Raw genomic sequence first — 72,089 nt, 5'->3', positions numbered from 1 at the left:
TTTTGGGCGAATTTCAAAAAGTCTGTCCCATGTCTATTAAAGATGTAACAATTCGAGGAGAGACTACTCTTCATTTTGCCCTGAATAACTGTTAAGTATGACTTGAATTAAAAGTCATGATGGGACCCAATGTTTTGTCTCCTTCTTCAAGTAGGAGAGGTTTTTTGGTTCAACCGGTTTGCTCCTTTTACATGTGGGTTTTGGAGTCCTTCTCCTATGTGTAATTGGACTCCTTGTTTGACTTATAGTAGAAGTCCTAGACCAACATGTAAAATGAGAGTTAAGCTTCTATATAAGGAACAAAGCACAAGGTGAATTTGTGTGTGCCAAAAACAATTGAGAGAAAGAAAAGGTGAGAGCACCAAGAAAGAGAGAGTTTTTTTTTTTTTTTTCTTTTTGTTGTTATTCTCCTTTGGGTAAAGTGAGAATTGGGTGTAAAAGGGGCTTTGGGTTTGAGTGGTTCTCTCACCCTGTTACTCTCTTGTACTCATCTTTTGATAGTGAATTTTCTCTGGGTCGTCTCCGCCAGTAAATGTAGGCATGTTAAGCCGAACCACTTAAATCTTTGTGTCGTGTGTGATTGCTTATCTTTGTTATTCCGCATTCTTCTTATTTTTCGCATCTCACGGGTCTTGGGAAATAGGATTAATTTCCTAACAACTAGTATCAGAGCTGTTGGTTCGAGTGGGAGCGATGGCAAGTGAAGAAGGAAAGATGGGAATCGAGAAGTTCGACGGCAAAGATTTTGGGTATTGGAAGGTACAGATTGAAGATATTCTTTATGGGAAAGATCTTCATCAATCTCTTTTGAAAGAACAACCTGACGACATGGATGATAGCAAGTGGGCTCTGCTTGATCGTAAAGCCCTAGCAGTTATCAGGTTATCACTGTCAAAATCAGTTGCACACAACTTTGTAAAGGAGAAGACCACAGAGGTCTAATGGCGGCTTTGTCAAGCATGTATGAGAAGCCGTCGGCTAACAACAAGGTGCATCTGAGGAATAAATTGTTCAACCTAAAGATGGCGGAAGGAGCTTCGGTGGCACATCATTTCAATGAGTTCAACACCATCACAAATCAATTGTCCTCGATGGAAATTAATTTTGATGATGAGGTTTGCGCGTTGATCGTCTTGGCATCTTTGCCAAATAGCTGGGAAGCAGTGAGGATGGCTGTGAGTAACTCTGTAGGAAAGAGTAAACTGAGCTATGAAGACGTCAGGGATTTGATTCTCAGTGAAAAGGTTCGCAGAAGAGATGCAGGCGAAGCCTCTTGTTCTGGTGCTGCTTTAAACCTCGAGACTCGGGGCAGAGGACAAGATAGAAACTCTGGTCAAGGCAGATCAAATTTCAGAAAAGGGAGAAGCAAATTCAGATTCGGCCGACAACCTGAGTGTTGGAACTGTGGCAAGACTGGCCACTACAAGAAGAATTGCAAGGAGCTGCGGAAGGAGACTGAGAATGATTATGCAAACGTAGTGACAGAAGAAGTATATGATGCCCTACTTCTCTCTATTGACAGTCCCCTTGATTCTTGGGTCTTAGACTCAGGAGTATCTTTTCATACGACAGCTATCCGCAAAATTCTCGAGAACTATGTTGGTGGAGATTTCGGGAAGGTGTATTTGGCTGACGGAACGGCGCTGGATGTTGTGGGCCTAGGCGATGTTCGCATTAGAGTTCACAGTGACTCGGTATGGAAGGTATAGAAAGTCAGGCATGTTCCGGAGCTGAAGAAGAATCTTATTTCAGTGGGACAGCTTGATGAGGAAGGGCATTCAATTCATTTCCACGGTGAAAAGTGGAAGGTCAACAAGGGAGCTAGGATTTTGGCTCGTGGTCATAAGACGGATACTCTCTATATGACCACGAACATCAAGGATACAGATGATGTTGTAGATACGACTGCTGACTCAAAACTATGGCACCTAAGGCTTGGGCACATGAGCGAGAAAGAGATGAAGGTACTTATGTCAAACGGGAAACTACTGGAGTTGAAGTCAATTGAGTCTGATTTGTGTGAAGGCTGCATCCTAGGGAAGCAGAAGAAGGTGAGTTTCTCGGAAGTTGGCAAAGCACCTAAGCTTAGAAAGTTGGAGCTGGTACACACGGATTTGTGGGGTCCCGCACCAGTGGCATCTCTTGGGGGCTCGTGGTATTACATCACATTTATTGATGACTCAAGCAGGAAGGTATGGGTTTATTTCTTGAAAAGTAAATCTGATGTATTTAAGACTTTTAAGAAATGGAAGGCCATGGTTGAGACTGAAACGGGCATGAAGCTCAAGTGTTTGAGATCAGACAATGGAGGAGAATACGAAGATAGGGGGTTTAAACAGTTTTGAGCAGTGAATGGGATTAGAATGAAGAAAACTATCCCGGGAACACCACAGCAGAATGGCGTGGCTGAGCGCATGAACATGACCCTCAATGAGCGTGCTATGAGTATGATGTTGCATGCTGGGATACCAAAGACTTTCTGGGCTGATGCAGTTAGCACTGCTGCATACCTGATAAATAGGGGGTCTTCCGTTCCCCTGAGCCATAGACTACCGGAAGAAGTCTGGAGTGAAAAAGAGGTAAATCTTTCACATCTGAAAGTTTTTGGTTGTGTTTCGTATGTCCATGTTGAGTCTGATGCTATGAGTAAACTAGATGGTAAATCTAGTAAGTGTTTCTTCATTGGATATGGAGATGAGGCCTTCGGTTATCGATTTTGGGATGATCAAAATCGGAAGATCATTAGAAGTCGGAATGTGACTTTTAATGAATGTGCTATGTACAAGGATGGGTCAAGTGCAGATCCTGAAGTTACAGAGCATGAACCGAAGAAGTCTAAGTTTGTTAACTTAGATGAGCTTTCTGAAAGTACAGTGCAGAAAGAGAAACAATTCGTGGAGGTGGAGCTTGATGAGTAGTGTTCACTCATGGATGAATGTGATGACAGAGAATCTTCAAGAGACTTACAGCACCGGGAAGAGTCTTACTCTTTAGCAAGAGGCAAAGAGAAACGTGATCGAAAAGCAACAAAGAGGCATGGCTTTGAGAATATGGTTTCTTTTGCTCTGACAGCTAGTAGTGGAGATTCATCATCTGTTCAGGATGGTACGCTAAATGAGGTTGAGTCACTACGAAGTGGTAAAGCTTGGGAATCCGCAGAATTACCCAAGGGAAAGAAGACTAAAGGGTGCAGATGGGTCTACAAGAAGAAAGAGTCATCGGAAAAAGCTGTATGGTCGACGGGACAGATAGGGAGGCATGGTGTAATGTCTAAATCAGGTCCTATGCTCAAGTTCAAGAGGCGCTTGGACTTGAGGGACACTTGTGGAGTGTGATTGCCCTTAAGGGCTGAGGCGGAGACAACCGGAGGAGACACGTTTTGGTAGACTTGATGGGATTCAAGTCAAGGTGGAGATTGTTAAGTATGACTTGAATTAAAAGTCATGGTGGGACCCAATGTTTTGTCTCCTTCTTCAAGTAGGAGAGGTTTTTTGGTTCAACCGGTTTGCTCCTTTTACATGTGGGTTTTGGAGTCCTTCTCCTATGTGTAATTGGACTCCTTGTTTGACTTATAGTAGAAGTCCTAGACCAACATGTAAAATGAGAGTTAAGCTTCTATATAAGGAACAAAGCACAAGGTGAATTTGTGTGTGCCAAAAACAATTGAGAGAAAGAAAAGGTGAGAGCACCAAGAAAGAGAGTTTTTTTTTTTTTTTTCTTTTTGTTGTTATTCTCCTTTGGGTAAAGTGAGAATTGGGTGTAAAAGGGGCTTTGGGTTTGAGTGGTTCTCTCACCCTGTTACTCTCTTGTACTCATCTTTTGATAGTGAATTTTCTCCGGGTCGTCTCCGTCAGTGGATGTAGGCATGTTAAGCCGAACCACTTAAATCTTTGTGTCGTGTATGATTGCTTATCTTTGTTATTCCGCATTCTTCTTATTTTTCGCATCTCACGGGTCTTGGGAAATATGATTAATTTCATAACAACAACAAGCTAGATGCTTTTGAGTTCCTTATAAGGTGGCTTCAGCAGACCACGTTGGAAGATGCCTCTTCATTGTGGGAAAATAAATTGCTGATTGGAAGAATGAGGAAGGTTACACTTTGTTGCATATTGCAGTATCCAACAATCAACCTCAGGCAAGTTCTCTTCGCTCATTGTTTCTAATAAGGGAATTTAATTGAGTGGGCATTTTTGGGGTCTATCGAAATGATACTAAGGATTCAATTTCAGGAACATGCTTTAAATGACTTCACTTCAGCTTTGATAGTGATATTTTATGTTATCTCTCTCCTTTTTTAATTTCATTAATTTTTAACATTTGTTTTGTCTATTTGTAAACTATTTAAAGTGATGGTATGATTAATTGTGCATTACTATATCATACAGGTCTTGAGATGGTTATTGAATGCTAGAGTTGATACCAACGCTACGAATTTAGCGGGTTTTACAGCTTTGGACATCTTAGAAGGGCAAACACAGATCGACAACAATGAGATCAGGATATGTTAGCTTCTTCTCTTCCAAGGGTTAGATCTCATGAAGTTTACCTCATATCTCTTGTCTTATTTTGTACAAAGTTAGGATATTTGTGCTTCATAAAAAAATAATATGACAAATGTGTTGTTGGTGGTTGTTGCATGTAAACTTGTACGGCTAGTAATAACCACCAAGCTACCAAATGACACTCAGCTCCTTCGAGGAGTTTGGCAAAATAAACTATAATATTCACATTTTTAAGGGATTAAATGATTAAATTTATAATTTTTATATTAAAATATTAATTAATTTATTCTTTTTGTCTCAGCTTTATCACTATTGACTTAGCCAATCCTATAAAAGGATGGGCTAATTTTTTTATTTGCCCAGTAATTAACGAACAACTCCATTCATAGCAGTTGCAATATTAGTCCACAGTTTCAACATTTACTGCTTAACACGTTTCCTTTGATTGCCTGATGATTACTCTTCTCTGAATTGATTAGAATATGGAGAATGCCGCTGATTTGAGGGATGCGGCTAAACAAGGAAGCATTGATGCATTGTACGAATTGATACAGATGGATGCAAAAGTTTTGGACAGAATGGATAACATTCCTTTTGTTGAGATTCCTTTACACATTGCTGCATTTGCAGGGAACATCCAGTTTGTCAAAGAAATCATGAGTTTAAAGCCATCATTTGTTAGGAAGCTTAATCAAAATGGTTTCACCCCCATGCACCTTGCTTTGCAAAATAACCAAACCCAAGTGGTGCTCCAACTACTTTTTTGTTGATAATGACCTTGTTCGTGTCAAAGGAAAGGAGGGTGTGACTCTTTTGCATTACGTTGCTCAAACAGGAAACTTTGATCTTTTAAAGCAATTTTTAAAAGCCTGTCCTGAGTCTATTGAACATGTAACAATTCGAAAAGAGACTGTCATGCATCTTGCCCTGAAATACAATATGTTCGAGGCTTTTCGATACCTACTTAGTTGGCTTTGAGAGAAATAGTATGAAATTGACTCATTGTGGGACAAGAAATTGTTCGGCTGGCAAGATGACGAAGGCAACACTGTGTTGCACATTGCAATATCCAAGAGTCAAACCGAGGCAAGTTCTCGTTTTCTAGTGAAGGAGAATAAATTTGGTACACAACAGAGGTCCGTCTTGCTGTGCAAAGAAGTTACTTTAAGGATTGACTATAACAAATTGAATAATTCTTTACTTGAGCTTTGGGTTATTTAATGTTTTTCTTCTAATATCTTGAATTAATTTACATCATTTCCTTTTTTATTTTTATTTTTTATATATATGTTTTTTGAGGGGTGATGGGATCTGCAGTGATTGCGCATCTTTATATATATCATGCAGATTGTGAGATCGTTATTGGATAGGCGGCTCTTTTACTCTGCAGTTGGTAGAAACGCCAAGAATTCAGAGGGTTTAAGTGCCTTGTGAAAACTTTGATGAAGTTTTATATTCAAAGTCATAACCTTTTCAATACATAAGTGTAGTATATATACAGCCTTAAACCTAGTGTATCAAAATTAATTACAATACAAGATTTTCCTTAGATACCAAGGAAAGCGTTTTCCTTGTTGTACAAGGAACACGTTTTCCTTGTTGCACAAGTGTAAAATCTTGATATGATTGAATCCCTTTGATTGGGAGCTGTAGGATCTTTCCATATTGGTTTTGAGAATCTACACCGCCTCTAACTTCTACGTAGCTGCGCTCGAGCGCACTCGGTGTGCGCTCGATCGCTGAACCCGAGAGTATTTCAGTTTCTCCACCGTGACTTGCTGTCGAACGCTTGCGCACGATCGCTGAACCCGAGAGTACTGAGCATGATGTCTTCTAACACCCTCCCGCAAGCTGATAGGTGGAGGAACCACCATCAGCTTGGACTTAAGAGAGAGGAACCAAGAAGATGAAAGACCTTTAGTCAACACATCTGACACTTGATCATTGGTGGAGATGAACTTGATAACAACATCACGATTGAGGATCTTTTCTCGAGCAAAATGATAATCCATCTCAATGTGTTTTGTACGAGCATGAAAGACTGGATTGGATGCCAAGGCTAAAGCACTTAGATTATCACACCTTAGAACAGGGGGTACTTTGAGAAATATGCCAATTTCTTTGAACAACATTCTAATCCAGAAGAGTTCGGCTGTGGTGAGGGAGAGAGCTCGATATTCAGCTTCTGTGCTTGATCGGGAGATCACAGCCTATTTCTTTGCACTCCAAGCAATAAGACAGTCACCAAGAAAGACAGCAAAGCCGGTGGTGGACCTGTGGTCATCAGGGCATCCTGCCCAATCTGAGTCACAAAAGGCATTGATCTGCAGGTTACTCTTGGTGTAATACAGACCATGATTGGAAGAACCATTAAGATACCTTAACACTTGTTTGGCTGCAACCCAGTGAGCAGAGGTAGGGGCATGCATGTGTTGACAAAGTTGATTAACGAAGTAAGCAATTTCTGGACGTGTAAGTGTACAATATTGTAAAGCACCTACAATTTCCCTGTAAACTGTGGGATCAGTCAAAAGATCACCTTCATAACTAGATAGTTTGGAGCCAGATGCACATGGAGATTGGGATGGTTTGGAGTCGGCCATGTGTACTTTGCTAAGTAGCTCAAGGATATACTTGGTTTGGCAAAGATGAAGACCAGAAGCAGTACAAGTAACCTGAATGCCAAGAAAGAAACTTAAGGGCCCCAAGTCCTTTAGAGGAAATTCCTGCTACAACTTGTTAATGAGGGCAGAGATAACGGCAGGGTGAGTACCAGTAATAAGAATATCATCAACATAAACAAGAATGAACACTTGAACAGAGCCATGGAAGTAAATAAACAAAGAGGTATCCACTAAAGATCCCTTGAATCCAAGTTCCAACAAGAAATTAGAGATACGAGTGAACCAGGCTCTAGGGGCTTGCTTGAGACCATAAAGGGCTTTATGAAGTTTACATACTTGATCAGGTGGCGTAGTTTGAACAAAACCTGGTGGCTGCTCCATATATACCTCTTCTCCCAATGACCCTTGCAGAAATGCATTAGACACATCAAGTTGTCTGATGGGCCAATCAAAGTGGACAGCAAGAGTAAGAATAATTCTAATGGTAGAAGCTTTGATTACGGGACTAAAGGTTTCAGTGTAGTCGATACCACTTTGTTGATCAAAACCCTTAGCTACTAGTCTTGCCTTGAACCTTTCTATACATCCATCGGCTTTCCTCTTGATTTTAAATACCCATTTGTTTCTGATCACATTGTGAAACTTGGATCTAGGGCATAAAGTCCAGGTTCAATTTTGAATGAGAGCATCATATTCCAACTGCATTGCAGCTTTCCATCTTGGATCAGTGGCAGCTTGTCTATAGGTTGCTGGTTCAAACTCAGGTAGTGTGGCTTGATAGAGTTGGAAATCTGGGAAGGACTTAGGTTGTAGTGAACCAGTTCTAGACCTAGTAGTCATAGGGTGAGTAAGTGGTTGTGGTTCAGATGGGACAGAGGCTATTGGTGAGGTCGATTCAGAAGAAGTTGAGGGAGATGGTGAGTGAATTGGGGATGCAGGGATTAATGGAGTAGGAGTAGGTTCAGGTGAAGTCTCAGCAGGAGCTGCAGTATGGTCAGAAACAGTTGGCAAAATATATGGAATGGAACAAGAAACAGAGAGAAGTAAGGGAGCATCCCTTTGTGCTGTAATCTTGGATGGCAGATGTGAGTTGACTTGATCCTTGGCAGGGAATGATTGCTCATCAACGATGACATGCCTCGATAAATATGCTTTGTTAGTGACAGGGTCTAGAAATTTGTACCCAATAGAGTTGTAGCCTAGGAAGATACTTGGTTTGGATCTATTTTCTAGTTTGTGCAAACCAAAGGGCCTAAGGAGAGGATAACAAAGACAGCCAAGCACTCTGAGTTTATGATAGTTTGGTTCCCTATGATAGAGTTTAAAGTATGGTGAATGATATTGCAAACTGGAGTAGGGAGCCTATTGATGACATACACAGTAGTGAGAGAGGCATCAACCCAATACTTATTGGATAGGTGGGAGTGAGCTAAGAGGGTTAGGGTTGTTTCAAGAATGTGTCTAAGTTTTCTTTCAACCAAACCATTTTGTTGAGAGGTATGAGGGAATGTTTTCCTATGGAGTATACCATGTTTTGTTAGAAAGGATTGAAACTGGAGAGAATTATATTCACCTCCTCCATCATATTGGAGTTGTTTGATTTTTGAGGTGAATTGATTTTCTACTAGAAGTTTGAATTTAACAAAGTGTTCAAAAACTTCTGATTTGGTATGTAAAGGATAGATCCAAGTAAATCTTGAAAAATCATCAACAAAGATAACATGGTATTTGTAGCCACTAACCGATTGAATTGGTGATGTCCAAACATCAGAATGGATTAGTTCAAGGGGTTGCTTGGATACACGATTGGATGCTTGAAAATGCTGCTTTTTACTCTTGCCAAGTTGACATGAGATGCATGTAGAATTTTTATTAAAATTAAAACTTGTAACAGGAAGAGAAATGTTCTTGACAACACGGTTAACAATATCCAGAGAAGGGTGTCCTAGTCTAAAGTGCCACACTAGAGAGGTGGTTTTTATTCCTAGCAAAGCAATAAATTTCTTGGTGTCTTTGTGAGAGGTCCTTCCAAGCTTCAAGGGGTACAAGCCATTCTCACACCTCCCTTCCAAGAGTGTTGCATGGGTCAGCAGATCCTTGACAAAATAATGAGAAGAGGTTAGGATAAAGTAGCAAAAATTGTCAAGGCAAAATTTATGAATAGAAAGAAGATTGGCAGAGGCCTGAGGACAGTGTAAAATATTGGTAAGTTGAAAGTCAGTGTTGAGTGTAGAGAGAAGAGTGGAACCAGTGTTTTCTATAGCCAAACCAGAGCCATTGCCCACTGCAACTTCCTCTTCCTGCTGGAAAGGCTGCTGAATTTGTAGATTCTCAAGCTAATTTGTGATATGAGCATTGACACCACTATCTGCTAGCCACTGTTGTTCTTCATAGTTTTGAGTGGTTTGTGCAACCATGGCAGCCAATTGGTCAGGGGGATGCTTTTCCTGAAAAGCATAGTCCATTCTATGAAAACAATCTAATGCCGTATGACTAGTTCTTCCATAAATCAGACAGGGAGCTCTAGAACCATGAGAGAAGGGTTGGTCTTGATAAGTTGATGATGAGTTAGGCATATGCTGTTTGGGGGAATAGTTATTGCTCGGATTGGATTGCCTTGGGGGATATTGATTGCTGTGATTGAGACTTCGGTTGTACTGTTGATTTGGGAAGGAGAAGTTGCCTCTTTGGTTCTGGTTGGAACCTCTGCTGTATTGTAGAGGACCACGGCTGAATGGAGGGCCACGACTGAGTGGTTGAGAGTAAGGCCTAGGTGCTATGTAATTATTGCATTGTTTTGGAAAGTAGTTCCAGGATGGAAATCTAGAAGACATATGAGGTCTGCCCTTGGAGAACTGAGAGTGTATGGGATTAGGTGCTATGAGCGCAAAAGTGGATGGATCTTGGATAGGTGTGTGATGTTGTTGTAGCAGCATCTCATGGCTAAGGAGTTCATCCTGAAAATCTTCAAAGTTGATGGTGTTTGTACGGGTGTGAAATGAGTATGTGGTGATGAAGTGGGTGAAGGATGAGTTCAAACCATTAAGGATAGAGGAGATGATTTCTTCTTCAGGTATAGGGTTACCTACCGCACCAAGTTGATCCGCAAGGTTCTTTACAGTTTGAATGTAATCTCAGCAGGATTTAGGTCCTTGTGACAGACTTTGAAGTTGTTTCTTGAGGTTTGCAATCCTTGACTTGGATTTAGAAGCAAATTTGGTTGCTAAGGTAGTCCATGGTTGATGAGAGGTATCAAGGCCATAGACTGCGGCCAGGACTTTCTCTGAGAGAGAAGCTGTGATGATGCTGAGAAGGAATTGGTCCTTTTTGTTCCAGTTGGTTTATTCTGGATTTGGAGAAGTTTTCCCTTCATCGTCAGTGATTGTTTGTGGAGGGCATGGTTCTGACCCATCCACAACTGCCATGAGATCATAGGTGCGCAGAATGGGTTGATCTGTGTCACCCAGCTGGTATAGTTGCTTGAATCAAGCTTGAGGAGAGAGTTTTGGGTGGTAGTCGGTGGGACAAAGTTTGAATTAGCTGCTGCCATGGTGTAGACAGTGCTGCAGGATCAAAGGAAAAATTATGGCGTTGGCCTAAGGATGCTCTGATACCATGAAAACTTTGATGAAGTTTTATATTCAAAGTCATAACCTTTTCAATACATAAGTGTAGTATATATACAGCCTTAAACCTAGTGTATCAAAATTAATTACAATACAAGATTTTCCTTAGATACCAAGGAAAATGTTTTCCTTGTTGTACAAGGAACACGTTTTCCTTGTTGCACAAGTATAAAATCTTGATATGATTGAATCTCTTTGATTGGGAGCTGTAGGATCTTTCCATATTGGTTTTGAGAATCTGCACTGCCTCTAACTCTGCGTAACTGCGCTCGAGCGCACTCGGTGTGCGCTCGATCGCTGAACCCGAGAGTATTTGAGTTCTTGCGCTCGAGCGCACTGGACTTGTGCTCGATCGCTGAACCCGAGAGTACTGAGCATGCTGTCTTCTAACACCTTGGACATCTTGCATGGGGAAATGGAAATTGATCACAAAATAAAGATGAGGAATATGCTACGTCGTGCTAGAGGTTTAAGAGCTTCCCTGATCGAATATTGTTTCCTGATTTTTCATATACATGTGGTGTCGTCGCTTCGTCTTAAAAAGGCTATAGGAAGCATTGAGTCGCGCAATCTGGTTTTGGTGGTTTTGGGGGTGATCGTAGCAACAACCTTCCAAACGGCACTCAACCCCCCTGGAGGACTTTGGCAAGATGACTACAACGCTAGTACTAGTAGTGGAAACAGTCCTACTCATTTCCCTACTCCTCCCCCACACAAAGCGGGGAGAGTAATTATGAGTAAACGTCAATTTTCACTAATCGTTTTTTTTAATTCGGTTTGCTTTCTAGGATCAATTATTATTTCATTCCTCCTCCTCCTCCCGCCTCGTTATAGTTTTCTTTTCACACCACTCATGGCGTACTTCATTTACTCCTATATCGTTTCACTTATCATCATAAATCCATGGTAATAACGTTCCCCGTGAACTGTGGCTTGGCCTGTGCCTATGATCATTTTACTTGACTTTAGACTTGTGATGTCAGTGATGCAGAGTCCCACACAAATTCCAATTCCTCATGTGGGCTACCATGGTAAAGATCATCACAGATGATTGGTGATAGACCTTTTGAACCAAAATACTAATGTCCACAGTTGCGTATCTTTATTATCTTATCATAACAATAAACATGGTTGGCTAGTTGATTTGTGATCAGCTACTGTATTTATCATTTATGTTATCCTAGCAGTACTAGTTTTCTAGTTTTCATCCCACAGTAGTGGTTAAGTTCATCAAATTAGAGGTTGGCATCCCTTATATATATATATCAATGTAACCAAGTTTATTTTAATCAATGCAAGTATTCAAGTTTACTTTTCACTATAGTTTTTTTTTTTTTTTTTTTTTTTTTAAAAAAAAAAGCATATAAAATAAACTATCACACTTTTGATGCAGTGATGAACATCAATAAAGAACAGGATAAATAATTCTAGATCTTGAGTTTATTAAAGATCTAAGAATTCTTCTAAAAACTATAGAGTTTATCTATGGTTGAAGGAAAATATGAAGAAAGCTCAACTTTGAGGCTTCTTATTCATCAAAACTAATTCATAAACAAGAGCTGCCTTTTTGAAGCTTATAAGCATGTATTTATAGACCCCTAAAATCCTAAACCTAATAAAAGACGGAATAAAGACTCCCGAAACCCTAAACATAAAATAAAATGAATTAAAGTCAGTTTAAACCAAAACACGGCTACGCGTTCGAACGATTCAAACCACCGTTCGAACGGGAACTGAATTGAAAACTGCTAAAATTAACATAGGCGTTCGAACGGAGCTCATTGACCTCCCCGGATCAGCTACACATTCAAACCGGCTGATCTGCCGTTCGAACAGTCTTTCGCTGTGCTGCGAGGTTGTGAGTGTGTCTCCATCTTCTGGGGTGTCTTCACGTTTACATCCTCATGGCTCTTCCTCATGAACTCCCAAGCACTATGATCTACATCATCCTGTCCACGTTGGAGAGAATTCACCATCGAATTCGCATCCTCATTATTGAAGCTCGTAGGGATTAATTTCCATTGTACATCATTCTCCCCTTGTTGGAGAGAATTCACCCACGAATTCGGACGGTTCTTTTTACGGTCCTTTGGATGCCTTGTCAACTCATCTCATTCGCCCTTCCTCATGATCAAGACAAGACAACACCCCCCAATTAATGTGATGCTCTTCATCATCGACATACCTTGATGATTGTCGTGAATGCCCCACACACCACTTGGCAATACTTCGGGTTTGTCGTACTTCTTTCGTTCCTTTTCCCTTCCACATGACACGAAAATACTCAAGAATGGATTATTTGTAGTTTCCCTTGTGAATAAATAATTCTCCTCAACTGCATAAAACTCACAACAATCAATATTAGGAGAATTTAAAATACTTTCAACACCAGGGAAATCAACATAATCAACATCTTCATCATTATATTCTTGGGTTATATATATATGTTTCTTGGGTTATATATATAACCCAAGAAACATTCATTAAAGCTTACAAATACAAGTACACAGCAATCTCACTCAAAAAATAAAAAATAAAATAAATAAACACAGCACATGCACCAAGTTGCCCTTTCGACCTTTCCCTATGTACACTTGACTTTGAGTCTCTGACAAAAGAAATAAAATATCATTCTCACTGGAATAGCTCACACGACTTCATCTTCTTCTTCGCTTATATATATCACTTTTTCCACTTACTGAGTTAAGCAGGATTTTTTTTTTTTTTTTTTTGGAAAAATTCAAGCTTGATAATATTCCATAAATGGATCATTGGCAGAGATATCTTTGATACAAGACGGACACTCTTCAATCCATATAGTATCATTGACCTGTTGAAGGGCCATTTTTGCTAGTCTATGCCCCACCCTATTCGCCTTACAATACACTTGGTTTACTTGCCACCTAGAAATTCATTTAAGCACAGCTTTACATCATCAATCAAGTGACCAAACATGCTAGAGTTCCAACCCTTATCTTGGATGGCATCCATGATTTGCTTGGCATCCCCTTCAATAATAATGTGTTGCACTCCTTTCTCTTGGCCAAAAACTGCCCCATAGAAGGCAGCCATGGCCTCTGCTGCTAATGACTCCCATGAATCCATCTCCTGATGCATTTCGTAGCTTAGAACTTCCCTTCATGATCACACATAATAATACCGAAGCCCATTATCCCAGCTTTTTTGTCTAAAGCTGCATCCACGTTCACTTTGGTCCACCTTGCAGCCAGCGTAACCCACTGTATTTGACGTTCGACTTGGTCAAAACCTTGCTGATCTTTAGGCTTGTTTGCTTGCTCATAATCAATCACCGCCCTTTCAACTTCCCGAACTACAATATCTGGATGAGAGAACGTTTGTTCGTATATCCAAGCATTTCGTCTCAGCCAAATTCGCCTCGAAAAATTTATGATAATAAGCGAAGGACTTTACCACCCCCCTTCGCAAATAAATCCCCAGCAACTTGGAAAAAATCTAACCCAGGAAAAATGCTATTTTGAAAAACTTTTAGACTTGCACCCCAAACATCCCTAGATGCCAGGCAATCCCACAAGGCATGGAATGTAGTTTCGGCCTCCAAGCTACAAATGAGACACATGGGATCCTCACCTACCCTTCTCCTCAGCAAGTTATCTATTGTGCCAAATACCCACCTAAATTAATAAGCAAATACTTGGTACGTTTTACTCACAAGTGCACAAGATCAAACGATAGTATAGTGCAACAAGTACGAGATCGATCCCACGAGGATTGTTGATTTTATTTAGAATTAATTAAAATATCAAATTGTCACGAGATTGATATTAATACTAAGGAAAAGAAATAAAGATAAAGATAAAGATAAAAATAAAGGTAAAGGTAAAGGTAGGGCTTTGATATCCACCACTAATTATACATAGATAATATAACAATATGCCAATGATTCAATCATATTATGAATACTCATTGTTTGCCAACCTAAAGGCATGAGTGTATACTCCTTAAGCTATAGATTTCCCTAAGCAACAAGTTAGGCATGGATGTATACTCTAACTCTTTTCTTTCTTAAAAGATTTAGCATGGGTGTATACTAAGTTGTTCTTTAAAAAAGCATAAATCTATAAAAATCGACAAACACATGAGGCCTAGGGCATGAGTGTCTACTCCCGGTTCCCCATGTTGATTAACCCAAGAACCCGGTGTGGATTTCTTTTGTTACTCTTATTAAACCCAGGACTCAGTCATCTAAATTGATTTAATTAACTAGTCCATACCATATGCATATAATGGCCAATCATACACATATGAGGAATTCAAGAAAATAGGCATTAATCAAGTTAAGCATCACAATATGATTATCACAAAGGCGCCAATATTGAAATATTAAATAAACATAATTAGGGCTTCAATCTAGCCCTCCTTAAAAGTTAGTTACACATAATTAAAATAAAACTAAAAAGAAAAGGGAAAGAAATAACCAAAAACGACTCCTTGAAGTAGCCTCAAATTCCTCTCCCCAAAGCTGTCTCCTTGAAATTGTGTATTGAATTGTGAGGCATAGAGATCTATTTACAAGGCTTAGTAGAGTCCTCGAAGCCCTAGTAATCCTATGAAATTCGAAGATTTAAGCCCTAGTCCAATTAGAATAAAGAAAACATAAGTCTAAATCGGAATAGGATTTGTCCAGAATTGCGTTCCTATCTTGCGGGGTGATTTTAGCATAGCAGCAGTCCGAATTACGAAAATGATATTTCACAATGATTTCTATAATTTTGAGTTATCTTTTCAACGCCACTTGAATAACCTCAATCGGATATTTGAAATGAAAGTTATGGTCAAAATACCGAGACATGTGCAGAATCCAAATTTGAATCCAATCCGATTTTGCCTCCAATTTGAAAAATTCCGATTTAATTCTTTCATTTATTTGATTAAAGTTAACCATGATTGGTTAAGCTTAACCATATCTTCTGGATCTTCCCAATTTGCCCTTTAAGCTTGGAACTTTCCCAAAAACGCTTTCTTTTCTTTCATTACCTACAAAAACACAGAAAACATAAAAAGAAAATAAAACAGCACAAACTAACAAAACTAAGGAATTAACAAATATAAGTTAAGGGTTAAAATATGAATATTTTGGCACTTATCACACCCTAAACTTACATATTGCTAGTCTCTTAGCAATACGAAACTAAAAACAAAATAAAAAACAGAAAACAAAATGATAAATCCATCTTTCATGGGATGTACGATTGCATTTAGTGTATGCAACAAGCCTTTTAAACCCTTAGGAATTCCCTGGAGGACGAGTAATGTTTCGTGAGGGTTTTCCAGGAATGTTATCCACAAACATTATGCAAAAATCATGTTATTCAAAAATTCAAGTGTCACTCAAAACCATGATTCTCATTCATTAGCAAACTTAAAAAGATAAACTTCATCTTCACAATGAATTGGAATTTTAAAGTCTAATTACTTTCAAAAGACAAGCTAAGGCATCACAAGTTTGACATAGTGTAAAGTGAACTAGCACAAAAATATGAAGCTTCCAATTAATTCTAATATGCAAAGTCTCAATATCTCAAAGTTCACTGAAATCTCCATTAGAATGAATATCTGTGGTATAACTTTTTTTTTTTTTTGGTTAGGCTGTGCAATTTTTGGTTCCCTTAATCTTTCTAAGTGAACCATGTAGCGAGTGTTAAGTCAATGACTCCCAAACCAGATGGTTTTAGGGTATTAGGTGTAAAACATCCTTTAGGACTTACTAACTCGTGTTAAAAAGGCTACAAAACCAAACTAACCAAGACTTTAACCAAATCAAAATTCTTCACCTTTTGACATGAACACTCAATGCTTTGAGGCAAAAGGTCCAGTTACTTAATGAAAAGCTTATCAATGATTTTTTTTTTTTTTTTTTTTTTTATCACACACTCACACATATAAATACATATGCCAAAGTATCCATGTAATAAGTCATCCAGTTTCACCCAAGACATAGAAACACACGCATTAGACTTTCATGTCATATCCCACAAATTGTGTGCTAATGTGCTTATGTAAGATCAGATCAAACATGTGATTTTTTCAATTGCCAAAAGCAAGTAACCAAATTGAAAAATCCTATCATCAGTTCATGTGTTCAAAATTTTAAGCTCACCAATGAGAATCAAATCACAATTTTTAAGATCAACCAAAATTTTAAGAAAACATTAACATACATATTTTTTTTCTTTTTCAAAAATTGGACAAAGTGTGTGTACAGTGTTTCTCATACCCCCAAACTTAAATTATACATTGTCCCAATGTGTGTATAACATGGAAAGACCTTACCCGGGAGATGGACGAAACTATTTGGAATAGCATGGCTCATAGCATACCCCCAAACTTGAATTGAAGCACACTTATTCCTGCAAAACAAAACACTATAGTAACAAAGGAAAACAAAAACAAAATAAAAATAAAATAAAGATAAAATAGAAATGAAATAAAAACAAACAAACAAAGAAATAAGAAGGATATGCTATAGGGTGTCTCCCATGAGCGCTATGTTTAACGTCTTTAACCAGACTGTTGTCTCTTTTTAAACTTGAAGCACCAGTCTTTCCTTTTCTTGCACCAAAGAGAACGGATTTTTTCTATTTCAGGGTGATTCCAACTGTCTATAGATTGGGGTAGACCATTCTGAGTCTTCTCAAACAATTTCTTATCCGGAAGGGAATCATGAACTAGAATAAAATAAGTAGAAAACTCGGGGAGCTTTTCTATCTTGATGTCCTCAATTTGCTCATCACATAACCCCAATAGACTTCTCTCTTGGACTTTTGGTAATTCGAGAATAGGAGCTGATGTTACAGAAGTCTCAGTGCTCTCTTCCTTTCCCTGATGTGGTTCCTCTAGAACCTCAGTTTGCTCCTCCTTTTTCTCTTCCACCTTGTAGTTCTCAAGAGTGGAATCCAATAAGGCCTCAGCTTGCTTGTACCATGTCAAGGTCCAGAACAAATTCAAATTGAGCGAAGCACTCTTCCAATGGATCCTTCAGACTTGGCTCACTACACATCTCAGCTTGCTTGAGGAATTTGTCAAGATCTAGGTCACATGCAATTTGATCAAAATGCTCTCCCACCGGATCCTCAAGACTTGGCTAATTAGAAGTTTCAGCATACTCAAATAGCTTGTCCAGGTCTAGGTCATCTCCAAATTCATCTAAGCGCTCTCCCAATGGGTCCTCAAGACTTGGCTCACAAAAAATTTCCTCAACAGTTTCTTCATTCCTAGGTGTGGTGGTTGTTTGCTCATGATAATAAGTGCACTCGTCCTTCATGTATTGTCCATGAGAAGTGGTCACCGATTGACTTTGGCACTCTTCTTCTTCTTAGTATTGTTGAGGCCAATCGATTGGAGATAGCTCCTCTTCATGATAATGTTGAACCAATTGATGAGAGATGTCTCCTGATCTACAATTGAAAACATGGGACAAGTCTTAGTGGTGTGGTCAATATGGGAACATATGGCACATACCTCAACTTGTGTAACTTGTTGAACAGGGGCATTGCTATGATTAGTCATAGCTTTCATGAGCATGCCCAGCTTTTTCTCCATGGCAGCCATTTGAGCCTGACTTCCACCATCGGTGCTCTCTTCATGTATGGCTTTTCCTTTGAATCCTTGTCTCCCTTTAGATGTGAATTGTTTAGAGTGCTCACTCAATGTCTCGAAGAGCTCCATGGCCTCCTCGCTGCTTTTCTCCATAAACATGCTACCACAAGCTAAATCTACAAGACTCTTGTTAGGGTCATTTAAACCCTCATAGAATGTCAGTACCTGATCATCTTGAGCTATATTGTGATGAGGGCATCTGAGAAGTAGTTCTTTAAAGTGTTCCCATGCCTCGAAGAAAGGGTCTCCATCTTTTTGTTGGAAAGTCAGAATTTTCTTTCTCAATTGCCTTGTCTTATGGGCTGGGAAAAAATTCTTTAAGAACTTTGTGGCCATCTCATCCCAAGTATGAATAGAACGTGTGGCCAAAGAATTGTACCATCTCTTAGCATTATCTTTTAAAGAAAAAGGGAAGAGGATTAACCTAATTTCTTCTGGAGTTAAACCCAGAACATTCTAAGTCCTATAGAGATCACAGAATTCTCGAATATGCTAATATGGGTTCTCTGTAGGTGTGCCTTTATAGTGTGGACTCATATTGAGCAGCGGAGATAAATTGTAACTGCTCTGCACAATGGGCTAAAAATTAATGCATGATGGCTGGTTGAGGATCTGGGGACTGAATGAATTTTTCATAGGTCTTCGCACCGGAGGTGTATTGTTTCTCAACATGATTAAAACAAAAAGAAAATTAAATAACAAAAGAAAAACAAAAATAAAAGAAATAAACCAGATATGTAGTTAAAACAGTTTCTGTGTTGCTGTTCGGATGTGCGATCCATCGCACCGTGAGGTGCGCTCGATCACACTGGAATGGGTGCTTGAGCGAACCTCCGGAGGCAGAACAGTAATTGCGAAAAACTAGAAAAACAAAAAAATAAATAAATAAACTAAGGAAAAAAAATTCCAAACAAAATCAAATAATCCTTGGCAACGACGCCAAAAACTTGTTGTGCCAAATACCCACCTAAATTAAGAGGCAAATACTTGGTACATCTTACTCGCAAGTGCACAAGATCAAACGATAATATACTGCAACAAGTACGAGATCGATCCCACGAGGATTGTTGATTTTATTTAGAATTAATTAAAATATCAAAATTGTCACGAGATTGATATTAATACTAAGGAAAAGAAATAAAGATAAAGATAAAGATAAAGATAAAGGAAAACGTAGGACTTTGATATCTACCACTAATTATACTTAGATAATATAACAATATGTCAATGATCCAATCATATTATGAATACTTAATACTTGCCAACCTAAAGGCATGGGTGTAGACTCCTTAATCTATAGATTTTCCTAGGCAACGAGTTAGGCATGGGTGTATACTCTAACTTTTTTCTTTCTTAAAGGATTTAGCATGGGTGTCTACTAAGTTATTCTTTAAGAAAGCATAAATCTGTGGAAATCGACAAACACATAAGGCATGGGGCATGGGTATCTACTTCCAGTTCCCTATGTTGATTAACGCAAGAACCTGGTGTGGATTTCTTTTGTTACTCTTATTAAACCTAGGACTCGGTTATCCAAATTGATTTAATTAACTAGTCCATATCACATGCATATAATGGCCAATCATACACATATGAGGAATTCAAGAAAATAGGCATTAATCAAGTTAAACATCACAATATGATTATCATAAAGGCGTCAATATTGAAATATTAAATAAACATAATTAGGGCTTCAATCAAGCCCTCCTTAAAAGTTAGTTACACATAATTAAAATAAAACTAAAAAGAAAAGGGAAAGAAAGAACCAAAAACGACTCCTTGAAGTAGCCTCAAATTCCTCTCCCCAAAGTTGTCTCCTTCAAATTGTGTATTGAATTGTGAGGCTTAGAGATCTATTTACATGGCTTAGGAGAGTCCTATAAGCCCTAGTAATCCTATGAAATTCAGAGATTTAAGTCCTAGCCCAAGTAGAATAAAGAAAACCTAAGTCCAAATCAGAATAGGATTCGTCCAGAATTGCTTTCCTATCTTATGGGGTGATTTTGGCATAGCGGCAGTCCAAATTAGGAAAATGCTTTTTCACAATGATTTGTAGACTTTGGAGTTAGCTTCTAGACGCTAATTGAATCACCTCAATCAGATATTTGAACTGAAAGTTATGGTCAAAATACTGAGACATGTGCAGAATCCAAATTTGAGTCCAATCCGATTTTGCCTCCAATTTGACAAATTCCGATTTAATACTTTCCTTTATTTGTTTAAACTTAACCATGATTGGTTAAGCTTAACCATATCTTCTAGATCTTCCCAATTTTACCTTTAAGCTTGGAACTTTTCCGGAAACGCTTTATTTTCTTCCATTACCTACAAAAACACAGAAAACACAAAAAGAAAATAAAATAGCACAAACTAACAAAACTAAGGAATTAACAATATAAGTTAAGGGTTAAAATACGAATATTTTGGCACTTATCATTATCCTTCATCGGTATGAGGTTTTTACAAGCTTTCCACATGAAATTTTTAACTGCATTTGGAGAGTGCATGTTCCAAATTCCCTTCTATAAAATGTTGTGCCCCCTTCTATTAGAACTCTCAGGTTGTTGGCCGCTGTCCTGCTCTTTCAACATGTGGTATGCACTACTCACCGAGAACATGCCATTTTGAGTCCCTCTCCACACCAACTTGTCCGACTGATTGAGGCAACTGAATGGAACCGATTCAATAGCCACCTAGTCCTCCAAACTGAAAATTTCTCTTAACAATGTTAATTTCCACCCCTGCCCCTCATGGTGAATTAACTCCTTCACTTTTGCTTCTGCATTCAAAACCTTTAGAGGAGATTTCACCATATAGGTGGATGGGTTGTGAAGCCATTTGTCACCCCAAATTTGGACATTTGATCCATCCTCAACCCGCCAAATCAACCCATCACTAACTACTTTGCAGGTCCCTTGAACACTCCGCCAAGCGAAGGAACGTTTGGGCCCCATTTGTGCCTCCAAAATGGTGCAATTTGGATGGTGTTTTGCTTTTAGAATCTGTGCCATCAAACTGTCCCACGAGGTCCATAACTGCCAACATTGTTTTGCCAAGAGAGCTTGGTTGAAAATGAGAAGATCCCTAAACCCCATACCACCTTGTGATTTTGCCACTCCTAGCTTCTCTCAAGTCATCCAATGTATGCGTTTCTCATTTGATTGATTCCCCCACCAAAATCTCTTCATCAAAGAATTAATATCATTGCATAAAGCCTTTGGTAGAAGGGACACTCATGCTATACATAGGGATCGCTTGAACTACCGTCTTTATCAATATCTCTTTTCCAGCTTGAGAAAGGAAATTCAATTTCCAGTCTTGCAACCTCTTCCACACCCGGGTCTTGATGCTTTGGAATTCTGCCATATTCGATTTTTCAACTAAAGCCAGGATCCCCAAGTACGTATCAAACCGTTGGGAATCTTAAATTCCAGCCACTTCTAAATTTTTTTTCTTCACCTGGATCTTAGTATTCCTGCTAAAAAAGATAGCAGTTTTTTCATTGTTCACCGTGGTCCTGACACACGTTCATAAGTACCCAAAACTTTTGTTATCCGGTTCCAGTGCATCAAATCAGCCCTGCAAAACAGTAAACTGTCATCTACAAAAAATAGGTGATTGATCTTAGGGCCCCTTTTTGAGGTAGGCACCCCTTCAATATACCCATTTTGCCCTGCCTTGACAAGGAGAGAGCTCAACGCCTCCACACAAAGTAAGAACAAATAAGGTGAAATGAGGTCTCCTTGCCTTAAGTCCCGTGAAGTCTAAATATGGCCCACAGGATTACTATTCACCAAGAGGGCATAGTTGGTTGAACGAACACACATCATGATGAGGTTAACCCACCTTTAAGTGAAACCCATTCTTCTTATAATAGCCTCCAGGAAGTCCCACTCCACCCTATTATATGCCTTGCTCATGTCTAATTTTATAGCCATATACCCCTCCTTACCCCACATACGAGTATGCATAGAATTCAATGTCTCATAGGCGGCCAAAATATTATCAGTGATCAACCTCCCCGGCATAAAGGCACTTTGGTTCATAGAAATCAGGTTAGGCAAAATCACCTTAATTCTATTAGCAAAAACTTTGGAGATAATCTTATAAAAAACATTACACAAACTTATAGGCCTAAACTCCGTCACCCTTTTAGGATTAGGAGTCCTAGGTATAAGTGCTATATAAGTAAAATTGAGTTCCCTTTCAATTATACTAGAATTTAAAATTGCTAGTACAGATTGACATACCTCCTCACCCACCACCTCCCAAATGTCAAGAAAAAAACCCGCAGAGAAACCATCGGGTCCCAGGGCTTTGTGGGGTGACATTTGTTTCAAAGTTGTAGTTACCACCTCTACAGAAAAGTCCCTCATCAAACCTTCATTCATCTCGGAGGACACACGGCACTCAAGCTCTTCCAAGCAGAGGTTTGGTTCAGTTTGGGCCTCTAATGTAAATAAGGTTTGGTAACAATTAACAAACACTTGCTCCACGTCCCCTTTTGACTCCCTAGACCGCCCTTGCTCGTCAATAATACTGTCAATGGAATTTCTTTGATTTCTTTGGGTTGCACATGCGTGGAAGTATTTAATATTTTTATCTCCCTCCTTGAGCCATGCCTCCTTTGATTTTTGTTTCCACTTTATTTCTTCTTTTTCCAAAAGTGTCTGCAACTCTTTTTTGAGGCCCAATATTTTTTCTCTCTCCGAGTCCCCCATCCCACGCTAAAGCTCTTTTAATTGTTGGGTTTTATAACTCAGCTCTTTCTCTTCTCCCCCCAGCTCCTTCTTTCTCCACCTTAATAGTCCCTTTAAGCAACTATCAAGTTTTCCCTGCATATTTCTCCACCTGTCCTCATGCTTGATTTTTTTTCTTCCAGACTTGCCTAACCACATCCTTTGATCCTTTTTCCTTCGTCCAGTGAGCCTCATACCTGAAGAATTTCATCCTCCTCCCACCCTGGCCGAAGCTGTTATAAGTAAACAATAGCAGCATATGGTCCGAATTGAGTACAACTTCACTTGAAATAATCACGTCAGGGTGAATTGCGCACCATTCAGCATTTGCTATATCACCCTATCCAGTCTGGTCTGGAGAAAAGAATCCCCTTCTTGCCCATTATTCCATGTAAAACATGACCCATTACACCCGAGATCCGACAACTCACAAAAAGAAAGGGTATTTCAAAAAGCATCCATTTGACCCAAAGCCTGCTCATTACCACCCCTTTTTTCAGCTCTATCCATGATCTCATTAAAATCTCCAAAGCAGACCCACGACTTAGGATCAAGACCAGCTAAATGGCATAGAAGTGCCCATGCTTCGTGTCTCTTATAAGGTTTCGGGTTCCCATAAAACCCCGTCAATTTCCAACTTCCCCCCCCCCCCTCTTTGGAGTAACTATAACGTTAATATGTCTATGACTATAGTTTCGGATTTCAAGATCCAAGTCCTCCTTCCATAGCAATGCTAAACCTCCACTTCGTCCCACACAATCCACAACAAAGCAATTTCGAAATCCCACCTTGCTTCTTATTTTCTCCATCTTTTTTTTTTTTTTTGTCGTACCTTGGTTTCCATAAGGAAAACGAGGTTGCGTCTCTTGACTTTGCACAACTGACAAAGTTCGCGAACTGTCCGTGGGTTTCCACGCCCCCAACAGTTCCAGCTGAGGGTGGTCATTGTGGTCGGCGGTGCTGTGGAGCAACACCCGCCAATCCCAAAGCATTAAATTTTTTCTCCAAACTACTTTGCTCCTCCCTACTCGACCCACTTCTCCTCCCTCTCTTCTCTCCTAAGAGATTCCCATCCATATCCCCTTTTGACTGTCTTTTACATGTTTCTGTCTGAGCATAAACCGAAATAGTTTGGGTTGACCTTGCCCTTGCTTTCCTTTTCTACGTTAAGCAATTATTTTACGCTGACTAATATTACAAACACTCAATTTTTACTCTCACACTTTTTTACGTGCTCTTTTAAAATTTTTAGAGTACATAAATTTGAAGTGCAGAGTTACACAGTTGGTTAGTCTATTCATGAAAGAATAATTAATGAAACAAAATTTGGGAATATGCAAAATTATTTCTTATGCTTTCACCCCTTTTTTTTTTTTTTTTTTTTAAGCTTATTCTTTTGCCTTTTATTTGTACTTTACTCAGCCTGAAACAGATTTTTGTATTTGAATACGTTATCAAATCAAATGAAGGGGCCATAGAGAGCCATGGAGGTTGAGCAAGGCCGGCTCGATATATTTTGAGGACTTAGGCGAAAAGTTTAAGTGGGATATATTTTTTTTAATATTTAAATATTAATTAAATAATATTTATTTTAAAATTAATTATATTTTTATTGAAAAATCATTCTTCTCACTTTTTGGGATGCAAAATTACTAATTAAATTTTTATATTCAAAATTTTCTAACATCCTCTTTTCAATTGATAATATGGCTAATTCATTTAATCTCTCTTGTGACATTATTGATCTTAGGTAAGATTTTATCAATTTTAATTTCGTTGTTCTTAATTGTAAAAATATTTTGAAAAATCAAATAAAAAACTAATAATGAAAGTGATTGATTGATTTTTTGGTAACTAACTTTTTTTTTTATCGCTAATCAACTATGGAAGGATTTTAATAACTTCAAAGACTGAGTTGCTGGCAAATAAGGAAATTATGGGGAAGAAGAGAATAATTTAAATCTGAATAAGGCTTGAATGGTGATACAATCTTATAAAGAGAAAAATGGAAATTTATAAAGAGAGGAGTTTGTAATTGAATAAAATATTTTAGAAACTTTCAATTTTCTAGTATTTATTTATTTATTTATTTTTCCCATTTGGTTTTAAACATTGAACACAATCTTCGAAACTGGATCCTCTCCAATTTCCCATTTGATTTTATTTTTTCCATTTGATTTCAAATTAAGTCCATAAAAGAAAAATTAGGTTTTTAGAGAAATCTAGACCTCACAACGCAAACACTGATTTTGATTAATTCTAATTGCTTTATTCATAAGATAACAACTTTAAAATATATGAGCTATTACAAAGTCCATAAGAAAAATTAGGATTGAGTCATCAATCAATAAACTCTTATGAAAATACATAACTAATATTACTCTTGTGATATTTTGCTTTTATTTTTGTGGGTTCTAAAGTTTTGTTTACAACCGTACTGTGGTTCAACCCTAACAGTGAAGTTAATCCATCTTGAGACAAACTTGTAGTTGTGGGAGTCTTTTATGGAATAAATATTGTCGTCTTTTACCTAACAAACGTTACACTTTTCTTCCTCCTTCCTCCTGATTTTATTGGATGGCTGCTCACCTACCCTTCACCATACACCTTAACCATTCCTTGTTTCACCAACAAATTCTTGACATGTCTTTGCCATAATCTGAAATTACCAGTTCCGTCGAACTTTATCACTCATTGTTGCACCAACAAATCCTTGACATTACCAATTCCATTGAACTTCATCACGTCAAATTTCGTAAAAGATGTGCCAATCCCAGCCATCATATAATTAGGCTCTGATACTATTGTTGGGAGATAAAGTGGTTATGAAATTTTTACCAAGAGTACATTAATATACATAACTGAACACAAATCTAGCCCAAAAGCCTAAGTTAATGGGCTAAGGTCCACTTAGGTATATTAAACACTCTTTTCTTTTATATTTTCTCAATGTAGGACACAGCACTCACCAGTGCACTTACAACAGTACTTTTCAGGAACCACAGGCTTGATCACAGAGCTTGTCTGGATGCCCCTTGTTCATTGATTCAAAGGTGAATAGGAAGTTCTCCATTTCTTCAAGCTGTGCAGGAAAAGCTGGTCTCTCTTGGGCAATGTGGTCCCAAATTTTTTTTTGCCTATTTCCTTGCCACGTCAGTACATAAGGTTTGTTAGTAAAAAGCCTACGTAAGTGTAGCAATTCTCTTGTTACATATATGTCATACCCAGCGTGACATATGTGTAATAATTAAACCTAAAAAGTAGCAATGTTTTTGTTTTTTTGAGCCACTATGTTCAGCTGATTTTTTTTTTGTCGTGTGCATGACATACTTCATTCATGATTTGTTGATCCGTGTTGTTGTCGGGAAACAACATAAGCTAGAAATAAAAATGACGATGAATAGTCATGTTCATTTGCTTCTCTTTCTTGTTCTAAAAGTTTAAGCTAATTGAAAAATATAAATTTATAAATTTAATTTATATTTTAACATTTTTTTTTAAAGTAATACAGATCAAGTCAAGAGAGAGGGGGAGTTCCTTTCTCAATTAATTAAAAAAAAAAATTCAAAATTAGTCATTATAGTTTATCTGATTTGTAATTAGCTCCGTGTGGTATTAAAATGAACTCAAAAGTTCTTGAAGTATTCAAAAAAATATATAATTTACTCCATATATATTGTCAAATTTTGTGCATTGACTTAATAGATTTCGATAGTGTGACATGCCAGACCCAAAAACATAGTGGCACATGTCCTATTTAAGTCATGTCACGTTAACGGAATGTGTTAAATCATTAGATAAAATTTTACTATAAGGACTAAATTATTTTTGACATTCCTCACAGACCTCTTAAGTTTATTTTGATATTACATAAAATTAATTATAAATAAAGTAAACCACATGCATTAATTTTACAAATTTCCCATTAATTTATTTATTATTATTATTTGTTTTTGAAATGAAGAAGTTTCCCATTAATTAATGTAATGCATTTACATCCATTTAATGGAGTTATGTGGCAGAGTAATGCTAAAAGTCTCTGTGTCTCTCTTTTGTTCTTCTAAGAATAATGAGGCTCTTTTGTTCAAGCTAAAAAAAAAAAACATAAAACACAAACTACAAACTTTTGTGCAAAAAAAAAAAAAAAAAAAAAAAAAAAAAAAAAAAAAAAAAAAAAAAAAAAAAAAAAAAAAAAAAAAAAGAAGAAGAAGAAGAAAAGAGCAATTGCCATTTTAAATGAGGAAATAAAGAAATAAGCCCAACAGACTACGTACATAATCATCAACCCAGCACGTAGACCAATTCTTCTTTCACTAATGAACTAACTGCTTAGACTGTTGGGAGATGAGCATACCGCCACCGACCTATGTACGCGTTGGGTCAAGCAGTTCCGATCTTCAAACAAAGGCATTGAGAAGTATTCTTACCTTCCGAGACACATAGGGATACAGCAAGAACAACAGTAAAGCAGCACAAAACAAGAACAGTACAACATAGAGATCCTCCCTCCATGAACGTGGCGAAAATCTCGGAAATGTGATGTATAATGAAAGGATAAAACACAGTGAGAGGGTACCAATGGGTATAGCGACCATAAAATAACCATAACCATCGGGAAGGAAGTAGTATAATGCAGAGATTGAAGGAAAAGAATGAACCAGTAAAAAGCATGAGCATCAACAAAGAGTTTTCAGGCATGAATACGATAGGTGTATTGGATGCATTGGTTAAACGATAGGTGTTATCTAGAAAAATTTCTTCAGGGGGCTTGAGTACTGTCTGGAAGCTGATTGTTATAAGCAGAGCTGCAACCACAAACAATACCGTGCACATTTCAGTTGTGATATGCGATCTGTGACGGAGGAAAATTACGTATACTCTCTCATCAATTCGGACAGGAGATCTGAAGTACGCTACGAGAGGTCTACGAAGACCCCAAGGCCTCCTTGCTCCGGCATAGCGTATCATATGCCTCATTTGTGCTTTGTTCCCCAAGTTTGCTTCATTTTCCAAGATTTCCAACGCTAAAAGACCCCTTATATTTTGGATGTGATGTAGACCAGACGGCTTGGGAATATTTAAGGAAGACTCAAATAGATGATGGCGTGAAGACACCCCGAAAGATGGTGACAAGGTTCCAGACTCGCGCAGCAGCAAGGTTCTCTGGAATTGCAATCAATCGCACATTGGCTGCGATCGATCGCCTAAGTCCTGGTATCAAGATGATAGTCCCTGGAACTGCGACCGATCAACCCCTGTGAGCGAGATCGATCGCACAATCGAGGGCATCCTTCTCTCGTAGTGTGATTGATCGCCCCTGTAATTGCGATCGAGCACACTCGGGCATATTTATTCCGCAGATGGACATCGGAGACACTTATCTTAGTTTTAATTATTTGTTTTAAACGAGGTTTCTTTGTTAGTTGTTATTCTATCTTATCTTTCAGTTTTTCAGTTCAAATTATGTTCTTTATTAGTCTTCTATTTGGTTTAGTCTTATTTCATAGACTTTTAAACCAAGTTTATTTCATTGTTTTTTTAGGATTAGGAATCTTGGGCTATAAATATATGCTTATAGCCTTTAGCAATTCAATTATCATTATTTGTTTTGTTTATCAATAAAGAATACTCAGAGTTGAGTTTCTTCATTGTTTTTCCTTAAAGCATAGATAGTCTCTATTGTTTGAGACGATTTATTTAATTCTCGTGATAATCTCACAATCTTAGGAATATTTACCCCTTCAACTTGTTGTTTTCTTGTTCACCACTATCCTACGCTGCATCAGTTGGTATCAAAGCTCTAGTTTTCTTTCTATGGCACCGCCAAACACAAGAAGAAGGGGCAACCGCTTTGCAAATCTGGAGGACGTGTATGAACGTGAGGAAGTAGACGATGAAAGACGCACGGAGGAGTAGTGGCAACTCATGAAGGAAACTGTTGCTGATTTGAGGGCCTAACTTGCGGCCTCCAGCGCTTGAGTGGCCAATTCAGAGGGGCGCCAGAAGCGCCGTCGACAACCCTCACCTCCCAGCTCGGAGGAGGACGACGAACAATGTACGGGGAATCAAGCTAGGAACCCTTTTGCAAGGCGCGAAGTACAAGGGCATCAACCCCACGGCCAAGCCCATGCCAATCGATGGGAGAGCCATTTCAAATTCGATATTCTAGAATTACAAGGGGGTCTCCAACCCGAAGAATTCTTGGATTGGGTAGCGGGAGTTGAAGAAATTCTTGATTTTAAAGGTGTACCCGACGGTCGACGAGTTTCTTTGGTCGTAACCAAATTCCAAGGAAGAGCAGCGCCATGGTGGCAGCAATTGAAGCAATTCTTAGGGTGGCAGGGCAAGACGAAGATCAACAAGTGGGATAAACTGTTGAAGCATATGCGGCCGGCCTTTTTACCCAACAATTATACTTGAACCCTGTATCAAAAGTTGCAAAATTTGAGCCAAGGGTCGAAGTCTGTGGATGAATACGCGGAAGAATTTTACAAGTATCTAACACGTGTTGATCTAGCCGAAACCGACGAGCAACTAGTGTCACGATACATGAGGTTTACGTCACCAAATTCAAGCTTCATTAACCTCTTTAACCCCAAGAATGTGTCGAAGGCCCATCAAAGAGCACTCTTGCTAGAGAAGACGGCCTCATGAGGATCCTACAGAGTTTTTGGCCGCGGAACCGGGGGAAGCACAAATCGATCAAGTGGGCCATTCATGGCTCAAAGCCCCACGCAATCCCCAAATCAAAATTGGAGCCCAACCACAACGGGTGCACCCAACCGAGGAGCAACAACGAGCGGCCCTAAATGCTTTCGATGTGGAGAACCAGGCCACCGAATGGTGGATTGCCGCAAAGGGGACAAATATGGTAAGGGTTTACTTATTGAGTCAGGAGACACCTTCGATGAACAAGGTGAGGAAGAAGAGTATGACACCACCGTTGACAACCATAGGGACGATGACAGAGAATTTGTAACCGGAGATGACGGTCCTCTTTTGATGATACAAAGAATATGCTTGACCCCTTGTAAGGAGGATGGTGATGATGGGCAGCGCCACAATCTTTTTCACTCCACATGCACTATAGGGGGAAAAGTATGCAAACTTATCATCGACGGAGGCAGTTATGAAAACGTGGTGGCGGAATAAGCGGTATGAAAATTAGCCCTTAAAACAGAAAAACATCCTACACCATATCGATTGGAGTGGCTCAAGAAGGGAAATGAGGTAATAGTATCCAAACGTTGCCTTGTGACTTTTTCAATTTGATCAAAATATAAAGACAAAACTTGGTGTGACATGGTGGCTATGGACGCATGCCACTTATTGCTAGGAAGGCCATGGCAATATGATAGAAATGCTCATCATGATGGAAGGAAGAACACCTATAGTTTTTTGGTGGATAATGTGAAACTCACCCTTTTGCCTAATCTGGGAGACAAACCTAAACCTTCTAAAAGGGCGGGCCAAAATCTCTTGGCCCCATTCATTAAGGAGATGTGTGATTCCAATCCAGTATATGTCCTAGTTGGGAAGGTGTGCACTCCCACAAAGGAGGAGGTCCTGGACACAATCAAGGGATTGGTGGAGGAGTTTTCCGATATGTTCCCGGAAGAATTACCCGAAGAGCTGCCGCCTCTTCGCGACATTCAACACCAAATCGACTTGGTGCACAGTTCTAATCTTCCCAACAGACCACACTACCTCATGGGTCCCAAGGAGCATGAAGAGCTACGCCGACAAGTAGAAAGGTTACTAACCAAGGGAGATATCCGGGAGAGCTTAAGCCCATGTGCAGTTCCAGCTTTGCTTACACCTAAGAAAGATGGATCATGGAGAATGTGTGTCGATAGCTGCGCCATCAATAAGATCACAGTAAGGTACAGATTTCCTATTCCTCGATTGGATGACTTACTAGATCAATTGAGTGGGGTAACAATATTTACAAAGTTAGACTTGAAGAGCGGGTACCACCAAATTCGGGTACGGGTTGGTGACGAATGTAAGACCGTGTTCAAGACTCGTGAAGGACTCTACGAATGGTTAGTGATGCCATTTGGCTTATCTAATGCCCCTAGTACCTTCATGAGGGTTATGAATCAAGTGTTCTGCCCATTCATTGGAAACTTTGTAGTCATCTACTTCGACGATATCCTCAAATATAGCTCTACCACGTGGGAGCACATTCAACATGTACGGGAAGTACTAAGTATCTTGCACAAGGAGAAATTTTACGTAGCCCCGACAAAATGCAATTTCATGATGGAATCAGTTCTTTTTCCTTGGATATGTGGTGTCCAAAGATGGGTTGGAGGTGGATGAGTCAAAGATAGCAGCAGTTTGAGATTGGCCTCTCCCCACTACATTACATGAGGTACGCAGTTTTCACAGGTTAATATCTTTTTATCGGCGCTTTATTTACAACTTTAGCACCATATTAGCACCGATTACAGAGTGTATGAAGGCGGGTAAATTCTCATGGAGTGAAGCAGCCACTACCGCCTTCGAGTTAATCAAGGTCAAATTGACCACCGCTCCATTACTAGTCCTTCCAGATTTCGACCTACCTTTTGAGTTGCATTGTGATGCATCAAAAATAGGCATTCGAGCGGTACTTAGCCAAAAAGGCAAACCGGTGGCCTATTTCGGTGAGAAATTGAAGAGCGCACAACTCAATTATAGCACTTATGATATTGAGTTCTACGCATTAGTACAAGCACTAAAACATTGGAGCTCATAGCTTGTCTACAACGACTTTATTTTGTACTTGGACCATGAAGCACTAAAACACCTTAGCAGTCAAGATAAACTATCATCTCGGCATGCTAAATGGGCCGCTTTTGTCCAACAATTCAACTTCACAATCAAGCACAAGTCCAGAGCATTTAACAAAGTGCCAGATACCTTCAGCTGGAAATCATCACTATTAGTTGCCATGCAATCAAAGGTACTAGGTTTTGAATTATTAAAAGATTCTTTGTCTAGTGACCCGTTTTTTGGTCCTATTATTGAGGAGGTGTCATCGGGCAAGCGAAGAGACTTCAATTTGTATAATGGGTTCCTATTCAAAGGTACTCAATTATGCATTGCCGAAGGTAGCCCAAGGTTGAAAATCATCCATGAGCGCCATAATGAAGGTCACATGGGAAGGGATAAAACATTACAACTGGTGGCGGACCAGTTCTATTGGCCGAGTATGCGGAAAGAGGTAGACAAACTTTTGAATAGTTGCAGAATATGTCAAGTGTTCAAGGGGTTGGCTACTAATGCTGGGTTATATATGCCCCTTCCTATTTTGGAAGGGCCATGGACCAACGTGAGCATGGACTTCGTGCTAGGCTTACCAAAACCCAAAAAGGTAATAATTCCATCTTTGTAGTTGTTGATAGATTCTAAAAAATGGTGCATTTCATTGCATGCAAAAAGACCGCCGACGCGGTAAATGTCGACAATTATATTTTAGAGAGGTCTACCATCTCCATGGCCTGCCATTGTCTATCGTGTCAGACCGCGACACAAGGTTTCTTAGCCACTTCTTGCGTTGTTTGCGGAGGTTATCACATACAAAGCTCGATTTCAGCAGTGCATATCACCCATAGACGGACGGACAAATAGAGGTTGTTAACCGATCATTGGGACCCTTACTTCAAAGTTTGGTGGAGGAGAATGTCAAGTCATGGGACCAGAAATTGTTCCAAGCCGAGTTCGCTTACAACTGTTTCACTAGCCGGAGCACTGGCATCAGCCAATTTACCATCATTTATGGGAGTAATCCTCATGCCCCATTGGATTTGTTACTGTTAGTTCTTGTGTTGGCTTAATTCAGTTCTAAAATGCAGATGCTACTGTTCACGGCTCAAACACTGATATACAATGCTCAGAATCCAATCTCCACCGTTCATAATGTAGATTCATGTGTTGTGAACGTCTCTGCAAAATTTCAGCTCAATCGGACCACAAACGCCCATCGATCGGAGTTGTTGATGAAGACTGGACAGGCCGGGTCCGGACCGCCAGAAGCAGGGTCCGGACCCCATTTCCCGAAAGTTCATTTTATGAGGCCTGTCCGGACCTCAGATTTGCAGGGTCCGGACCTGGCTGACTTATTAGGGTTATTTTCTATTTAAACACGATTTTGCTACATTGATAGGTACGTATTTTATTGAGCAAAATCAGGGTGCTTAGAGAGAGAGAATTTGTTCTGGATTATTGTTGAAAAGAAAATACGTGAAGCCAATCGGAGTTCCGGTGAAAGGAAATCTTTTAGAAGAATCGTGCAAGATGTTCTGGAAAGGGCTACTGAGGTAGAAGTCAAGTGGGTCACTTGTTGTGTGCAAGGAAGAGTCAAAGGTTTTGTTATTCTTCTTGTATTCCTTATTCTTCTATATAGTGAATTGATTTCCTGGGTTTGGCTGCCCCGGAGAGGTTTTACATTTAGAGAATTCTCCAAATGGTTTCCTCTTCGTAACCAAATTTCTGTGTTCTTGATTGCATATTTCATATCAGTATTTGGTTGATTTTTTAACTGCTAAGTTAGATCTGTTTTCTGGATATTTTCTGTAAAACTCCTAGACGTGTGAGTAGGTGATTATTGGAGTCGTTTTAGAATTTTCAATTGGTATCAGAGCGGGTTCACTCTGTGAAGGAATTTTTTCCTGAGTGTGATCCAAGACTCCATATCAAATGTCTCTTACGGTTGCTCCTAATTCTCTTCCCGTCCTTGACGGAACAAATTATACGCTTTGAAAAATTCGTATGAGAGCTTATTTTAAATCCATAAATGTTTGGCATATTGTTGAATCTGGATGGACACGTCCAGACAAAGCAATAGCTGAATGGACAACGGAAGAAAAAACTAATGCTACTGCGAATGACAAAGCTATAAATGCTATTTACATCTCTGTTTCAAATGAGGAATTTTCTAGAATTTCTAGATGTGAAATAGCTAAGGAAGCCTGGGAAACTTTAGAAATCACACATGAAGGAACTAAGGTTGTTAGAACTTCAAAAATTCAAATGTTGGTTTCTCAGTTTGAGGAGATTAGAATGCAGGAAGATGAAACTTTTGATGAATTCTATTCAAAGCTTAGTGCCATTAGAAACTCTACCATTAATTTGGGAAAGAAAATGGATGATGCTAAAGTGGTGAAAAAAATCTTAAGATCTTTGCCTGAGAGGTTTATTCCCCAAATTGCTGCTATACAACAGAGCAAGGACTTAGATACTATGAGAGTAGAAGAACTTGTAGGTTCCCTTCAGACCTTTGAGCTAATTCTTCCTAAACACAAGAACACCAAAAATATTGCTCTTAAGGCAAAAAAATGTTAAGGTTGACTCTTGTGGTTCATCTGATGAGGATTCTGGAAATGAGGAAGAAATTGCTATGTTTGCTAAGAAGTTTAGGAAATTCTTTAGAGCCAAGAAAGGAAATTTTAGAAATAGCAATTCACAATTTTCTGAGAAATCTAGAAATGAGAATGTTGAGAAAGGAAAGTCACCTAAAGGTATCAAGTGTCACGAATGTGGAGGACATGGGCACATTCGTGTTGACTGTGCTAACTTGAGAAAGTCAAATGGCAAGGCATTTAATGTGACCCAAAGTGATGAGTCAGACAAGGACGATGCTGAACAAGGAGTTAATTACTTAGCATTTGGAGTTAGTTATGAGAGTGAGCATGAGAATAGTGAGTGTAATTCTCAAGACAAACAAGGTGTGTCCGATAATGATTTGGAAGAAGAAGATGATTTGTAAAATGCTTATAATAATCTCTTTGTGGAATACACTAAACTGAAAAAGCTGAATAAGCAGCAATTGAAGAAACTCAATGAGGTTAATCTTGAAAATGATCAACTTTCTGTCACCTTAACTGATTCTCTTGCTACTCGTAATACTTTGATATCTGAAAATCAAATGCTAATTGCCAAATTGAAATCCTTAGAGAATGAATCAAAGAATCATTTAACAAAATTCTCTAGTGAAAAGCTAAATCAAATGCTACATAATCAGAAACATTCGTTTGATAGAACTGGATTGGGTTTTGATAAATCTGCTATTTTATCTACTAATGTTGCTTCTTCTTCAAAGATGATTTTTGTGAAACCAGTGAACAAAGAAGATAGCTTGGCTGAAAAGAAGGTAATTTCTCCTCAAATTTCCAAAGGTGGAAAAGGTAAGGGAACTCTAACTGATTCCTATATGTCTAGTTCTAAGTCGAGAAGTATGCACATGTTAAGGAACCAACCTTCTCAAAGGTTTATTCCTACGTGTCATAACTGTGGTAAGATTGGACATATTCGTCCTAAGTGTTTTCAGCTTAACAGTCATGAGCCTAAAAGAGAATATTTCCATTCTAGAAATAGTTATGAGAAATTATTCAACATGATGAGAGACGTAGTAACACGGTTAGATGTCTTGGATAAGAGTCACACAGTTGTCCCTGATGTGAAGAAAGTTTGGGTCAAGAAGATTAATACCATTCACCCATTGAGGGGGAGTGGTAATGGACTCACCTAGATTAGGTGGGCACATAGACCATGCCTAGAAATTGAGCATATTGATATTTGTCTATAGCTGTTCTAGGGCATTTTTTTTCTTAATTTTTGTTTGCTTTGTTTTTATTTTCTTTGATTATTTTTTATTCTTTTAGATTGTTTTAATTGTTAGATACTCAGTTTCTCATGTCTTGTGCTCAAATGAATATTTTACATATGAGTGGGGTCAATATTTCTGCAATTTACATCTATTGCTCCATATGTTTCTGATATACCTTGTTTTTCTGAAGACTGTTAAAGGAGTAAGAGTCAGTTTTTCTCATGTTCGAAATTGTGCACTTTTTGCCCCTATTAGGTTTAGATTTTTGTTATATGTTTGGGAATTTGGAGCAAACATTTTGCTTGGAAGATAGGTAGTGTCAGTTCTATCCACTTGACCAACTCGTTAGTTGAACCTAGCTCCTAAAAAATTCCAACATTTTCCAAAAAAAAAAAAAAAAAAAAAAAGGGCTTAAAATAAGCTCAAATGACTTAGTTTTGCTTCTGTCTGTCCCTAAAGAAAGAATCGGTGATCAAATCATTACGGAAATAGATGATTACTAAAGGACATGGTAAAAGCGAATGATTAGTCTCAGGGGGAGTGTATCGGATGAGGGAATCTAGGTCCTAACATTATAAGGTTTTATTGTGGCTTGAATCAGACTGTTTGTCTTTCATTTACAAAGTGTCTGCCTAGATTTCCTTTCCACTGATGCAATCTTATTTAATGGGAGTTTTCACACACTACACCATCACATGAGATTTCTGATTATTGCCTACTTGACTGCATTCACAGACCAAGGTTGTGTCATGCATATGGTACATTTACGGTGTAAGTGTAGCTTGTTGATCACTCCGAATTGTTCAGATATTCATACGGGCATGCATGATTTATTGCTTATCTATACAAGTTGTGTTTTTTTTTTGGTGTTTTGTTTTAAAAAAAAAAAAAAAAAAAAAATTTCATTTTTTTTCTTTCTTTCTCGGTGATTTCGTTTCTTAAAGGCTCAACACTTTGGTATCATCCAAGGTATGCTTCTTCCATTATTCCTTTTCGATTTGATTTCAAATTGCAATATGTGAATGTTTGGGTTTAATTGTGCGATTCCGAATTGCTTATCTGTTTGATTCTTATTGGTCATTCTTTCTATCTCCCATGGCTGTTGCACAATACATCATCTATCATGTATTTGGGGATGGGTTCCTTAGTTTGACATGGACTATTCACGGATGAATTTTCTTTGCCTCTCACGTGTTTGATAAATTGCCTCAAAGACTCAGTTTTGCAATTGTGTTCCATTGGCGCTCTCATTACAAAGATTTTGCACGCCACTTTGCCAAAAATTGCTGCAAATGAACATATGGAAGCTCCTGAAGGTTACTTTGGAGAAGCAACTATGATGAAGTCAAATGCCCAACTTCGACTTCACGCTCCAGCTAAGTAGGCGCCTCCACTTGCTCAAGATTCTCCAGCTGCATCCTTCTCGGGATGAAAGATGTGAAGTTCATCAAGGAAAGCTTTTGGATATTCATTGTGCAATACATGAGTCAATGATGTGTTATCATGTGTGTTCATTTAACTTTTAAAGGGGGAGAAACATGCTTTGCATTTCCAGTTTCCTGTTGTTAATTGAGTCATACATTGAGGGGGAGTTTTGCTGATGTTTCTTTATAATCACGCATTCTACGTCATTTTTTTTATCATGAGTTTTATTTATGTCTTCTTGTTCCACATATGCCTTGATGTATTTTGTGAAGTGTTTCAGGAAACATGAAGACCTTTTGTCATTCTGTGACAAAAAGGGGGAGTAAATATGGGGAGATGATGGGATTGGCTCGACATTTTGGTTTTGTCACTGAATTGCCAAAGGGGGAGTTTGTTAGTTCTTGTGTTGGCTTAATTCAGTTCCAAAATGCAGATGCTACTGTTCACGGCTCAAACACTGATATAGAATGCTCAGAATCCAATCTCCACCGTTCATAATGTAGATTCATGTGTTGTGAACGTCCCTGCAAAATTTCAGCTCAATCGGACCACAAACGCCCATCGATCGGAGTTGTTGATGAAGACTGGACAGGCTGGGTCCGGACCGCCAGAAGCAGGGTCCGGACCCCATTTCCCGAAAGTTCATTTTTTGAGGCCTGTCCGGACCTCAAATTTGCAGGGTCCGGACCTGGCTGACTTATTAGGGTTATTTTCTATTTAAACACGATTTTGCTACATTTATAGTACGTATTTTATTGAGCAAAATCAGGGTGCTTAGAGAGAGAGAATTTGTTCTAGATTATTGTTGAAGAGAAAATACGTGAAGCCAATCGGAGTTCCGGTGAAAGGAAATCTTTTAGAAGAATCGTGCCAGATGTTCTGGAAAGGGCTACTGAGGTAGAAGTCAAGTGGGTCACTTGTCGTGTGCAAGGAAGAGTCAAAGGTTTTGTTATTCTTCTTGTATTCCTTATTCTTCTATATAGTGAATTGATTTCCTGGGTTTGGCTGCCCCGGAGAGGTTTTACATTTAGAGAGTTCTCTAAATGGTTTCCTCTTCGTAACCAAATTTCTGTGTTCTTGATTGCATATTTCATATCAGTATTTGGTTGATTTTTTAACTTCTAAGTTAGATCTGTTTTCTAGATATTTTCTGTAAAACTCCTAGACGTGTGAGTAGGTGATTATTGGAGTCGTTTTAGAATTTTCAGTTACCTCTTCTAGATTTGAAGTGAACATATGCTACAACTGAAGACTTAATAGCTCAGATACAAGCTGGTCACAAGTTCACCATCTAGAATTTACAGCAATCTACTGCATAGTATAAGGAGGATGCGGATAAGAAGCGCTGTGCCATAGAGTTCGAGGAAGGGGATTTTGTGTGGGCTGTCTTAACTAAAGATAGGTTTTCTGTTGGCGAATATAACAAGTTGGCTACCCGTAAGATTGGTCTGGTAGAGATTATAGAGAAGATCAATTCAAATGCCTATCGGTTAAAGCTACCTAGCCATATCAAGATGTCTGATATTTTCAATGTCAAACACCTTGTTCCATTCACAGGTGATTTGCCAGATGAGGATTCGAATTCGAGGTTGAATTCTGTCCAACTTGGGGAGGAAGATGTAGACCAAATGGCTTGGGAATATTTAAGGAAGACCCGAACAGATGATGGTGTGAAGACACCCCGAAAGATGGTGACAGGGTCCCAGACTCGCACAGCAGCAGGGTTCTCTGGAATTGCGATCAATCGCACATTGGCTGCGATCGAGCGCCCATGTCCTGGTATCAAGATGATAGTTCTTGGAACTGTGACCGATCAACCCCTGTGAGCGAGATCGATCGCACGATCGAGTGCATCCTTCTCTGGTAGTGCAATCGATCGCCCCTGTAATTGCGATCGAGCACACTCGGGCATATCTGTTCCGCAGATGGACATCAGAGACACTTATCTTAGTTTTAATCTTTTGTTTTAAACTAGGTTTCTTTGTTAGTTGTTATTCTATCTTATCTTTCAGTTTTTCAGTTGAGATTAGGTTCTTTATTAGTCTTCTATTTGGTTTATTCTTCTTTCATAGACTTCTAAACCAACTTTATTTCATTGTTATTTTAGGATTAGGAGTCTTGGGCTATAAATATATGCTTATAACCTTTAACAATCCAGTTCTCATTATTTGTGTTGTTTATCAATAAAGAATACTCAGTGTTGAGTTTCTTTATTGTTTTTCCTTAAAGCATAGATAGTCTCTATTGTTTGAGAAGATTTTTTTGATTCTTGTGATAGTCTCACAATCTTAAGAATATCTACCCCTTCAACTTGCTGTTTTCTTGTTCACCGCAATCCTACGCTGCTTCAGGATGTTTATATCCAATGGAACCTTCCTTAACCATCTCACGATCTGCACAATCACTGATACCCATCCATCTCATTGAATTCTTTATTCTTTAGTTAAAATTTGGCTTAAAAACTCACATTTTTAAGTGTAACTAGCAACTTTTCAAAAGCATTACACAATGAACTTTCTAAATCTCACTCTATTCTATTTAAATATAGTTCTTATTCTAGCAAATATTCTCTTTTATTCTTAAAAGCACCCATGTGGAGAGAAAGAAAGGGATCCGGATCCCCTCCCATTAAGGAGTTAATTGGAGATTCTTCAATTGTCCATCTAAACCGTTCAATTTGATCCAACGCTCTACAGAATGCCACGTGTTCTACTATAATTAAATAATAAAATATTATTTAATTTTAAGAAAGAAAATAAAAATAAAAATAAGAAAAAATAATTTTTTTTATTATTTTACTTTTATTTTCTTTTTAAAAATTAAATAATATTTTATTATTTTATTTAAGTGGGACATGTGGCATTCTGTAGTGCGTTGGATCAAATTGAACGGTCCAGTTGGACAATTGGAGAATCTCAAATTATCCCCTCAATTGGAGGGGAACCCGATCCTAAGGAGAGAGGGAGGAGAAGGGAGGAATAAATATAAAAATAAGATAAACAGGAAGATTGTTTCTCCAAATGTACAGTACAAATCTGACAAGACTTAGAGCATTCACAGCAGCTTTTTCGTCATTTTTTCTAAATATAAGGATCAAAACTACTTTTTACTTTTCTATTTAAATACAGTCCACAATAACTTCCCTTAACACTTCTTTATATCATTAAAATAATATATTTTTTACTTATTTTTTTTTTTTTAAAAAAAAAAAAAAAACTAAAAACCTTTTATTTTCTCTCTCATCTCTGTCTACTTTCTCTTTTTCTTTCAATCTCTCATCTCCAGAAATTGAGTTTCTTTTCTTTGTCTATGGTCTCCTGTTATATATGGATGTGTTCACGGGCGCCATGGCTGAAGCAAATCATGTTTTTGCCCATTCTGTAGATTCTTGATTGCAAGTGTGATTTTTCTGATTAGTTTTTAATTACCAGCGGGTGTTTTTGCTTCGATTACAGGTGGGTTTTTGTGTCTTTGATTACTGGCGGTGCGAGCGGAGAGGAGAAGAAACCATAATCTTTGTTCTTCTCCTTGGTTTCTTCGTACGGTAATGAGGGTCTACTTGGCTTCTTCTTGATTTACATATTTTTTGTTCTTCGTTTGGTGAGAGAGATGGGAGAGGACAGGAGAGAAGAGAGAGATGTGTAGAACATGGATAACATGGAGAGAGATGTGTAGAACAATATATTATTTTCTTATTTTAATCTCTTTAATTTATAACATTTTCTTTTGTTTTTGTCTCTTTTCAAATTTGTGTGTAAAAGAATAAAGTCCCACTTGAAAATATGTAATAAGTGTGAGTGGTTAAAATAGTATTGTTGGGCCCAAACCCATAAGCTTAAACTTTTGGATTATGGGGTATCTCAACATTATATACTATATCATGAGCTCAATAAAAAAGACTCTTAAGGTATTAATCTCGCAACAACTAGTATCAAAGCCAAGTTTAGTTTCTTGGAATGGGTGTCTAGATGCATCTAGTTTGGAATTGTGTCTACTCCCATAACTCGTGTACGCATGATACTCTTAAAAATATAAAAAGATTCATAAGCGATGGAGAGTTGAGCCAATAAGGAAGAGATTATTGAGTATATATACGTGTGAGTGTAAAATAATAGAGTTACACATTAGAAATATGTAAAAAAGTGTGACTGGTTAATATAACATTATTGGACCCAAACTGATAAGCTTAAGTTTTTGAGTTGTATGATGTCTCAACATGCTAATATATTATGACTTCACTAAAAAGACTTCCCAAATATTAATCTTGCAACTTATATCTCTACCAAAAGCTCAAGTAAAATAAATCTTTTTTGCATGTTGCTGAAATTTAATCTTTATTGTCAGCCATTTACCCATTTGCACAACAAGATAGACCTCCATTGTAACAACTGTATGCTTTTTCTTTAGTAGAAAACATGAGTGGAAAGAACTTGCCTGGAGTTGATCTTTGGGTATTGCAATGTACAACACAGTGTTGCCTTCTTCATCTTGCCAGTTTTACAATTTTATCCCCATTAAAAAGGCATCTTTGAAACAGGCCCGCCGAAGCCATCCTAGCAAGAGCTGAAATGGATCAAATCTATTGTTTGCCAAGGCAATGAGCAGAACAGACTCTCTTCGAATTGTCAAATGGTCAATAGACTCGGGACAGACTCTTAGAAATGCAACCAAAAGATCAAGATGCCCTATTTGAGCTGCGTAATGCAAGGGAGTTATACCCTCCTGCCCTTGGATACAAACAAGGTGTTTATCAACATCAAGCAGCAGTAGCACCACTCTAGTTTCACCATTTTGCAAAGCAAGGTGCATAGGAGTGAAGCCGTCTTTGTTAAGCTTCCTAGCGAATGATGGCTTTAACCTCATGATTTCCATGGCCAACCGGGTATGCCCTGCAGATGCAACTTCGTGTAAAGGAGTTTGAACAAATGGAATGGCATCGATGTTGTCAAAAGCTGTTGCATCCTCCCGTATCAATGCGTACAAGGCATCAATGCTTCCTGGCGCGGTAGCATCCCTCAAATAATGATTTATTCCTTGCTGAAGAGCATTCTCCAGATTCGGGTTTATTCCATGCTCAGCTGGATTTTCCAAATTCTGATCCATTCCGAGGAGAGTGTGATCAGGCAATTAAAGAAAATGCGTTAAGCCTTAAAATGTTGAAACTGCTACTATATATATATGAGGATAAGACTGTGCCTCCTCTTTTTATAGGATTGTGAAACTAGTTAACAAATGCCTATTGATTTTTTTTTTTTTTAATTTCTTTTCGTTTTATAAACAAAAAATAAATATATATTAAAATGGGTAAGCTATACACAGATAAGGTATACATTCATAAGATGTATGGAGGTGAGGGGTCCATTTCCCACCTAACATTCATAAGATGTTGGTCTTAATCCAAATGGATCAAAATAAAACAACGCTTGAAATCTCGTGGACTCGTGGGTTGATTGTGAGTTGAGCCCAACGAAAAGATAAAGTAATAAACCAGATAACCCACGGATTCCCTGCCTGCGTTGCCAAGCAATGCATTCCCTAAACTCCAAAAGAGAAGATGACCGACATAGATCAGGCACGTGCATGCCGAGAAATGCAAACCACATAGACGGAGCAAATCCCGTGTCTCTCCACTTATCTTCCTTTGGGGAAGAAGTTACGATGTGTTTTCGATCTTTTTCTTTTTTATATGAATTAATGATTTTTTATTAACAATATATACAACACACTCTAGCTAAATATGCTAGAACACCAAGAAAAACAACTATGCAGAAACCTACAACAACTAAAAACTCACTTTACAAATGTACCATTTCCAATTATATTCCTTTTACGTGCATGTTGATCGAGTTTATCCTTCTTGATTTCAAATCATTTGTCAGCAAAGTTTCTGAAACACTTGACTCTAAATAGATAGTAAAGGCTAGGATCAATTAATGGGTTTGTTCAAGTTGGGTTGTTTCCATCCAAATCTTTCTAGTTTCGGAACTTGCTCAGAAGAAGAAAAATACTCTAGTTTCGGAACTAGTTCCACTCTTAGCAACTATTTACCCCCCTTTTTTTTTTTTTTTTTTTTTACATTTTTTAAAGAATAATATTATTTAGTAGACTGTTATACGATTACAATACAATTAGATGATGTGACAGTAAAGTTAGTATTTGTTTTTTCTTCTTTTTATGTGTTGATCCAAAATTTAATTTTATTTATCACATCATCAACTTGTATCACATCAATTTATTAAATATTATTACTATTTTTTAACAGACCAATTGACAATCATCATAATTAATTAACCTTGATTTCATAAATTTAATAATCCATATTATACATGGGATAAGGGTGTGAATTGCAGTGATGCCATGTGCTGCCCAAAATGCAGATGCGAGAAATTCTTGAAAAATGATTCTCTTCATTTCAAAATCTCTCAATTTTTTCTATTTAGTGCATTTTGAAGGGTAGTGGATTAAATGCAATACCGTTCAAAATGCACTAAATTGAGGAATTTTAAAATTGAGACGATCCTTTTCCGAAATTATCCGGGCATAACGAGTCCAATCTCATATTAATGATAATACAATCAATGGCAATACACATGTTGTTGATTTAAGCCGTTTTATTTAAAGAAGAGCCGTAAAATATGATGGTGTCTGAGCAAAAACAACCGAGCACATGGAAAAGGCTCCTCTTCATTTTAAATTTCTTCTATTTCTTTCATTTAATTTAGTGCATTTTAAAGGATATTGATGTCCAAAAGTTTTAATGATACACTACTCTTCAAAATGCATTAAATAGAAAAAATTGAAGGGCTCTAAAATGGAGAGAAGTGTGTCCAAAAAAAAAAAAAAAAAAAAAGTGAAAATGAATAAAAAGTCAGCCCTAGTTATATATTCACAAATTCCTATAAACTCGTTACTCACAAGTCACACCAGGAATCCAGTCTCATAGTTGACTTTTGCTTAACTTAATAATTCTTACTAAAACATACTATAACACGAGCCAGCTTCTTGATCTTAGCAACGTCAACACATTGTTTGTTAAGTATTTAAGTTAAGCCGGTTGACTTAAGAAATGTAGAATAAAATACTGGGATAGAAATACAATTTGGATATTCGTTATGAGAATTGCTACATTTACACCCAACTTAATTTTATGAGCACTTCTCTCACTACAAAAAATTGGATGGTTTCTGATGTGACAAATAATAACAAAATTTTGCCACATTAGTAATTATTGACGTGTAAAAAGTGGAACGTCAATAATTATTTTCTTGACGTGTTTAATGTGCCACGTCAATATTTATTGATGTGGCACATTCCACACGACAATATTTAGCAACGTGTCAAATTTGTCACGTCAATATATTTAAATTCATTTTAATTTTTGAAACATTTATTTAAATAATTTAATATAGTGACGTGGTAAACTATTACACGTCAATATTTATTGACGTGTCAAAATGACACATCAATATTTATTGACGTGTTAAAATGGCACGTCAATAAATATTGATGTGTTATTTTAACATGTCAATAAAATTTTGTATTGACGTGTCATTTTGACACGTCAATAAATAGTGACGTGTCATTTTTGAAAATTCTAAAAACGACTCCAAACGGCACCTATTCAAATGTCTAGGTGATTCACAAATATTATGTGGAATAAGATCTAACCTAAAAGTAAATAATCAACCAAATACAGATATGTAATGAAAATCAAGAACACAGATATTTGGTTATGAAGAGGAAACCATTTAGAGAACTCTCAAAATGTAAAACCTCTCCGGGGCAGCCAAACCCAGGAAATCAATCCACTATAAGAAGAATAAGGAATACAAAAAGGATTACAAAACCTTTGCAATTAACACTTCCTTGCACACGACAAGCGACCCACTTGACTTCTACCGCAGTAGCCCTTTCCAGAATATCTGGCACAATTCTTCTATATGATTTCCTTTTACCGGAACTCCGATAGACTTCTCAACCATAGATTTATCAAAGGAAATAACTAAAACTCTAAGAGATTCAATTTAACGCTCACCACATATAGGCTCTGTTTGGCAACCGGCATTTCCTAGACACTGTTCACCATTTGACCAGTTGACCATCAACTTTAAAATTTCAGCCTCAAAATGTCACACGATTTTGACCATATTGCCCCTGCACTCCATCTTTCACTTGCTGTATTTTTTTCCTGAAAATCGTCAAAGCACTCCCCCCCGGTGCTCCATCCAATTCTTCTTCTTCTTCTTCTTCAACTCCATTGCTCAAATCCCAAATGAACCTTTTAAAACCCCACAAATTCCCACTCAGTCCCTTCCTCTGTTTCCTTCTCGTCTTCATCGCCAACACGCCGACTACTACCTCCGACTCTCTGGTCGGAGACCGAAACTCAAACCCCGAAGTCTTGTACACCCAGCACTGCAACGATGTCGTTCCCGAGTCCCCATTAGCCCCCAAAACCTCCTTATCCTCGTCTATTAACACCTCCAATATCCTCCAGCTCAGCACCGGATTCTTCTCCGGTGGCGACTGGATTTTCAACCGAACCGACACCGATACCCTGAGAACTCTCTCATTCATCCCCTACGATTTGCAGAAGACCGTCTCCGATGGCGTGTACAAGGTCCAAGCCGTCCTGACCCTCCGAAACCGTGTTGTGTTGTCTGTTTTCAGCAGCCCAACACACCAGCGGGTGCCCCAGATTCGGTTTAGGGGACAGAGATGGTCCTCTTGGCAGGCCTTAGGGCCGTTTTCACTTATTGGGTATTGGTCAGAATCCTCTGGGAAGCTCTGTCTGGTCAGATCGGGCTCCAGATACCATGATCTGGGTAATGTAAAGCTTGTGGTAGTGTCAATTGCAATCCCTTTGGTGGGAGTATTGGGTATCTGCCAAATTCAATGTATTATCAAGGAACTCTGTGTAAGCAGAGAGGAAAGGGCAGATGTTGTTGGGTTTTCCAAACTCTAGTTATAGAGGTAGTGAGTTTCCTTTTGATCCTAATGTGACATTGATTGCTGAGGGTGAATGGGATGAGAAGGAGAATTGGCTTTGCGGTGTTGCGTGCTGGAGAAGAGTGTAAAAGAAAGGTAATTTTACAAATTGGCTGAAAAAAAAAATAAATGGACAAAAATGTAATTTTACAAATTGGGTTTGGGGTCACATGTTGAAACTAGATGTTGAACAGTGTCTAGGTGGCGCCAAGCCCGTTGCCAAACGCCCCCATAATCTCTCTTAGCACAGCCTCCGACGAACTCTCTGAGAGTGAAAATTCGTACCTCTCTCTTCTATAATGATGTATATATACCCCCGACAAAACCCTAGACCTAACCCACTTAAAATCACGTTTTTGGGCCTAAAACTTACGGGATGTCCGGACATGTTAATGGGCTGTCCGGACACGGCTTTGCGGAGCAAAATTTGAGTTTCTAGAAATGAGGTCCGGACCCGGGGAAGGCATGTCCGGACATGGGTGAAACAGCATTTTGGAAATGCTGTCCAGTTTTGATCAACAGCTCCGATCGATGGGTATTTGTGGTCCGATTAAGCTAAAATTTTGCAGGGACGTTCATAACACATGAATCTACATTATGAACGGTGGAGATTGGATTCTGAGCATTCTATATCAGTGTTTGAGCCCGTAAACAGTAGCCTCTGCATTTTGGAACTGAATTAAGCCAACACAAGAACTAACAATTTTGACACGTAAATAAATATTGACAAGTGGTAGTTTACCACGTCAGTATATTAAATTATTTAAATAAAAGTTTTAAAAATTAAATTGAATTTAAATCACTTTAATTTTTTCACTTTGGTATTTAATTAGAGAGCTTCTCTTTAGAGCATTCTAATTGATCTCTTCTCTATATATTTTTGTCTTTATTTTTTGCTTTTTATCCAAAAAGCCATAGTATAAGTGACTTCGATCAACATATAAAAACACAAATAAAAATCAAAAAAACAACAACGTTGTGCTATCCATCAACCCTTTTTAGTTAGGAAAAAAAAATGTATGACATCTATTTACTTTTCTTTTTTTTTTTTCTATTCAAATAAAGAAAATGGGTTACATGGGATCGAACAACAATAATAGGGTGGGCATGCACCCCAATCACAAAGCCCAAATAGGATGAAAGGCAGTATAAACAAACACAAACACATAAATGGTAGGCAATGGTTTCATTCATGATCCCAAAAGAATTATAAACGAGTCGGGCTTCTCTAAGAGCCGCACAATGCAGTAATAAACAGTATAATGACTCAGTGAAGAGCTCTAAGCAGTAAAAGCAACAACCATCGTGAATGGTTGTTGCGGGAGAGGTATTGCCGAAAACCGGAATGGAGCCGTCGATCATGAAAAGCGACCACCTGCTACAAAACTCTATTTACTTATAAGGTCTCTTGCACAAACTCTATCAAATAATCCAATAAGAAATATTAACAATTTAAAAAGTGTTAAAAGTGCCCTTACAACTCTGTGAACTTGTCCAAATTATAACATGTACGTCCAGCTGGTGCTGATCAGTATTTATTTTTCTAACATTTTAATTTAGACAGGTTCACAAAGCTGTAAGGGTACATTTTTCTTCATATTTTAAGATTTTAAAGTGTCAGCAAGTTTCAAAAAGATTTTTGCTACTCCTATACATTATGATCTTCATTTTAAGAGTTATTCTTATTCAATTATTGTTTATTGTTAGGAAAAATTACAGTTTACCCCCCTAAAGTTGACAGCGTTTTTCAATTCGAACATCAAAGTTTCAATTTTTGCAATCTACCCCTATAAAGTTTCAATTTTTTTCAATTCGACCAATATTATCCCAAAATTCCCATACTGCCCATAATTTTTTTTTTTTTTTTGAAAAAAAAAAAAACAACTTTTGGTCGCTAAAATGGCCGATAATGTGTTGGTATATAACAAATTCGGGAATTTTTTTTTTTTTAATTTTTTATAAAAAAATAATAATAATAAAAAAATTAGGGGCAATTTGGGAACTTTTGGATATAATTAGTCAAATTGCAAAAATTTGGAACTTTGGAGGGGTAGATTGCAAAAATTAAAACTTTGATGTTCGAATTGAAAAATGCTGTCAATCTTGGGGGGTGAACTGTAATTTTCCCTTATTGTTATTATTAGTTCCCTTTTCATTGAGACATTCTTTATTGTTTCCATCTATGAGGCATGCATTAAGCTAGAAGGGACTTCTCTAAAGTGTGTATATATATATATATATATATATATTCTGATGTGCCACATGTGGCACGTCAGAAATTCCTGACGTGCTTCATGTGGCAAGTCAGAAATTCCTGACGTGCCACAAGTGGCACGTCAGGAATTCTTGACGTGTCACATGTTGACACGTCAATAATTCAGATTTGGCCACGGTTCCCCATGCGCCAGCAGCTCCTTTTCTTTCCCCTTTTCCCTTTTCTTTCCCCTTTTCCCTCTTCTTTCTTCTTCCTCCCGCGCGCAGCTTGCACAGCCCTCCCCTTCTCAACGATTTTCTCACCGCCAGCCACCCAATCTTATGCCGTCGCCGCACATTTCCCCCCTCCATCTCACAGTACTCACTCACTCACTCACCCGCTCCGTCCAGCTCGCTCTCTCTCTCTCTAACGGCCAAAAGCCGTTCGTCCTCGCCATCACTGTCTTTGTCTCCGGCGGTTCCCGGGCCTCAGTTTCTCCATCTTCGGCGATTGGGTATATATATATATATATATACGTTAACAATATTGTGTATTATACGGTAATTTGTATTATACTAATTAGTTTAACATGGTATTATACGAAATACAGATTTAATATCCCTAATTGATTGACGATGTACATTTTAGCCCACCGATTTTGTAGATGCACTCCCATTATTATTATTGTTATTGTAGCATTCTTAGAATCAAGTGGGGTGGTAGATTAACATGTACAAATGATGCAATAATTTATTGATTGCTTCAATCATGCCCAATTTGTGAAAATAAATCATTAGAATGTGTATAAAACAAAGGTTTATGCAAGTGTTTATATGTTTAATTAACATTTTTCTCATCATTTTTTTTTTTTTTTTAAGGAAAATCATTCTTATCTCATTAATAGAGGAATCAAGAGCATTAAAACTCTTACAATCACAGAACATAACGTTCTGGAAGATCCTAGCCGAAGCTAAAAGATCAAAGTCGTAACTAAAAGATTACACATCAAAGACGCCAAACATCCGCTAACCTATAACTAATCTTCAATTGGAATAACAGATCTGCGCTAGGCAGACACAAACTAATGCATAGGTAGCTCTTATTCCTCGACCCTGGGATCAAAAGGACCCCATGCCGACACACATCCTCCTGAACCCGAAAGCCAGGATATCGTTCACATCCACAACCCCAGGGGTCTAGACCAAAATAACAAGCGAGGAGATCAAGAAAGAGGACATGGTCTTATTACAAGCAGCAAGAAAAGCCGATCGCGTGCTTGCCGGAAGCCGATGCGTAGATGGCGTTGGAAGCACATCGCGGTGGGGACGCGTGAAAAGACCCAGCAGAAGACAGTAAACGGCAGAGCTGGCGCGGAGGAGATCGGCGGCACACTCAAAGAAATTGGGGGGAAGTTTGAGTGAATCCCCCATGAGCGGCACCTACAAAGTGTGCCCAAACAAACACCTAGCAAGAAAAAATAAACAAGCAAACAAAGAACAACAACATGGAAAAGAAAGCGAAATCCACAAACAAACACAAAAAAAGAAAAGAAACACAGATCGGGGAAGAGAGGGGGGGAAGGAAAATGGGGAAGGGAGAGGGGAACAGATCAAAGAAAGAGAGGGGGAAAGAGGGGAGGGGGGGAGGGGGAGAAACCCCTCCCCCTCTGTGCGGCATTTCCTTAAGCTCTGCTAGGGTTTTTTTAACATTTTTCTCATCATATAATAAGGACAAAGTTTTTCTCCCAATTATATAGGTTGAAAGAATTTTTTCTAACCTAGTCTATTAGAAGTTAATTTGAAAAAAAAACTTTGTTCGATGTTTTCTGATTAAACCATGTTCCATGATAATTCCTACCATGGCCACCTTCGTAATATGTTTTTTATTTTGAACAAATGAGCACATAGAGTGTAGATGCATTATAAAAATGAAACAATTTAATCATATTGGTAGAAAGCGAATAGATGGATTGGTTTCATTATATATATATATATAGCATAAAGTAGACTTATGGAAGGTTGCTACACCTATATATATATATATATATATATATATGTGTCTTAAATTTATTTATGTGTTTATTTATTTATTTATGATAATTTGCACTGGATGTTATGTAGACAGACCATTTCATTAATATCGACCCTTAATTGGAACTACAGTTTGGAACCAAAAAAGACTAGTTTAAGAAAGTTTATAAAATAGGGAGTGACCAAAATTAGAAAGTATTAGACAAAACAGGCTTAGAAAGATATAGATTTTAAGGAAGGAATAGACAAAGTATTTCTTAATAAGACAAGTTCTCTAGAGGGAAATTAATATTAGATAGTTTGTTGTTTTAAACGACTAATTAAAATAAAATATTCTAATTAATCACAGTTCTTTTTTTATTAAAACACATGGATTAATTATTGGAGGGGAAATCGCCAAAATGAAGCTATAGATCAGAATTCCTTGTATTTTATGAATGGGGACAAAATGAATCTTACTATAAATGTAGCTCTTCAAAAGAGGAACGATTCTGGACAAGATTAGGACCCAAAAATTATTAGGACTTAAGGATAGAAGTTATAATTAAATTTTATAGGATTGAAGATGGAGATTTAAGGCCTCTAAGAGGCTGCAATTTATGTTCTGAAACATATAAGAAGAATGAGATATTAAGGCTTAGAAACAAAAAAAGAGAAAATCAAAGAAATAACCATGGGAATTTAAATCTTTATGCGTAACATTAGGATTTGGCTTGTTAACTGCACCTATCAACAAAATCTTTTTTTTTTATTGGTTAGAATTATTTACTTTAGGGTCTCCACCAAATATGCATTTAAATTTGGATTGAGTATTTCAATTTTTTTTTTTTTTTTTTTTTTGGTTTTGCAAGATTAATTATATTAGGTAAATGGTAAAAATACACACTTTGCTACTATCCCCATGTATAACAAACGCATATCCATGAATATTGGATATCTGTTAATTAAATAACTAACCTAGTTTTCTTTTATTTAGGGTCCCCATATATAACAAATACAGATATATCCATGAAAATTTATTATATTTGTTAATTAACAGAGAGTTACATTTTCACGTAAAATATATATATATAGGTTTATATTTTTTATGTGTATAGGTTTATATTTTTTATGTTGTTGAAATTAGGTTTATATATATGCATGTGCTTGAAATTAGGTTCATATTTTTTTAAGTCTTATATATTTGTTCATAATTTATGTACGTAGAGAAAAATGGACAAGAGTTAGATGACAAAGTCTAGGGGTACAAGGGAATACAAAGACAGGTGCAGATTGTTCGTGGAGTTTGCAGTTAGTAACTGTAGAACCCCTGATGGATTCTATTGCCCTTGTAAGATTTGTCGAAATAACCGGCGCTACCCGCCAGGTTTTGTATTTGACCACTTGACAGGGGGTAAAGGAATGATGCCGGAATACACACTCTGGTACTATCACGGTGAAAAGCATGTACAAGGTCCTGGTACAAACTCTAATTCAAATTGCCCGGTCGCAGATGCGGGTGCAAGCGCAAATCAAGGTGGAGACATGCATGCAATATTGCGTGATTTATTCGGCATGCACGAAGTTAGGGAAGACAATTGTGAGCCTCAGGTCGTGGTGAAAGGGGGTGAAGAAATTGTGAACCAAGAAGCCGCCGAAGGTGACGCACTAAAGTATTACGACCTTCTTAAAAAGGCGAATAAATCACTTCATACTGGGACCAAACATAGCAAACTGAGTGCAAATGTACACCTATACAACTTGAAGTGCGTTAGTGGACTTAGTAACGCAATATTCTCGTCTTTCCTTGAATTCATCAATCAGTTGCTTCTTTCAAGTGATGAAACTCTGCCAGTTAATACATATGAAGCGAAAAAGTTTCTACGGGACATGGGACTCGGGTATGAGAAGATTCCGGTGTGCCCTAATGACCGTATGTTATTCTGGAAGAGCAATAAGGAGTTGGATTCATGTACCATCTGTGGAAAATCAAAATGGAAGGATGTAATCAATTTAGACGAGGATGGTCAACCCATATCGTCGAGCAAGAAACGTCCGGTGAAGGTGTTGCGGTGGTTTCCACTCATACCACGACTATAGAAGCTATTTATGTCAGAGCATACTGCACCCTCTATGAGGTGGCATGCAGAAGGCCGCACTAAGGACGGCGTATTAAGGCATTAGGCCGACGACAAAGTATGGAAGTCATTCGACAATTTACATCCGCAGTTTTCAGCGGGCAGCAGGAACAAAAGGTTCGGACTAACCTCGGATGGATTTAATCCATTTGGGAACATGAGCACATCCCACAGCACTTGGCCTATAATGTTTGTGCTGTACAACTTGCCTCCTTGGATGTGCATGAAACAGACGTCTTTCATACTATCATTGATTATCCTGGGCCCAAGTTCACATGGAATGGGTATAGATGTCTACCTTCAATCCTTAATTGAGGAGTTACAAGAACTATGAAATATAGGGGTACACATATATGATGTCTCAAAGAAAAATAATTTTGTGATGCGAGCGCAGTTGATGTAGACAATTAATGACTTCCCAGCATACGCAGATTTGTCTGGATGGTCTACCAGGAGTGAGAAGACATGTCCTTACTGTATGCACTCGGCAAGGTCAAAATGGTTAAAATATGGCCATAAATGGAGTTTTATGGGGCACAGGCAATACTTGCTCATGATTCATCCGTGGAGGCGGAACAAAAGAACATTTGATGGCAACGTAGAACTAGAATGTGCCCCTGATGTGCCAAATGGAGATGAAATCCTGAGCCAATTAGAAGGGATGGTGTTTGGGGATGAGAACGCCGGTCAGGCAAGGCCGAATGATAAAGAAAAAGGAAATAAGCGAAAGACAAATACTTCTAATGTAGTGTGGAAGAAAAAAAAAGTATTTTCTTTAGGTTGCCGTATTGAAAAGATAATTTATTGCAACACAACCTTGATGTTATGCACATAGAGAAAAACGTGATGGACAACATACTTGGTATAATATTGAATATTCCAGGGAAAACGAAGGACAACCTCGCCGCCCACACAGATTTGTAAGAAATAGGTTTGAGACATACACTTCATCCCAACACTGGCGAGGATAGTAAGACCTATATGCGACAAGCTACCCACACGATGTCCAATGATAATAAAACACATTTTTTGAAAGTGCTACAAAATGTAAGGGTGTCCGACGGATATGCCTCGAACATTTCTCACTGTGTACGACTTAATGACCATACGATATCAGGGTTAAAGAGTCATAACAGTCACGTACTGATGCAACAACTTCTACCTATTGCATTGCGTGGATCATTTCCAGGCAACATTGTTAGACCTCTTGTTGAGATGTCTGCATTCTTCACTAGCCTATGTTCAACAACATTGACACAAGAGGATATTGACCGACTACAAGGTGACGTCTGTATCACGTTGTGCAAGATGGAACAGGTTTTTTTCCCAGCTTTTTTACTAGCATGGTTCATGTGGTCGTATATCTTGTCCGTGAATGCCGACTCGGTATACCGGTACAGTATAGGTGCATGTATCCGGCAGAGAGGTAAAATTTGTTTACAGATATTCCTGAGGGCTTTTGAGGGCTGCATTGCGGAGGGCTACATTGTAACTGAGTAGGTGACGTTCTATTCGAGACATTTAGATAATGCACCACCATTTCACAATAGGATACAAAGAAATCCGGATAGTTCAAAGGGACATGGAACACGAATTCGACTCGACCGAATCACAATGACACAAATTCCCCGGTATATTATGTTCAACTCGAACGAGTTCCTTCAATTGCGGACGTAAGTCGAGGTCATTCACTGGCATATTGTATGTTCAATGAACTTGTACCATTAGTTTTGAATTATAATGAACTTAATTTCAAATTGTAGGATGCACATGGATACGCTTAGGCGATTATGCAATAGGGGCGAATAATAAAAGATCAGTTGAAAACCCAACATTATGAGCTATTCTGCGAGTGGTACCGTGACTACGTAAGACTAATGTGATGTTTAACAAAAGAACTGTCAGAGTATATTTGCGTGCTGTTTTTCAAATCAATTAAAGCAACTAACCTTGCATTTTTCATTGTACGTAATATATTCACAAGTCGATCGATTAGACGATCGATCTAGGAAGGAACTTGGTGACAAATTGGTAATGCATTGTAAAGGGCCGAGGGAGTCAGCAGTTAGATACAATAGATATGTGCTTAACGGCAAGCTGTTTTGCACTATTGCAAATGATGCCGGAAAAAGGACTCAGAACAGCAGGGTGTGTGTGCCGACTCTTGATGGCAAAACGTACTACGGAACGTTAACGGAAGTACTTGAGATTGAGTACTATGACAGGACTAAGTACGTTATGTTCAAGTGTGATTGGGCGGACAACACGAGGGATAAGGGGTACAAGGTGGACGAGTATGGCATAATACTTGTGAACTTCAAAAACCTTGTCCACACGGGAGAACTGATTACTAATGGAAAAACGTACTATGGAAAGTTAATGAAAGTACTTGAGATTGAGTACTACGACAGGATTAAGTACGTTATGTTCAAGTATGATTGGGCGGACAACACGAGGGACAGGGGGTACAAGGTGGATGAGCATGGCATAATACTTGTCAACTTCAAAAACCTTATCCACACAGGAGAGCTGATTACTGATGAGCCGTATGTGCTAACTTCACAAGTTGACCACGTATTTTACATATAAGATGATAAGGACCCAGATTGGGCTAATCTAGAAATGTATACGACGTTGGTCAGGGTAAGGGCCTCAGGATGCATGTGCCAACTATCACGAGTGTGAGCCGCTCCTATTGACCAAAAATGTTCATCACGATCGGCAGGATCATATCGAATACGTCAGACCCGACTTAGATCCAAACCAAGCGTATCTAATTGAATAAAAGTTGAAAATATATATATATTGATTGGTAGTTGTTCGCTACACATTACATCAACACAATTAATTAAGTTGTGCATTGGGTAAAATATGGTATATATCTTATTTTTAATATGTAAGCCATGCATACATATGGTAGTGAATATTTCATACATTATATACGTAATTAATTGGGTGCGTGCTGTTTTTCGCAGGTTACCATGAGTAGTAGGGGGAAGACAAGAGCACGGAGGGGCTCGTCTTCAGTGCGGCAATCAATGTCATATGGGTCTCCATCATACCACCTTGATGACAACGAGCAATAACACATTGCTCAGCTTATGGGGCTGCAGGACAAGTATCGACCAATACTTCCAGTTGATATGGAAGGGAGATCCCTGTTCATAATCCATACGGTTCGGCAGGCATGGCCTAGAAGGGGTATCGGCCTGATTCGCATCTGTATAGCAAGTTAGGGCAAAGTTCTCAGGGCCATGTGGAGCGGCTATACAGCCAACATAGCACAGGTATGGACGAAAGTTTTTTTAAAGATTGAAAGTTTTGAAAGTTGTTGAAATTATGTCTTTGGTCTTTTTTTTGGTTTCTTGATTATCAAAGCATTAGTTTCTAACTATATTGGTGTGATATCAATTATATTTCAATGCAACTACAACTTCATAAAATTCTAAACATCCTAAAAAAGTACAAAGCAAGTGGCGAGGACTGTGAGACAGAGCCCCAGAAATAATGATTGGTGGGACAGGTGCCATGGATGACCCGCAGCCCAGCGACCCTACTCCCGCCGACCGGTTAGGCCCTCGACAGATCCGGACGATAAGTAAGTGTATATGCTCAAATGTCATGCATATAAGTCTTAATTACTTGCAGTTAGTATTTAATTCGAAATAACTTACATTGGTAATTTTTAATCTCTTAGCTACCGATCCAGATGGAAACACTATTATTGAGGTGGTCACCATTCTTGACTCGCACAGGTTGCTGGGGGTCCCCACCGACAAAGGGATCATACTTGAGTTCAATGCTTCATCGCAGCCCGTCGACTTTAGCACCGTAAGGTTTAGATGAATGGCCGGACACATCATAAGGAGCAAAAATTATGTTCGAATACCGGACGACTGGACAAAGGTACCGCAGCGTACTAAAGAGGATATATGGGATGCCTTGATGGTATGTGTATTTTATTATGTCAAACACTCCAAATGTATGTATATATACGCTCAAAGTTGTACATATATATGTGTGTTTATATCTATATACATATACACATATATTTTAGGTTTTTTTAATTTATCAATTTTGAACTTGTGCCGGTAGACTATTTTGTACCGCCCAAGTGCAACTTGGCAGCCGTAAAGAAGGACGCGTTCCGAGATATGGGCTCCAAGCTGAGGACTTGGAGACACGAGCTAAAAAATGTTCTTGTCACTATGGCGGACGATACTTCGGCCACCGTACGGGCGAGAGTGGGGCAAGCAAGGCTCTCCGAGTACAACATCGTCGACTTGGAGATCTTGTTGGAGAGATGGTGTAGCCAGAAGAACAAGGTAGGTCATGAGCTATACTATAATTTTGTGTAGTGTCATTAATAATAAGGGTTAAATACTCCAGACCCCCCATTGGGTTTCACAACTTTATTTTTTCCCCCCTTGGGTTTCATTTTTATCCCAGGAGGTCCCTGCGGTTTTGATAATAGACCAAGTTAGTCCTCCGTCAGTTGACCGTTAGTTGACTTAACGGAATTCCACATGGACCAATCACATTTTGACACATGGCACCCACTTTTTTTTTTTTTAAATGTATTTTCTAAAAAAAAAAAAAAGAAAAAAAAAGATCGGGGTACTGCCACCCCTCACATTTGTGGGGTGGCTCCTACCACTCTCAATATGGGGTGGCCTAGCCACCCCATCTGCCTGATGGGGGTGGCCCACCCACCCCTAGCAATTGCCAGGGAAGCTCCTACCACCCCTTTGTTTCTCCAAGTGGGTGGCCGAACCACCGGGGGTGGCTCTACCACTCCCGATGGAAAGCCTGGGGTGGCTCTAAACCACCCCCCAATGGTGGCTGGGCCACCCCAGCTCTTCATGGGGACGAGCCACCCCCAATACCCATTGGGGTGGCTCTGGGGTGGCTCTACACTTCATGAGCCTAGGGGGCGGCCAAACCATCCCCAACCACCATTGGTGGTTTCCCGCCACCCCTGCCCACGTAGGTGGGCCGCAGCCACCCCTGCACCCCACTCAGTGGGCTCTACCACCCCCTCGGCCCAAGGGTGGGTCAGCCACCCCCTGGTGCCCGCTGGGGCGGGAGCTTAGCCACCCCATTCGCCGACGGGGTGACCAGGCCACCCCCATGGCCAACGGGGTGGCCAATCTTTTTTCTTTTTTTTTTTTTTTATAGAAAATACATTTTTTTTAAATTTAAAAAATAATAATAATAAGTGGGTGCCACGTGTCAACATATGATTGGTCCACATGGAATTCTGTTAAGTCAACTAACGGTCAACTGACGGAGGACTAACTTGGTCTATTATCAAAACCACATAGACCTCCTGTGATAAAAATGAAACCCCAGAGAGGAAAAAATAAAGTTGTAAAACCCCAAGGACTAATTTAGTATTTAACCCTAATAATAATTGTGTCAGTATTAACATATTAAGAATATTAATTGTGTAGGATTATGCAGCGTATATGAAGAGCTTGCGAGCATTGAACAATACGCCCCATTGCACAGGGTCAAAGAGCTACGCCAGGGTGACACATTAGGAGGTATGTGTGTGTGTGTGTGTGTGTATATATATATATATAAACAAATCTGTATGTTCTATTTTTTCAACAGACCATACGTGTGGGCACTCCTACTCATGCACAGTCTTACATCTGCACACACAAGAAGAAGGATGGTCAATATCTGAATGACATAGTCAAGGAGAGATGTGTATGCTACTCACCTTTCATATGTTGTTTTGCTTATATATGTGATAATTTATTTGTAATTTACAGGTGTACGACCCACTGACCCAATAATTAATGTAACATACAAGAGAGGATGGAGGAGCTTATACCCATTGACCCTGTAGCATCGTCGAGCGTGACAGAGTGGATGGTCAGGTGGGCGCCGAACGACGCTTATGCCCAGGCGCTTGGAAATAGGCCTAAGTACGCTTGTAGGGTTCGGCAGGCTGGACCAAATATTCTACCTGTGCGGGGCTACATACACTCATACTATACATCGTCACAGGCACGGTCACAAAACACCGGGGACTCCACGATCTCACAAGAAAGTCTTGACAGAGCACTTGAGGCGGAGAGGGCAAAGCACAAGGCAGAGGTAGATGCCTTGTTGGCTGCAAAGTGGGAGCAGACAACTGTGCAGGTAGCTCAGCAGGTGGCTGCGCAGATGGCTGCGAACAATGTACAGTTGGCTGAAAAGGAGGCTCGCATGACGGCAATGTTTGACGCCCGTTTTCGCCAACTCGAGGAAATGATGCGGTCGAGCTCCGCGCCAGACAGAGCTTCCCTACCCTTTGCGATTGTGCGATCGTCGGTCGATAGTGGATCAGGTAATGACAGTTTTTAATGGTCAATGTGGGTTTAGAACTGTCCCTATATATATATATAGGTGCACTTCTAAATTTAGAGTTTGGATATGTTGTAGTCATTCTCATTAATGATGTTATAAATCCTGTTGAATTTGGTTTATATATCATGGTTGGTTTGGTGGTGGATGTGGGTTAGTGTAACACCCCGGTCCCATATTGGGAAGATGAGAAGAAGCCCACATAGAGTGGATGATTTATAAAGATAGTCATGGGTGCTAAGTCCCACATTGCCTAGTTACTAGCTGAAACTGGGCTTTATAATGAATTTTAGGGAAGCTCCAAATTGACTATTCCTTTTGGGGTGATAGCGCAGATATGGCTAGCGCTTTTCCCTGGGTCGTTACAAGTGGTATCAGAGCCACCTAGTAACGTCAGGTCATGTGGTACTGGAGCACTGCATGACGTGGACCTGACGAGGACGTCAGGAGTTTAAGAGGGGGAGTTTGTAACACCCCGGTCCCATATTGGGAAGATGAAAAGAAGCCCACATAGAGTAGATGATTTATAGAGATAGTCATGGGTGCTAAGTCCCACATTGCTTAGTTACTAGGTGAAACTGGGCTTTATAATGAATTCTAGGGAAGCTCCAAATTGACTAGTCCTTTTGGGGTGATAGCGCAGATATGACTAGCGCTTTTCCCTGGGTCGTTACAAGTGGTATCAGAGCCACCTAGTAACGTCAGGTCATGTGGTACTGGAGCACTGCATGACGTGGACCTGACGAGGACATCAGGAGTTTAAGAGAGGGAGTTTGTAACACCCCGGTCCCATATTGGGAAGATGAGAAGAAGCCCACATAGAGTGGATGATTTATAGAGATAGTCATGGGTGCTAAGTCCCACATTGCCTAGTTACTAGGTGAAATTGGGCTTTATAATGAATTCTAGGGAAGCTCCAAATTGACTAGTCCTTTTGGGGTGATAGCGCAGATATGGCTAGCGCTTTTCCCTGGGTCGTTACAGTTAGAGCTTTGCATTTGAAATGTTTGGTATTGTGAGATGGACCACTATAGTCCTTGTAGAATATTGTTTGGTGCATTTGATTTGATCACGAAAATATGTTGGGGGTGTAGATATAAATCTGAATTTGTTGAGTATGATGTCCTTTGTTTACATAGTGACGTTGCTCAATGATTGTTTGTCTAGTGGATATCATTTGTTTGGTGATTGTTTGTTTTATCATTTGCAACTAGTGGATATCATGGAGAGGATGCTATCGTTGTTAATGATTTGGATTGAACATCTGGTTGGCCATTCGTACTTGTTGTACATAAGTTATTTTGCTGATGTAATTGTATTTGTGATAGTTTTCTTGATGTACGTAGTTAGATATATATGATAACAGAGATAGTTTTATTGGTGTATATGTATTTATTTGTAGTTGGTGTATAGTTTTTGTGGTTGGCCATTCACACTTTGTGTATATGTCATTATTTGTGTCTTGAAGCTAGTTTTGGTTGATAGTCTGTGATCGACGTTGATGGATATGAATTATGTTATTTTCATGGATCGATGGATATGTATATTATTTGCATGGATCGATGAATAAATTATATATCAGGTTAATTATAATCCAAAATTCGGGTACAGCCCCGAAAAAATTCAAAAAATATATAGGAGGGGGGGGGGGAAATCAAATTATATAACTCACCAAATTTTTTGATGTGTCACGTTATGACACGTCACAAATTTCTGACGTGTCATAACGTTTGACACGTCATAAATTTTCTAACGTGTTATTTTTTGACACGTCAAATTTTTTTTGACATGTCAGGATTGGCATATCAGAAAAATTCCTGACGTGTTAAATCTAACACGTCAAAAAATTTTCTGGTGTGGCAATTTGGCATGTCAGAAAATTTTTGACGTGTCAAAAAGTGACACGTCAGAAAATTTTTCTGACGTGCCAACTTTGACACATCAAAATTTTTTTATGTGTTACAAATGACACGTCAAAAATTTTTCATCTTTGACACCCAAAATTTTAACACCTGACACACGTCAAAAAATGCATGTCAGGAAAAAATTCTTTTTTTGTAGTGTCTACGCCCAGATTTGGAGCCAACATGGCTAAAATGTGGCATTAAAAACTAAAAACAATTAAAGATGAAATGGATCCGCGTTGGCATGTTAGTGGAGATGCCCATGATAGTTTGTGTGCACTATTGTTGACAAAAGAAGGCAACAGTTCAGAAATTTGTGGAGCTTAACGTGGCTGAAATCTGCAGATGGCTTTCGTTCACTCCCAATTTCCAAATTCGCCATCTTCTTTGAACTCAAGGTTTGGAAATTCATTTTCTGAGAAATTGGAATAGCGTATAAGTGTGCTCAATCGAGCGCAAGGCCGTGCGATCGAGCACACTTTTGCGACCTAGATGCGGAAAGACTTATTTTTCACTTAAAATTAGATTTTCCAAACCCTAATTAGACTAGGGCTTTGTTCTCCGATTTTATTAGGTTTTCTAGGGTTTTTAGGTTTTCCAAAAGCCTATAAATAGACCTCTAAGTCTCTTAGAAAAGCAAACAATTTCTAGAGAGAGGAATAAGAGGCTACTTCCAAAAGTGTTTTCCGGTTTCTTCTTTCCCTTTTCTTTTTCTAGTTTTAGTTTCATTATGTGTAACTAAACTTCTTGGTAGGGTTAGATTAAATCCCTAATCATGTCTTTTTAAATTTAGTACTAGTGCCTTTGTTTCAATCATATTGTGATTTATTTTAATTGATTATGTCTATGTGATTGAATTCCTCATATTTTATAGTATGAATTTGTTAGTTAAGTCAATTTAGATGACTGCATCTTGGGCTTAATAAAGTGACAAAAGAACCTCATCATGGGTTCTTGGCTTAATCAACATCGGAATTAAGAGTAGATACCATGCTAAATTCTTTAGGGAATAAAAGAATTAGAGTAGATACCATGTCTAATTCATTGCTTAAGAAGATCAATAACTTAATGTGTAAATACAATGCCCTTAGGTTGACAAGCATTAATTATACCACATGATTGGAACATTGACCTAGTTTTGTCTTAATGAGTCGGATTAGTGGTGGATATCAAAACCCTAACCTTTTAATTATCTTTATCTCTTTTCAACATTACAAATCTATGACAATTTGTTAATTTAAATTTGGAAAATCAATTCTAAATAAAATCATCAATCCTCGTGGGAATGATCTCGTATTTACCATACTATACTATCGTTTGATTTTGTGCACTTGCGAATAAACGTACCCTCCATAGGAATATTAGTTTGAAGAGGATCCCCCCATGCTCACTATTGCAGATATTATTTGAGACATGTGTGAAGGACAGTACGCTGACAATCACTGCAATGCAGGCGGCAAGGTCAAGATGCCTCCACAACTCTAGCTTGTGTATTTTATCATGCATCGGAATGCATGTCCCTTGGGTCACAAAACTCAAGGACGAGGCCTCTTTCTCAAAACACTCTACGCCTTTCATAAAGGCTATTGGTGCTCCATTCTTGAGCTCATATGGAGCCAGATGTATAAGTTTTGCGACAGGGTGCATATATGGGGCATGGACAGTACCAACAAATGGGGATTACCTTTCCAATTTCTCCTCACTTATATCCTTCGGAAAAAGGGCATTAAGGGTACTCCAGTAGATGAACCTGTCATTGAGCACCCGCAATTTGGCAGAATCCAATGGAATCAAAGCTATTCTCATATGCCACGGGTACCTCAAGCATTAGCCGCTGATATAGAAAGGGTTGAGGAAGAGCCTACGGACATGAATGAGCCTGTAGCTAAGCAAGTAGAGGAGGGGAAGGAGACTGTCACCATGGGCATTTCACACTATCAATACATCTGTGACGAATTCGCGTTCCTCCTGGTTGAGCTTGCTGATCAGAGAAGAGAAACCCGGTAGGACAAGTTCATGGTGGACCAAAGATTAGAAAAACAAGAAGAATTGTTGTAGTCCTTACTAGCACGATTGCCACTTGCCTCAGGGGTAGCATCTTCTTCCGGACAGCAGTGAGAGGAGTACAATAGTCTGGCTAAAGACATTAAACTTATCGCTCATGGGAGGCACCCTACAGCATATCCTTTTTATTTCCTGTTTTTGTTTTCATTTTATTTTTTTGTTGTTTATTTTTTTCATTTTGTTTTTCGTTGTTATTTTAGCCTTTTTTTTTTCCAGGGACAAGTGTGCTTGAGTTCAAGTTTGGGGGTGTGCCATGAGCCGTACCATTCCAGCCAGTTTCCCCCATCTCCTAGGTGAGATCTCTCCATGCTATATACACATTGAGGACAATATGTCATTTAAGTTTTGGGGTATGGGAGATACCTTACACACACTTTTGTCCCTATTTTTGTTATTATTTTTGAAGAAAAAGTGCATGTTCATATCTGTCTTAAAATTTTTGTTGATCTAAGAATTGTGATTGATTTTCATTTGTGAATTTAAAATTTTGAACACATAATTTGATAAAAGAGTTTCTAAGTTTGGTTACTTACTTTAGGCATATGAGAACTCATCTCTTTGATTTCATTAATACAAGCACACTAGCACATATTTTCTGAGGTATGACATGTGAGTTTGATTGTGTATGTTTTAATGTCTTGTGTGACTTGTTGAATGATACTTTGGCATGAAAAAAAAAAAAAAAAAAAAAAAAAAATTGATCAATCTTAAGTTCTTCACTGAGTAACTAGACCTCTTGCCTCATTAAGCAATGAGTGTTCACGTCAAAATGTGATAGTTTTAAGTTGGTTAATGTCAGGGTTAGTTTAGTTCTATAGCCTTTTTGACTCAAGTTAGTAATTCTTTAGGGCTGTTTACACCTAATACCCTAAAATCATCTGGTTTGGGATGCATTAGCCTAACACTCGTTAAATGAGTCAATTAGAAAGCTTAAGAAAATCAAACATTGCACAGCTTGACCAAAAGAAAAAAAATAATAATTTGACTCCATGCCATAGTTTTCATTTTGATAAGGGTCCCAGTGGAAGTTGATATATTGAGCTAGTGCACATTTGAACTACTTGTAAGCTTCATATTTATATTCTAATTCACCTTACACCATTTTGAACTTTTGATGCCTTAGCCTGCCTTTTGCAGGTGATTAAACCTTTGAAATTTTAAGTCATTGCGAAGATGGGGTTGATCTTTTTAAGCCTGAAAATTCTGATTTTGAGTGATACTTTAATTTTGAGGATGACATGAATTGTGCATGAATGTTCATGGGTAGCGTTTCTGTTAAACCCTCACGAGACTTCACTCGTCCTACTAGGGATGCCTAGGAGTTTAAAAGGCTTGTTGCATATACTAAATGCAATCGTGTTTCCTACGATAGTGGAGATAGAGCAGTTTTTGTTTTTGCTTCTTGTTATTTTTAGTTTTGTATTGCTAAGAGACTAGCAATATGTAAGTTTGGGGGTGTAATGAGTGCTAAAATATTTTAGACCCTTAATTTATATGTGTTAATCTCTTAGTTGTGCTATTTTGTGTTGTTTTACTTCATTTTTTGTGTTTTTGTCTGTTTTTAGGTGTTTGAAGGAAAAAAAAAAAAAGCGTTTTTGGAAGTTTCGAGCATAAAAGAGCAAATTTGGAAAAAGCTGGGGTTCGGATCAAGCGCACCACACCTAGGCTCGAGCGCAGAAGAGGAACGATCGAGATCAAGCTACGATCGAGTGCAAGGCAGTGCGATCGAGCTCACTCACATGGCTTAGGTGCGGAAAGACTTATTTTTCACTTAAAATTAGGTTTTCCAAACCCTAATTAGACTTGGTTTTGTTCTCCGATTTTATTAGGCTTTCTAGGGTTTCTAGGATCTCCTAAAGTCTATAAATAAACCTCTAAGCCTCTTAGAAAAACAAACAATTCTAGAGAGAGGAATAGGAGGTTACTTAAGAAGCGTTTTCCGGTTTCTTCTTTCCCTTTTCTTTTTTTAGTTTTAGTTTTATTATGTGTAACTAAACTTCTTGTTAGAGTTAGATTGAAGCTATAATCATGTCTTTTTAAGTTTAATACTAGTGCCTTTGTTTCAATTATATTGTAGTTTATTTTAATTGATTATGTTTATGTGATTGAATTCCTCATATTTTATGGTATAGATTTGTTAGTTAAGTCAATTTAGATGACTGAATCTTGAGCTTAATAAAGTGACAAAAGTACCTCATCATGGGTTCTTGGCTTAATCAACGTCGAAATTAGGAGTAGATACCATGCCCTATGACTTATGTATTTGTCGATCTCTATAGAATTATGTTTCCATAAATAACAACTTAGTAGATATATACCAAGCTAAATCCTTTCGGGAAGAAAAAAATTAGAGTAGATATCATGCGTAATTCATTACATAGGAAGATCAATAACTTAAATTGTAGTTACCATGCTCTTAGTTTGACAATCATTAATTATACCACATGATTGAAACATTAGCCTAGTTTTGTCTTAATGAGTCGGATTAGTGGTGGATATCAAAATCCTAACCTTTTCAGTATCTTTATCTCTTTTCAACATTGCAAATATGTGACAATTTGTTAATTTAAATTTGGAAAATCAATTCTAGATAAAATCATCAATCCTCGTGGGAATAATCTTGTATTTACCGCTCTATACTATCGTTTGATCATGTGCACTTACAAGTAAAACCTACCATGTATTTGCCTATTAATTTAGGTGGGTATTTGGCACAATAGTAACATGTATTTCATGGCGCATAAATTTTTTTAATTTGTATCTCCCGATCCTAACCAGATTAAGCATTTATAATCCATTATCAAATTAGAGTTACAAAGTTATTTAAGATAATAGTCTTTTTTGTTAAAGTAATGATTAAGTGATTCAATTTACTTTTTTTTTTTTTTTTTATCAGCTTAAGCTTTTGAGAAAAGTTGTGATTTAACAAAGTATCAAAGCCAGTGGTTCTGAGTTTGAATCCTGACTCTGTCAAATTTTTTCCATATTTAAATTAAATATTTCATATGTTGGGCCTCATGGTATCAAAGCTAGAGATCATGATTTCGAACCATAACTCCATCAAATCACCCTCATATTTAAATTAAATATTTCACGTACTGGGTCTCACCTATTAAAAGAAAGTTTATGCCCACAAGTAAAGAAGAATGTTAAAGTTGTAATGATTACCTTGTCACGTAAGTCAATGTTGTAATCGTTCTTTTACAGTACTATCCTTCCTATGCAATTAAGCCAGGCCTGCTTTTAGAATTGGAATCACCTTTCCAAATTTTAGATCTTCACCTCTAATCATGACATATACACTTCCTTTTCTTGGCATGCAAAAATCAGCAAGATATTCATGTTAATACTGTTTTAGATACAAAACTCAGAATTGTCCAATCCTACAATTCATTAGACTAACGTTTACTTCGAAGTAAAATGGTTTTCAAAAAATGATTTATCCATTTTACGGTGTTTACTTCGATGTAAAATAATGGTCAACGAAAAATATTTTCCTTTTGACCTAAAATTCTTCTTTAATTTTCGAAAAATGGTTTACGGTTTTGAAAACCGTAAACCATTTTCCTACTGTGAGTATCTCATTCTTAAATCGATGGACATTGCCAAGACCCGCCCAGAATCTCGCTGGGACTTGATCAGGACTGACCCAGGACCCGCTTGGGATCGCGCCAGGACCTTCTTGGGACCTGATCGGGCTTGAACGGGACCCGCCCGGACCTGCCCAAGACCTGCCCGGGACCCTCTTGGGACTTGACTAGAACTTGCCTGTGACTTGACCAGGACCTGCTTGGAACTCGCCCAGGACCCACTCGGGATCGCGCCAAGACCTTCCCAGGACCTGATCGGGCTTGAACGGGACCCGCCCGGACCTGCCCAAGACCTGCTCAGGACCTACCCGAGACCCTCTCGGGACTTGACTGGAACTCGCCCTTGACTTGCCCGGGACTTGCCTGGGACTTGACCAGGACCTGCTTGGAACCCATCTGGGACTTGACCGGAACTTGCCCAGGACGCCGCTAGGACCTGCCCGGGACTGGACTGGGATCCCGCTTGGAATTGTCTGGGACCCACCCGAGACCTGCCTGGGACCCACCCAGGACCCGCCTGGGACCCGACCGGGACATGACTCGGACCCGCTCTGGACCTGGCCGGGACCTGCCTAGGAGCTGCCAGGACGTGACTGGGACTCGCCCGGGACCTGACCTGGACTTACCCGAGACCCGCCTAGGACTTGAGCGGAACTTGCCCCGAACTTGATCGGGACCTGCCCGGACCTACCCAAGACCTGCTCAGGACCTGCCCGGGACTCTCCCGGGACTTGACTGGAACTTGCCCATGACTTGCCCGGGACCCGCTTGGGACTTGACCAGGACCTGCCTCGAACCCGCCTAGGACTTGACCTGAACTTGCCCGGGACGCCCCCGGGACCTGCCCAGGAATTGACCGGCACCCTGCCAGGACTTGATTGGGACCCGCCTGGGACCCCACCGGGACCTGCCTGGGACCCCGCCCGGACCTGACCGGGACCCGCCTGGGAGCTGACCGAGACCCACCTGGGACTTGACGGGACATGCCCTGGACTTGACCGAGGCTTGATCGAGACCTGCCCGGTCGGGTCCCGGTCAAGTCCCGGGCAGGTCCCGGCGGGGTCCCGAGCAAGTCCCAGGCAGGTCCCGGTCAAGTCCTGGCGAGGTCCTTGGCGAGTCCCGGGCAGGTCCCGAAGGGGTCCCAGGTGGGTCCCCGTAAAGTCCCGCGCGGGTCCCGGTTAGGTCCCGATCAAGTCCTGGGCGGGTCCTGGTGGGGTCGGGCAGGTCTCAGTATAGTCCTGGGCAGGTCTAGACGAGGTCCCGGACAAGTCCTGGTCAAGTCCAAGCAGGGTCTCGGGCATGTCCATGCAGGGTCCCAAACAAGTCTCATGCAGGTGCCTGTGGGGACCTTATAGAAAAAAATATATATAAAAAAAATATTAAAAAAATTATTTTCCATGTGCGCGATAAACTCCGTAAAATGTTTTCGATTTTCAGGAAAAATGGTTTCCCTGAAAATATTTTCCGACGTAAACTATTTTACGTCGAAGTAAACGAAGCCTAAGTTAAATAAAAAAATTACTAAAATAATGAAACAATTTATATATATCTAAAAAAATGTGTTTTGAATTTTTATGAAAAAACGGTTGTTTGTTACTATAACTAGCTTTTAATATATAAGTACATAACCATCGGTTGTGGTTATTTAAAAATAAATAATAACCGCAATTACAATTGTCTGTACACCTTTAAAATACTTTGTTGCACATTGCAGTATCCAAAAATGAAGCCCAAGCAAGTTCTCATTTTTGTTGTTGTTTTTTTTTTTTTCTTTTTCTTTTTCTTAACTTAAAGGAGAATAAAGTTGAAACATTATTGGAATCCTATGGTGCTGAAAGGAGCTTAATTACTATAGGGATTCACTATCAAAGCATCTCCAGCAATGGTTTTTATTTTAACTATTCAAAATATAACTTTTTTTATTTTAGCTACTAGTTTTTCACTATATACTCAAACAGAATATCTATTTTACCTATCTATTCTAATTAAATATTATTTTTCATCATTTCCTTGTCTTCCCGATAAAAAGACAGAGAGATGAGAGAGAAAATATTAAAAAAATAGAAAGAAATAAGAAATATAATAAAATATTACTTACATAAACTTTCATATTTTACTGTAAACTGTAGCAATTATAGCGAAAACTTTTATTTTTCAAGGACTGCTGGAGCAAGAAAATAAAGCATAATAACTAAATTTAGCTAAAAAACTAGTTTACACTATCTGCTGAGAGCAGTTTGGCTAAAAAACTAGTTTACACTTTCTGCTAGAGATGCTCTCATTCAATAATTAAATCATTTTTTACTTGAGCTTTTTGTTATTTTATGTTTTGATTTTAATTTATATCCTGCGATACGAATAATTCCTGTCTCTCACTTTTTCTTTTTCTTTTTCTCTTTTCATTTCTATAGTGCATCAGCAGCTGGAGAGCTTCCCCTTTTTCGTTTTCTTTTTTTATTTCTTTTATTACGGTGGTGTTATCTTATTGCTATTCTTCCATGGTTTGAACTAACCAGATCAATAATAATAAGATTCAGGTAATATTATTATCGTATGGCATAGAAAATAAATAAAAATAAAAAAATAAAAAATAAAAATAAAAAAAAATTCTCAGTACCAGTGACCCACCAGACAATCCAGCAAACGTCCTTTATTGTCGGCAAACAAAGTTAAACACCTTGATTCAGTGACGCGTAAGCAGATCTAGCTTTCTCATCATTTAAAGCCATAATTATGCTTATTATATATGGGAATACATCTGCCTCTCCGCTCAAGTCTCCGGAGGTCCCGTTTTCTTATTTTTTTTAATTTTTTCCTCAGCCCCGATGCTTATTATAGGAATCCATATTCCTGCCTCTCATCTCAAGCTAGCGACCTCTCTCAAGAGGTTCCCCTTTTTTTTTCTTTTCTTTTCTTTGTCTATTTTATTTTTGTACGTCTGGATTATTCCTATATATCTAGGCATATCTGTATGATTAAACCGATGGATCAATTGCAACTTCTAATCGGTTTGGCATATCGTTTTATATTTCTTGAACTATAGTGTCTTTTATGCATAAAAGATACATTACATGTCACCATATATGGTGCTCATGTGTCAAGAAGAGTAGTCTTAGATTAGAAAATAAAACTATATTGAGAAACCTTTCTATAAATAGCATCGCCTTCTAAAAATACTTTGTTTAGTGGATCCCAAGTCTCCTTAATTTTTCAATCATCTCATTCAGACATTTTCATAGATTATATATACAAGAACAAATTAGCAAATTAGTTTTTGTTAACAAAGATACTAAAAAACACCAAATCAACAAAAGCAAATGCACGTGGACAGACAACTCATAAGATTCCAAGATATGTAAACAAATAAATCACAGTACCACTGACCTGCAAGACAAGCCCTTTATGCTTCAATGTTTGGCAAACAACGTAAAAATCGTTGCTTCAGTGAGGTGTGCAGATCTGGTATCGATATCCAATCCTATAAATAGAGGACGCCCAATCTTCTCATTTAAAGCCATTTCCTTCTACAATTCGACAAAAAATAAAAATAAAAACGCCATTTCCCTTTAACTTTCAGACTACTATCACGTACCTCTCCTAAAATGGATGGGAGTCTGAGGGACTCTGCCGAGCAAAGAAACATTGATAGGAGTTTGAGAGATGCTGCTGAGCAAGGAAACATTGATGCCTTGTACGTATTGATAGAGAAGGATGCACATGTTTTGGATAGGGTCGATAAGATTCCATTTGTTGACACTCCTTTACACATAGCTGTATCTGCCGGGCACATCCCTTTCGTCAGGGAGATCATGGGCTTAAAGCCCTCGTTTGCTAGGAAGCTTAACCAATATGGCTTAACCCCTCTTCACATTGCTTTGCAAAACCATGCTCTTAATTTTGAAAAAGATTACATCTTGCAAAGAAAACAAGCCATATTGGTTGACCGACTACTTGATTTTGATAAGGATTTTGTCCGTGTCCGAGGAAGGGAGGGTGTGACTCCTTTACATTACGTAATTCAAAAAGGAGACCTCTCTTTTTTGAAGAAATTTTTAGAAGCTTGCCCCGAGTCTCTTGAAGATGTGACAATTCGAGGAGAGAATGCCTTACATATAGCCCTGAAGTATGACATGATCGATGTTTTTCGGTACCTAGTACAATGGCTTGGGCGGGCTTGTTTTAAAGATGCCAAATTGTTGCAAGAGAAACTGCTTGATGGGTGGGATGACGACGGCAACACTCTTTTGCACGTTGCAGTATCCAGAAATCAACCTGAGGTAAGTCCTTTCCACTCAAGTTTTCTTTCATGTTGGGTGACCCAAAATTTTACTTGAGCTTTCAGTGTGATATTTTACTTTTATTTTCATGGGTTTTAAAGTTTTGTTTATAGCAATATTTGGGTTTTTATTTTTACTTAATTGGGGCGAATGTAACGCTCCATCCCCAGTGACACTCAATATTGTACGTCTCTTTTTGGCTCTTTCAAACCAGATATTCTAGGAGGTCACATATCCTATTACTACTCTCGCACTCGTTTAACTGCAGAGTTTTGATGGGATCATGCTCATCACGACGTTAAAACGTATTAATATCAAAAAAGGTGTGAGTATATATATAAGTACATCTCCATCCCCAAGCGATGTGAGATGCCACATCAAGTATTTGGATCAGTAATTATATATGCATCTCTACTAATTTTCTGCATCTTGCAGGTAGTGTCGTGGTTATTGGATCATGAACCACTAGTGTGGAGGTTACTGGATGTTGGATCAGTAATTATATATGCATCTCTACTAATTTTCTGCATCTTGCAGGTAGTGTCGTGGTTATTGGATCGTGAACCACTAGTGTGGAGGTTACTGGATGTTGGATCAGTAGTTCATATAAAGAATTTAGAGGGTCATACGGTGCTTGGCATCTTGGAACTCCAAAGCCAACAAACACAGGTGGACAACCAACGGATTGGAAAGATTCTACGACAACATTGTGTGAGGCGTTTAACAACTAGACTTGAACATTATTTAAGATCTTTTATAACAATATTTGTGAAGTTTTACGTAGGAATACGTCGCCGGCAAACAGTTATAACAGAGGAGAGGCGGAATGCGCTGTTGGTCGTTGCTGGATTGCTAATAACGGTCACCTACCCGGCAGCACTCAGCGCTGATCAACCCAATGAGTTCAACTGCACATCCCCATCCGATCAACGCTACCAGTGCCGGTCACTTCAACTGCACAGCCCGGTTCAACCCTGACATTGAATCTCGAGACAAATTTGTGGGAGTCTTTTACGGAATAAATACTGCCGTCTTTTACCTGACAAATGTTACACTTTTCTTCCTCGTCCCTCCCGATTTTATTGGATGGCTGTTCACCGTACTCGTTGGACTCCTATTTTGTTGCTATTGCTTTTCATCTCCGTTATTATCAAATGCTCGGATTATAGCCTGGTTTGGTATCTTTGGCGGATATTTCGTGTTTCTTCCACTTCTTTTGTGGTTTAGGATGGCTATGTCATCATTCAAGTCGAGATCTTTCTTGAAACATTTATCTTCCGGATGCAAGAAAGATCTTTCTTAATTACTCACCCGCCATCCATCATTTCCCTCTAATCATATAATATATTGTTGCTTTCTTTCTACACTTCTAAAGTCGTGTGACCTACTCTAGTGAGATTTTTTTTTTTTTTTTTG

The 72,089-nt window shown here is 38.6% G+C and overlaps 3 protein-coding genes and 1 non-coding gene across 4 annotated transcripts in view; 3 read left to right on the top strand and 1 right to left on the bottom strand.

The window, feature by feature from the left end:
* The window catches only part of LOC132174204 (ankyrin repeat-containing protein BDA1-like), a 4,869-nt gene extending 358 nt beyond the window's left edge, over nt 1-4,511 (top strand). The window contains exons 1-2 of the mRNA XM_059585895.1: nt 1-20; nt 4,389-4,511. The exon at nt 1-20 is cut by the window's left edge and continues 358 nt beyond it. Coding sequence (XP_059441878.1) covers nt 1-20; nt 4,389-4,511 — 143 coding nt within the window. The remainder of the gene's footprint in view (nt 21-4,388) is intronic.
* Nucleotides 4,512-18,574: 14,063 nt separating this feature from the next.
* Nucleotides 18,575-18,682, top strand: LOC132176755 (small nucleolar RNA R71). Its single transcript, XR_009439607.1, has one exon. It is a non-coding gene; the product is annotated as a small nucleolar RNA R71 (small nucleolar RNA).
* A 22,967-nt stretch (nt 18,683-41,649) lies between these two features.
* LOC132174203 (ankyrin repeat-containing protein BDA1-like) lies at nt 41,650-42,255 on the bottom strand. The gene has a single exon (XM_059585894.1). The coding sequence runs from the start codon at nt 42,253-42,255 to the stop codon at nt 41,650-41,652; it is 606 nt and encodes a 201-aa protein (XP_059441877.1).
* Nucleotides 42,256-69,990: 27,735 nt separating this feature from the next.
* On the top strand, nt 69,991-71,651 carry LOC132174202 (ankyrin repeat-containing protein BDA1-like). Its single transcript, XM_059585893.1, has 2 exons — nt 69,991-70,673; nt 71,211-71,651. The coding sequence occupies exons 1-2, from the start codon at nt 69,999-70,001 to the stop codon at nt 71,649-71,651; spliced, it is 1,116 nt and encodes a 371-aa protein (XP_059441876.1). The 5' UTR covers nt 69,991-69,998.
* Nucleotides 71,652-72,089: the final 438 nt, after the last annotated feature.

This window comes from Corylus avellana, chromosome ca3 (genome assembly GCF_901000735.1).
Source record: "Corylus avellana chromosome ca3, CavTom2PMs-1.0".
Taxonomy (NCBI): Eukaryota; Viridiplantae; Streptophyta; class Magnoliopsida; order Fagales; family Betulaceae; genus Corylus; species Corylus avellana.
The sequence above is the reverse complement of the archived record's forward strand: the minus strand, read 5'-3'. Positions and strand labels throughout refer to the sequence as shown.

Coding starts and splice junctions, on each gene's coding strand:
- LOC132174203 (XM_059585894.1), bottom strand. CDS start 42,255: ATGGATCAGAATTTGGAAAATCCAGCTGAGCATGGAATAAACCCGAAT.
- LOC132174202 (XM_059585893.1), top strand. CDS start 69,999: ATGGATGGGAGTCTGAGGGACTCTGCCGAGCAAAGAAACATTGATAGG. Junction 70,674..71,210: donor TATCCAGAAATCAACCTGAG/GTAAGTCCTTTC, acceptor TGCATCTTGCAG/GTAGTGTCGTGGTTATTGGA.